This window comes from Hemiscyllium ocellatum, chromosome 9, assembly GCF_020745735.1.
Source record: "Hemiscyllium ocellatum isolate sHemOce1 chromosome 9, sHemOce1.pat.X.cur, whole genome shotgun sequence".
NCBI lineage: Eukaryota > Metazoa > Chordata > Chondrichthyes > Orectolobiformes > Hemiscylliidae > Hemiscyllium > Hemiscyllium ocellatum.
Window position 1 is genome coordinate 38,191,404 of NC_083409.1, and position 72,089 is coordinate 38,263,492.

Here is a 72,089-nt window from a genome sequence, read left to right on the forward strand (position 1 = left end):
CTCCAGGTTAGGTCACTTACATCAATATAGAGGCAACACATTTTAGCATTTTCATACAATCCAGCAAACAGTTCAATTTATCTCAGAGTAATGATACATTCAGTCATTATTGTTTAATATAATCTGTAGAAAAATAATTATTATGATTAGAAAATCATACGTTAATTGCATCAGTGCCCACTGAGATCAGTGCAACAATTTCGTGGTAGTCTTAATATAGATTTCTTTTATCACAAAACTCTATGTTAATGATTAATTGATGCATTTCAAATATGGCTTCCATTTGACTATTTTTTCCATTGACTAATTTTATGAGGTGTGGAATAGCGAAGGACTGCACTTGGTCAGTCTGAGTGAGAAATATATGGTTAATTTCTATTATGGAATAAGATAACACAAGTGCAATTGTTTCCAGCAGTCGATAGCCATAGATTTTGATGCATACAGCACTAACTATTAATTGGCTGGATGCTTCAGCAAAGGACCAGAATGTTAGTGACTGGCACTGCTAGGAAACTAAATATGTTACTTATTATAAGTGGAATTCAATACAGAAGTACAAAATTGTTACATGCAGAAGACTGTTCAACCCATCCGGTCATGGAGTCATATAGTATAGAAACAAAGGCTTCAGTCCAACAGTTCATGCCAACTATAATCCTAAACTAAACTTGTCGCATCTGCCTGCACTTGGCCCATTTTCCCTCAAACACTTCTTATTTATGTACTTCCCTAAATGTCTTTTAAATGTTGTAACTGCACTCACATCCATCACTTCCTTTGGAAGTTCATTCCACAATCTCTGTGTAAAAGTGTTTCCCCGCATGTTTTTTTTTAAATCTTTCTCCTCTCGCCTTAAAAATATGTCCCCTAGTCTTGAAATCCCCTGCGTGGGGTAAAGACACCCCCTATTCACCTCATGATTTTATAAAACTTTGTAAGGTCACTCCCTCAACCTCGTACTCTCCAGTGAAAGAAGTCCTAGCATATCCAGCCTCTCCTTATAACTCAAACCCTCCATTCCCAGCAACATCCTGGTAAATCTTTTCCAAACCCTCTCCAGTTCAGTAATATCACAGGCGACACGATGGCACAGTGGTTAGCACTGCTGCCTCACAGCACCAGAGACCCGGGTTCAATTCACAGCAACTCTGTGTGGAGTTTGCACATTCTCCCAGTGTCTGTGTGGGTTTCCTCCGGGTGCTCTGGTTTCCTCCCACAATCCAAAGATGTGCAGGTTAGGTGAATTGGCCATGCTAAATTGCCCGTAGTGTTAGGTGAAAGGGTAAACGTAGGGGAATGGGTCTGGGTGGGTTACTCTTTGGCGGGTCGGTGTGGACTTGTTGGGCCGAAGGGTCTGTTTCCACACTGTAAATTATCTAATCTAATATTGTTCCTCTAACAGGATGACCAGAACTGGACATAGTATTCCAGAAGAGGCCTCACCAGCACCCTGCACAACCTGACGTCCAACTCCCATACTCAAAGTTCTGAGTAATAAAGGCAATCGTGCTGAACATCTTCTTACTCACCCTGTCTAGATATGATGCAAAATTCAAAGAATTATGTAACTGAACCCCTAGGTTTCTCAGTTCTACAGCACTACCCAAGGCCCGATTCTTAATTGTATACGTCCCACCTATCTTTGTTTGACCAAAATATAATACCTCGCATTTGTCCAGATTAAACTTCCCCTGCCACTCCTCAGCCCATTGACTCAAATGATCAAGATCTCACTGTAATCTTAGTTGACCTTCTTCAGTGTTCACTATGCCACCAATTTTGGTGTCATCTGCAAGCTTACCAACCATGCCTTCCACATAAATAAGTTATGTAAATGACAAACAAAAGTGGACCCAGCACCAAACCCTCTGGAATATTGCTGGTCACAGGCCTCCAGTCTGTGTGGTGGCTATCTGAATGAACAGCTCCCTTAATGCCATTCTATCACATTTTCCCTTAACCTTGCTTTTTAAAGCAACAGTTTAGCAATACAATAACAATAGCAAAAGAAGGTAATGATTCAGTTATACAGAGCACTGGCAAGACCACATCTGGAGTACTGCATACAGCATCAATCTTCTTCTTTAAGGATGTAAATGCTGTGGAGGCAGTTCAGAGAGTGTTTACTTAACTAATAGCTAGAATGGGAAGATTGCCTTTTGAGGACAGGCTATTGTTGTATTCGTCGGAGTTTAGAAGAGTAAGAGTTGACTTGATGCAGACGTACAAAGTCCCGAGGAGGTTTAACAGGATGGATGTGGAAAGGAGGCTTCCTGCAGTGAAAAATCTAGAGTTGGTGTTAATGTTTGAAAATAAGGGTTGGCCCAGAGATAAGGACGAATACCTTTCTGAGGATTATGAATCTTTATAACTATCTTCCTCAAAATGTGGCGGAGGCAGAGTCTTTGAATGCTTTTAAGGAAGAGGTAGATAGATTGGTGTTAAGCAAAGGAGTGAAAGATTATCAGGAATAGGCAGGAATGAGGTGTTGAGGTTAAATTCAGATCAGTCACAATCCTATTGGACAGCAGAGCAGGCCCCAAAGGACTCAATAGCCTACTCCTGCCCTTACTTTGTACATTTGTATAAAGGTTCATGCCGAGTCTCTGACAGCACAATGTTTTCATTTTGAGAGGGCCCACTGTGACCCTGTTGAGCCAGGCTAAATTGCCCATAGTCTCCAAGGATAGGTGGGTTAGCCATGGGAAATATGGGTAGAGAGGAAAAAAATAGTGCATCCCAAAGTAAGCTATATGCCTAACCACACTCAACTGAGAGGTGTGGGGGGCAAGCATGCAAAACCAGCAGAAAATTGAGGCACTACTGGAGAACGCTGATAGACAATTACAGTGAAAGCAAAATAAATGTTAACTCTTTTGTCCCTGGGATGCCAGTGAAACAGCTGACCACCTGTAAATAAGCAAAGGACTACAACACATTTAATATTAAACAAGTCCACAGTCAGTCCAACTTTCAGCTTATGTTACAAAATGTCAATGAACATGTTTGAAAAAAAACTATTGCTTAACAGGTGGTGTAACTGATTTAATTTCTCACTTTTGCTGGTGTTTTACAGACTGAAGCTGAGCTTCTGGGACACAGAATTTGTGATCAAACCAGAATTTAATTCACATAAGACGGCAGTTACAGTTTGCCTGAAAATCTGTTACTTCCATGCCTATGACTAATAATTTGCTGCATCATGTTCCAGGTAAACTGCACAGTCATCTCACAACGATAGATTTCAATGGATCGACCATCAGTCAAACCCGCAGTGAAATCAGAGAAGCTAATAACTATTATTTATAACAACCAAGGTGTATCATAACTACACAGAGGAAAATGTCAATTGCATTCCAAACACTTAGATTTACTTCAAAATAAAATCAAAAGAGCTGCAGGCATTAGGTAATTGCATAATGTAGCATCCACCAGCTAAAAGTCTTCCCAAATTGTCCCAGTATTTCACATAAAATGAGCAGCAAGCCAAACTGCACATAGCAAGATCCCACAAACAGGACCAAGGTGGATGATCAGAATTTAACAAAAATATAGGTTTTTGAGTGTTTAGTCGAGGGAAGAATGGTGGTCAGGAAAGCCGGAGAACTATTCTTCTTCAAATCCACCTAAATGATCAGAAATGGGAAGTGGATCTCCCTTGGCGTTTTACTGGGGCAACTCTTTCAGCAGGGTTGTGGGTGCGATCAATGGAACTAATTTGAGGTTCTGTGGGATACATGATTTAGTTCAGCTCCTGGAATTAAGTTTAATGACTCTGAAGAAATATGTTGTAAATACTTATCAAATTGTATGTGTTTTTTAAAAATTCATTCACAGGATGAGGGCATTGCTGCCTAGTCAGCATTTATTGCCTATCCCTAATTGCCCAGAGTCAACCACATTGCTCTGGGTCTGGGCTCACAAGTAGGCCAGACCAGGTAAGGATGGCGGATTTCCTTCCCTAAAGGACATTAGCGAACCAGACAGGTTTTTCTGACAATTGATTTATAGTAATCATTAGATTCTTAATTCCAGATATTTATTGAATTCAAGTTCCACCATCTGCCATGGCAGGATTTGAAGCTGGCTCTCCAGAACATTAGCTGAGCTCTCTGTATTAATAGTCCAGCGATAATACCATTAGGTCATCAACATCCCCATATAAAACAAAAAATGTGCTTTTCCTTCCTTTCCATGTCTGAAAATGCAAGTAAGGGATGGAATGCAAATTCACAAGCACCCCAGAATCAGCTAAGTGGTTATCCTCATCAGTCTGGACTGATAAACGTCACAACAGAAAAATCTAATTCTCACAGTGTGGCACATATTGTTCATTAAAGCACCCAACGTCAGCAGGCTGCTTTTTGGCAAAACGATCCTTAAGTCCAACATTTCAACTGAACCAGCTGTAGACAGGATTTGATTCGTTCAAGGTATTAAGTCTTGAGGAATAAATTCCATAGAAATCAAAAGTGGATGCTTGTCTACAAGGACTTCAGTAAGGCCTTTGAGGAGGTCATGCATGGGAGACTGGTCAAGAAGATAACAGCCCGTGGGATCCAGAGCAATTTGGCAAATTGGATCCAAAACTGACTTAATGACAGGAGGCTGGGGTGGGGGGAATAGAATCCTGTGCCCAGTGCTGTACCACAGGGTTCAAAGGGAGGTCCTTTGCTACTTATAGTGTACATTAATTATTTAGGCATAAACGTAGAAGGGTTGATCTGTAAGTTTGCAGGTGACATGGAAACTGATGGTGTGGTAAAGTATTTGACTGCAGGATAATATTGTAGAAAGTGAGGACTGCAGATGCTGGAGAGTCAGAGTTAAAAGGTGTGGCGCTGGAAAAGCACAGCAGGTCAGCAGCATCTGAGGAGCAGGACTTGATGTTTCGGGCATAAGCCCTTCATCAGGAATATGGAGGGTGAAGGGGGCTGAGAGATAAATAGGAGAGGGTGGGGAGGTGGGGTGAGGTGGGGGGGGGGGGGGGGAAGGTAACTGGGATGGTAATAGGTAGATACAGGTGGGAGGTGACTGTGATAGGTTAGTGGGGAGGGTGCAGCGGATAAGTGTGAAGGAAGATGGACAGGTAGCACACGTGAAGAGGGTGGTGCTGATTCAGAGAGTTGGATCTGAGATGATTTGGAAACTGGTGAAGTCAATGTTGATACCGTGTGGTTGTAGGGTCCCTGTGGTGGAAGATGAGGTGTTCTTCCTCCAGTTGGCAGATGGCATTGATTTGGCAGTGAAGGAGGCCCAGGATTTGCACATTGTTACAGGAGTGTAAGGGGGAGTTGAAGTGGTGAGCCACAGGGTGGTGGAGTTGTTTGGTGCATGCAGACCAGAGATATTCCCTGAAACGCTAAGTTGGTGCTCGGTCTCCCTGACATAAAGAGACCACATTGAGAGCAACGGAAGCAGTATATGAGGTGGGAGGATTTGCATATTTAAAGTAATCCTTTAGAGCCTTGGACGGAGGTGAGGGGGAGGTGTGTGCTGGTCAGATGGCAAAAGGAATTTAATCTTGCAATGTATGAGATACTACATTTTTGGGAGGACTAACAGGCAAAGGATAAGTTGGTTAAGAGGACATATGGGATATTTGCCTTTTAGTCACAACACTGAAATTCACAGAAAATTATGATGAAACTGTACAAGACATTACTTATGCCCGAAACATCAACTCTCCTGGAGTACTGCGTGTAATTGTGGTTGCCACACTATAGGAAGAATGTGATTGCACGCAAAAGGGTACAGAGGAGATTCACCAGGATGTTTCTTAGGCTGGAGCATTTCTGCTGTGATGGGCTGGAATAATTTTCCCTAGAGCAGACAAGGCAGAAGCGGGAGGACCTGTCTGAAGTGTGCTCACTTGAATGGTGTAGACAGTGAGGAGGAATCATTTCCCCTTCAAGAAAACAATAACCTGGGGGCACAGATTTAAAGTAAAGGGTATAACGGAGAGACTTAAGATTTCTTTTCATCCAGAATGTGATAGGTATTTGGACCTCACTGCCTGAAAGGGTGGCAGAGCTGGGAAACATCACAACATTTAAGAAGTAATTAAATGATCACTTTAAGTGCCACCGTGTTCAAGGCTAAGGGCCAAGTGCTGGAAATGGCATTAGAGTAGATAAGAGCACGAAGACTTGCACAGACAAGATAGGCGTGAGGGCCTATTTCCATGCTGTAAAATTTAATGAATCAATCATACATCATGTGAAAGAGAATCAAAATCCATCACTATATGGCAGGCAAAAAGGCTGGAAGAAGCTCCTCAGGAAAGCCTCCCCGCCAATTACAGAAGCAAACAGAGAGCACAAATGGCGACTAGCAGAGCCATGACTTTCAGCAGCATCGGTAGAGATGTTTCTTGCTGATTCATCGCAGGTGCACGTGTTTTAGTTGGTTTGATGGTGCGCTCCCACTGTGTGAGAATGGTTTCCCGAGCTTTCGCCCATTTTCCGGGCCCAGTCAGTCGAAACTGGTACGGTGAGCAGGGGCCAAAGAGGACCTTAAATGCCAGCTGTGGATCTGTGAAGAACAGCTCCTTCAGGTTGGGTTTCACACCAATCTGCATTGCCAATTCATCCATGTAGGGTATGTAATCAACTTGAATAGTGTGCCTTTGGGAGTTGACATACCTTATACAGAAGGAGAGGGAGAAACAGAGACACCAACTTTAGAAACAAAAAGCTGGACTTTACCTCAAAGCCCCACTTCCATGGAGGCCAGTCTCACGCTAGAGTACTATTCCAAAGTTGCTGCCAGCTTTCATGATTAGATTAGATTCCCTGCAGTGCGGAAACAGGCCCTTCATCCCAATTAGTCCACACAGATCCTCTGAACAGCAACCTAACCAGACCCATTTCCTTTCTGACTAATGCACCAGAGACTATGCGCAATTTAGCATGGCCAATTCACCTGCCTTGCAGATCTTTGGACAGTGGGAGGAAACCGGGGAGAATGTTCAAACTCCACACAGACAGTCACCCAAGGCTGGAATCAAACCTGGGACCCTGCTGCTGAGGCAGCCATGCTAACCACTGAGCCACCGTGCCACCCTTTCAATGCAGTGTGGATTCGTGCTATGTGATCTTTGACAGTGTACATCACCAAGATATCATAGCCAAGTCCAATCCTTAACCTTACTCAGATGTGCACATGGACACACATCTTCCCACCAAGTGTCAATGGGCAGTGAGCATTTTCCACTAGCTTTCATTTTCACTGCTCCATTGTTTATCATCAACAAGCAACCATTCTGTTTGATCTTTTATGATACAGACCTCAAAATGATCTTGGTCACAGCCCCTATTAAACTCTTATAGTTATAAGTGTTTTTAAAGATGATATAATTTTTCAAGACAGGAACAATCAAATATGAAAACTATTAGTTGAGATTCTGTAACGTTGGCCATGTAGCTGTGACTTAGTGAGCTTCAAATAAATCCACAACATTTAATATAATGCAATGTACTAAAACATGAAGCAAGGACAAAGCACAACAATAAATTAGACAATGGCACTCAATTATTAGCCATCATCATTTAAGTTCTTCATTCTCTCCTGTTTTTATATTATTACCAGGAGGACACATGATGGCTGTAATTTGGGTAAACCAGGTGGAAACTGAGATTGGCTTAAATCTCAGTCCATTTCTAGTTGAATCTACTGTGATTTTTCCTGATGCTACTGGGATCAATTGAAAACATAATGAAGTGTTCATTATGAAGACAATATCTTTATAGTTTATCATCTTCAATCTGAAAGAAGACAGTTACCTGAGATGTGCAAATTGGAGGTGAGCATTAGGATCCTACCAGTGAGTCAGCAGTGCTGAGGAATGACATTCATGGGGTCATAGATTTGTATAGCATAAAAACAGATCCTTACCGACCAGATATTCGAAGTTAATCTTGTCTCATTTGCCAGCATTTGGCCTTTTAAACCCTTCCTACTCATGTATTCATCCAGATGCCTTTTAAATGTTGCAACTGCACCAGCCCCCGCCACTTCCTCTGGCAGCTCATTCCATATACCCACCACACTCTGCATGAAAAACTTGTCCCTTATTCCTTTTAAATCTTTCCCCTCTCACCTTAAAACTATGCCCTCTAGTTTTGGACACCCCCACCCCAGGGAAAAAGATCGTGGCTATTTATAAACCTTTAGAAGGTCATCCCTCAGCCTCTGACACTCCAGCCTCTTCCTACAGCTCAAACCCTCCAACCCTGACAACATCCTTAATGCCACATTCAGTTGATACACTTTGTCTCGACATGAACATACAGGCAACTACCAGAAAATGTTGTTTTGCATAACACTGAGAGGGTGACACAATATTCCACTGAGAATAAAGCACTTGATAATTAACTGTTCAACAGTATATGCACAGACAAAGGTTAAAAATGAGCATTTTGGAAATTGCCTTTTCTTTATATTATGCTATTTAAATGGTTTATTATTGTGTTTAATCTCAACATTTGAGTTCTGACAGATCTTCTGCACCGTCCAGGAGTAGAATGTACTATTATTCAGGGGTGTAATTGGACCCAATGTGTTATTTTTCTCTCATGACTTTATTTCATTGTGTTCCATTATGTGGCATTAACAAAAAAAAAATGAAAGGGGAAATAAATATTTCAACAATGGGACGGCACAGTGGCTCAGTGATTAGCACTACTGCCTCACTGCACCAGGGACTCAAGGTCAATTCTAGACTTGGGCAACTGTCAGTGTGGAGTTTGAACATTCTTCCCATGTCTGCATGGGTTCCTGCTGGGTGCTCCAGTTTCCTCCCACAGTCCAAAGATGTGCAAGTTTGGTGGAATGGCCAAGGTAAATTGCCCACAGTGTCCAGGGATATGTAGATTAGGTGCATCATTCATGGGAAAATGCAGGGTTATAGGGTTAGACTATGGGTCTGGGTGGGAATCTCTTCAGCGGGTCGGTGTGGACTTGTTGGTCCAAATGGTCCATTTCCACGCTGTAGGGACTCTGTGATATTATATTTTATGGTAACAATATTTAGTAGAATAAAATGATAATAGTGAGTAAACATGTAAATCAAGTGGAATATCTTCAGTGCTGATGTACATGTACATAGAATTGAAAACCTTAGTTAGATCTCACTTGAGGGCTGTCAAAACCATAAGATACAGGAGCAAAAGTGGGCTATTCAGCCCATCAAATCTGCTCTGCCAATCAAATCTGCTCTGCCACTCAATGAGTTCAATGCTTTATGATCAAAGCCTCTACTTCTGTGCCTTTTCTCCATAACCCTTTTTTCCCTCACTTATTAAAAATCTGTTCATCTCAACCTTGAATATACTTAGTGACTCAGCCCTTTATAGCCCTCTGAGATAAAGAATTCCTCAGATTAATTACTGGCAGAGAAGATTTTCCTCTTCATCTTGGTCTTTATCATGAGATATGTCCTCAGGTCCCAGACTCTCCCACATGGGAAAACAGCCTCTCAGCATCCCTCCTGTCAAGGCCCCTATTAATCTTGTCAGTTTCAATAGGCTGTCCTCTCATCCATCTAAACACCAATGAATATAGGTCCAACCTGCTCAACCATTCCTCAGAAGAGAATCCCTCCAGACCCAGGATTAACATAGCGAACTTTCTCTGGACTGTTTCCAATGCCAGTATATCTTTCCTTAGACGAAGGGACCAAAACTGTTCACAGCATTCAAGTTGTGGTTTCATTAGTACATTGCGTAGCTTGGGCAAGATTTCTCTATTTTTATACTCATTCCCTTTGAAATAAAGACTATCATTCCATTCACCTTCCCTATTACCTGCTAAACGTAGACAGTAGATCTTTGTCATTTGAGGACAAGGATTCCCAAATCCTTGCACTGCAGCCTTCTACCACCTTTGTCTGTTGTCTTATGTTGCTTTATTCTTCCTGCCAAAGTGCACAACCTCTCATTCCCCACGTTATATTCCACCCGTCAAGCTATTGCCCACTTAATTAACCTGTCGAAATTCCTCTGCAGGCACTTTATGTCACCTTCACCAGTTGCCTTCCAACCTATTTTTGTGTCACCTGCAAACGTGGCTATAGTATATTCACTTTCCTCATCTGATACAGATTGTAAATAATAGCGGCCGCAGCACTAACATTCCCCCTAGAGCTGTTGTGTCAAACTCCAAGGTCCTTGTGCAGCAGTGGCTTCTGGAAGTAAAAGCCATTCAGTGGCACACCAACCAGCAGGCAGGGAGCTTCCCAGTAGCTGTGGAGCTTAGAGGGAACATTGTCCAGTACTGGTGCCACTGACCCTCCATTAGTTACAGATTGCAGCCCCTTATCTTCTGTCTTCTATACCCTCTACGCATGTTAATGTATCAGTCCTCAAACCATGGGCTCTTGTCTTATTAAGTAGCCTTATAGCTACCTTCTCAAATACTTTCTGGAAAACCAAATACATGATATCTACTGGCTCCCCATTATCTTGCTTGGTGTCTCCTCAAAGAATTCTAATAAATGTTTCAGCCATTACTTTCCCTTCATGAAATTATGCAGACTCTATTTGATGATATTACATGTTTCTAAATGCTCTGCTTTTATGTCATTTATCTTGGAATTTCCCATCAACAGATGTCAAGCTAATTGGCCTACAAACTTGACAATGTGGCCATACATCCTGCTACTTCTCACATGCTAAGCAAGCTGTTTCATATTTGACCTAGTTTTCCCACAGTATAGGCTCCACATTATGGATGCACTGACAGCGAAACAGAAAAGAAATAATACCAGAAGTGAGTGCATGTACTTAATAGAATAAGCTGAATGGCTATTTTCTCCAGAAAAAGGAAGGCTATGTGGTGACCTGATACAGATCTGTTAAGATTATGAAAGGGTTTGGAAAGGGTCATTGAGGTAATATGTTTCCATTTATGAAGGAATCTAAGACTTGAAGACTTAAATAGGGGCAGCAATGTGGTTAAGTGGATAGTACTGCGGCCTCACAGCACCAGGGATCAGAGTTTGACAGCATCTCAGGTGACTGACTGTGTGGAGTTTGTACATTCTCTCTATAATCAGCATGGGTTTCCTCTGAGAGCTCTGGTTTCCGAGGATTTGCAAGTTCGTGGATTGGCCATGGAACTGTCCAGTCGTGGCCAGGAAAGGGCAGGCTGGATGGGTTAGTCATGGAAGATGCAGGATTACAGGGATAGGATAGGGGTGTGGGTCTGGGTGGTATGCCCTTTGGAGTGCTGCGATAGATTTGATGGGCCAAATGCCCTGCTCCCACGTTATTGGGATTCTACAAATATAAGATAGTCAGTAACAAATTCTCTACGAAATTTAAGGGACAAGTTTTTCCCCAGACAGTGATTAGATTGTGGCAGGAACCACCACAAGGAGATGTTAAGACAAATACTAGAGTTTAAGGAGATGTTAGAGAAACAAATGTGAGAGAAGGGAATAGATGGTCATGTTATAGGGTTAGATGAAGAAGGAAAACAAGATGTCAGGGTGGAGCAAAACGCAGGCATAAGAATGTTGGGCCAAATGGTCTCTTTCCTGCTGCAAATACTTTGTACTATAATACCTTTCGGCCATTTTTTTTTTCTTCTCTGTTATATCTGCCATCATGATGTCGACCGAAGGCAGTTTAGCCAAACCTGAAACACAAAAGTAAAAAGTAAATTCCATATGGAATTTATGGATCAGGTTTACCTCATTAATATCATAAAAATAAATGCAGTTACAGCTTTCAGCAACACAGAGCCAGCTTTGGCAGAAATTAGTACATTTTACCTTGCTGTTTGACCAGCGACTGCATCACCTAGAACTGATACCATGATGGGGATCAATAAAGGAGGAAGTGAGAACTGCAGATACTGGAGATCACAGTCAAAACATGTAGCGCTGGAAAAGCACAGCAGGTCAGGTAGTATCCGAGGAGCAGGAGAGTCAACATTTTGGGCATAAACCCTTCATCAGGATTTTGAGAGGTGGGCCCAAGGGGGCTGAGAGATAAATAGCAGGGGGTGGGGCTGAGTGGAAGGGAGCTTGGAAGGCGATAGGTAGATGAAGGTGGGGGATGGTGGTGATAGGTCAGAGTAGAAGGTGGAGCAGATAGGTGAGAAGGAAGATGGACTGGTAGCACAGTTGAAGAGGGCGATGCCAAGTTGGAGTGATGGATCTGGGATAAGGTGGGGGGAAGGGAGATGAGGAAACTGGTGAAAAGCTTCAGGGTGGAGATGATGATTGGGGGGGGGGGATGCAGTGAGAGACAGATTCACAGATCCTTGTCGAGAGAGGAGGAGAACCCCTTCAAGATGGGCATTTTTGGAAGAGACTTCACAGTAACATTATGATGACTTAGAGATAATGAGATCAATAAAAGACATCTTTGAATTCATGAGCTTAACTGTTGAGCTTTCTCAAAAGAAACCAGCATGAAAGGCAAAAGTATATGGTGTTGGATAAATCACAGTTGAAAAATAAAAGCGAGAATGATATTAATTAGAATGTACTGATGAAGGGAAAGAGGGTAATTATTAAAAAGTCTACTAAGGTTTTGAAGAAGCCAAGCCTTTCTATAATTTGGATCAGCTCGGAAAAAGTACATGAAAGAATGACAAATGACATCTGACAAAGGCTACATCAATCATTTTATTTACCACGTAATTTCCCTCTTGAAGTGCTTGACTGTTGCTGGTCCACTAGAACTTCAAACAAGAGGGGCTTTCTTCAGGTATTATTTGAGACACGTGAACACCAGTGGATTACGTTGCAGACCAACATGGTTATCTCAATATTCTCAGGTCAGAGGTCACATGACACCAGGTTATAGACCAACAGATTTATTTGAAATCAAAAGTTTTTGGAATGTTGGAGTCCACCTGTCAAAGCAGCAGCACTCTGAAAGCTTGTGATTTAAAATAAACCTGTTGGACTATAACCTGGTGGAGTGTGACTTCTGACTTTGTCCACTCCGGTCCTACAGCGGCATCTCCAGATCATCAATATTCTTATTTAACATCCATGCAAAGACTTTTTCTGGGTAATCCAAGATGGAGGATGGGATAAATTTCTGGCTGTAATAGCTGCTCCTTTTTTGAGGTATTTTAGGGGTTGGAGGTGACTTCCTCAAATTCCAGGAGCAGCAATTACTGTTTTATATGCTGTTGCATTGTTTTGAAACTTTGAAGAAAAAAAAGTCAAAACAACACCGCTTTTAAAGTGAGAGGAACAGACAAAGACAACACATGGTGAGGTCAATGCAGGAGAGGGAGAGAGAGAGGGAGAGAGGGAGAGAGAGAGAGAAAAAGAGACAAAGAGAGAAAGAAACCCACGCTGCTAACTGACACAGCAGTGAACCTGCACAGTTACTGCTTTGCTGTTTGAATTCATGTATCACTGGACATCGGAGTGCAGCTGGGAAAATTAATAAGCAGTGAAATTCACAACTAATCTTGGAGGAACCTGCTTGGGAGAGGTCACAGGCATAGAAACAGATAAGTGAATATTTTTAAGTGCGGCCTTACAGAAAGTCTGCAGTGGTGAGTAGAGCGAGTTCTTTCTTGATTATATATTTTATTTAGATAGGTCTTTTGATTAAATGTAAAATATAAGCCATAAGTATTAAGTTAGCCTGGAGCAGTGTTTTGTAGAGGAATAAGACAGCGCTATTTTCTGGGGCTGTAGATTGGAAGAAGCAAAAATGGCCTTTAGTAGAGTGATATGCTCTTCTTGTCTGATGTGGGAGTTCAGGGAGCTACTGAGGATTATATCTGCAATAAATGCCATTGGTTGCAAATCCGATCAGATTGAATGGATCGGTTGGAGAGACAGATGGAAGCAATAAGGAATTCATAAGAGGAAGGGGATGTGATGGATGACAGTTATAGGAAGGGACAAAAAAGTTACAGATACAGTCTCATAGATGGGTTAACTCCAGGAAAGATAGGAAAGGCAGGCAGATAGTGCAGGAGTCTTCAGTGGCTATCCCCATTTCAAACAAGTATCTGTTTTGGAAAATGTAGTGGGTGATGGATTCTCAGGAGAATGTAGCAAAACAGCCAAGTTTCTGGTATTGAGACTGGCTCTAATGCAATGAGGGCTGCATTGGGTTCCAAGAGATCAATTGTGTTAGGGGACTCTAGTCCAAGGCGCTGACAAACGTTTCTGTGGCCAGCAGCGAAAAATCAGAATCATGTGTTGCCTCCCTGGTGCCAGGATCAAGGCTGTTTTCGAGAGGGTGAGAATGTTCTCAAAGGGGAGAGGAACCAGCAGTAGGTCATTGTACACATTGGAACCAATGACATAGGAAGGGAAAAGGATGAGATTCTGAAGGGAGAATATAGAGAGTTAGGCAGGAATTTAAAAAGGAGGCCCTTGAGCGTAGTAATATCTGGATTACTCCCGTACTATGAGCTAGTGAGGGCAGGAATAGGAGGCTAGAACAGATGAATGCATGGCTGAGGAGCTGGTGTATGGGAGAAGGAGTCACGTTTTTGGATCATTGGAACCTCTTCTGAGGTAGAAGTGACCTGTACAAGAAGGACGGATTGTACCTAATTTGGAAGGGGACTAATATACGAGAAGGGAGATTTGCTAGAGCTACTCGGGAGGATTTAAACTATTAAAGTGGGGAGTGCCAGCCAGGGAGACAGTGAGGAAAGAGATCATTCTGAGCCTGGTACAGTTGAGAAAAGAAGCAAACAGTCAGGGCAGGCAGGGACAAAGCAGAGAGCAAGGTAGGATTGATAAATTAAACTGCATTTATTTCAATGCAAGAGGCCTAACAGGGAAGGCAGATGAAATCAGGGCTTGGTTCGGAACATGTGACTGGGATATCATAGTAATTACAGAAACATGGCTCAGGGATGGGCAGGACTGGCAGCTTAATGTTCCAGGATACAAATGCTACAGAATCGACAGAAAAGGAGGCAAGAGAGGAGGGGGACTGGCATTTTTGATAAGGGATAGCATTACAGCTGTGCTGAGGAAGGATATTCCCAGAAATACATTGGGTTGAACTGAGAAATAAGAAAGGGATGATCACCTTGTTGGGATTATATTATAGACTCCTAATAGTCAGAGGGAAAGTGAGAAACAGATTTGTAAGGAGACCTCAGTTATCTATAAGAATAATAGGGTGGTTATGATAGGGAATTTTAACTTTCCAAACATAGGCTGAGACTGCCATAATGTTAAGGGTTTAGATGGAGAGGAATTTATTAAGTGTGTACAAGAAAATGTTCTGATTCAATATGTGGGCGTACCTCCTAGAGAAGGTGCAAAACTTGACCTACTCTTGGGAAGTAAGGCAGGGCAGGTGACTGAGGTATCAGTGGGAGAACACTTTGGAGCAAGCGACCATAATTCTGTTAGTTTTAAAATAGTGATGGAAAAGGATAGACCAGATCTAAAAGTTGAAGTTTTAAATTGGATGAAGGGTAATTTTGACAGTATTAGGCAAGAACTTTCAAAAGCTGACTGGGGGCCTGATGTTCGCAGCTAAAGGGATGGCTGGAAAATGGGAAGCCTTCAGAAATGAGATAACACGAGTTCAGAAACAGTATATTCCTTTTAGGGTAAAAGGAAAGGCTGGTAGGTATAGGGAATGCTGGACAACTAAAGAAATTGAGGGTTTTGTTGGGAAGAAGAAGGAAGCATATGTTAGGTATAGACAAGATAGATCAAATGAATCCTTAGAAGAATATAAAGGCAGTAGGAGTGTACTTGAGAGGGAAATCAGGAGGGCAAAAAGCGGTCATGAGATAGCTTTTGCAACTAGAGTTAAGGAGAATCCAAAGGATTTTTACAATTACATTCAGGACAAAAGGGTAACGAGGGAGAGAACAGGGCTCCTCAAAGATCAGCAAGGTGACCTTTGTGTGGAACTGCAGGAGATGGGGAAGATACTAAATGAGTATTTTTCATCAGTATTTATTGTGGAAAAGGACATGGAAAGTATAGAAAGTAGGGAAATGGATGGTGATATCTTGAAAAATGTCCATATTACAGAGGAGGAAGTGCTGGATGTCTTGAAATGCATAAAAGTGGATAAATCCCCAGAACCTGATCAGGTGTAACCGAGAACTCTACGGGAAGCTAGAGAAGTGATTGCTGGGTCTCTTGCTGAGATATTTGTATCATCGATAATCACAGGCGAGGTGCCAGAAGACTGAAGGTTGGCTAACGTGGTGCCACTCTTTAAGAAGGGCGGTAAGGACAAGCCAGGGAACTACAGACCAGTGAGCCTGACGACGGTGGTGGGTAAGTTGTTGGAGGGAATCCTGAGGGACAGGATGTACATGTATTTGGAAAAACAAGGACTGATTAGGGATAGTCAACATGGCTTTGTGCATGGAATATCATGTCTCACAAACTTGATTGAGTTTTTTGAAGAAGTAACAAAGAAGATTGATGAGGTCAAGCGATGGACGTGATCTATATGGACTTCAGTAAGGCGTTTGACAAGGTTCCCCATGGGAGACTTGTTAGCAAAGTTAGATCTCATGGAATACAGGGAGAACTAGCCATTTGGATACAGAACTGGCTTGAAGGTAGAAGGGTGGTGGTGGAGGGTTGTTTTTCAGACTGGAGGTCTGTGACCAGTGGAGTGCCACAAGGATCGGTGCTAGGTCCACTACTTTTCGTCATTTATATAAATGATTTGGATGTGAGCATAAGAGGTACAGTTAGTAAGTTTGCAGATGACACCAAAATTAGAGATGTAGTGGACAGCGAAGAAGGTTACCTCAGATTACAACAGGATTTTGGTCAGATGGGTCAATGGGCTGAGGAGTGGCAGATGGAGTTTAATTTAGATCAACATGAGGTGCTTCATTTTGGGAAAGCAAATCTTAGCAGGACTTATACACTTAATGGTAAGATCCTTTGGAGAGTTGCTGAACAAAGAGACTTTGGAGTGCAGGTTCATAGCTCCTTGAAAGTGGAGTTGCAGGTAGATAGGATAGTGAAGAAGGCGTTTGGTATGCTTTCCTTTATTGGTCAGAGTATTGAGTACAGGAGTTGGGAGGTCATGTTGTGGCTATACAAGACATTGGTTAGGCCACTGTTGGAATATTGTAAACAAATCTGGTCTCCTTCCTATCAGAAGGATGTTGTGAAACTTGAAAGGGTTCAGAAAAGATTGACAAGGATGTTGCCAGGGTTGGAGGGTTTGAGCTGTAGGGAGAGGTTGAATAGGCTGGGGCTGTTTTCCCTGGAGTGTCAGAGGCTGAGGAGTGACTTTATAGAGGTTTATAAAATCATGAGGGGCATGGATAGGATAAATAGACAAAGTATTTTGCCTGGGGTTGGGGAGTCCAGAACTACAGAGGGTTTAGGGTGAGAGGGGAAAGATATAAAAGAGACCTAAGAGGCAACGTTTTCATGCAGAGGGTGGTATGTGTGTGGAATGAGCTGCCAGAGGCAGTAGTGGAGGTTTGTACAATTACAACAGGCATCTGGCAAGAATTACCGCAGGCAACTAAAAGGCATCTGAATAGGAAGGGTTTGTAGGGATATTTAGTGGGTGCTGGCAGGTGGGACATCTGGGATGTACGATTTGGTCTGAAAGGTTTGTTTCCATGCTGTACATCTCTATGACTCAATCAGCAATCATACAGGAGGGACTCTTGGCTAATTATGTCCCTTCGTAGTCTGGGGCTAATTCCATTCTCCAATAGAGAAAGTAAAAAAAGAAATGCAACCAGAGACATTAAATTTAATGCAACCCATGTTGGGGATTGATCCTGCAAGCTTCTCAGTATCTGGCAGGGAATCGAATTTAAGGAGATGTGCATCTTCACATGGACAACAAGAAATTTATACAATGACATTACCTCAGCAACACATTCTATATTACTTGCTTAGCTCTATGGAAATCATGAAATTAAAATGAAGGAGAAAAAGTATGAACAATAAGAGTTCTCAGACCTTTAAAGACCCTTGTGACCCAACGTGCTTGAAGTTCAGATATTGGCATAATGGCTCCTAATGGCTGGACAAGACCAATAATGGCCAGAGTTGGCTGCTCCAGTTGAGGTGGAAAGACGTATTTGTATAGAGAAACGTGATTTTTGTTGATATTAACGACAGACTCATCCAGAAATGGGAAAGAGATGTTGTATCCCGTTGCAAAAATAACAGCATCAATGTCTTCCATTGTACCATCCTCAAAGATGGCTGCAGTTTCAGTAAATCGCTTCACATTAGATTTCACAAGTACAGCTCCTGCTATAATGCGATTTGGTAAATCGTCATTGACCGTCGGATGTTGGCTAAAAATCCTGAAATTGAAATGACACCCCATCAATTATCATTGGAGTATGCTTGTGTCATCAAAAGTTCATAAATTACAGTTCAAGTTTCCAAAATAATATCAAATGGCAGGACTTGTGGGTGTACAAAGTGGTGCCAATTACAAAAATGGAAAAGGATTATTGGAGGTCACCAGGGTGGAATTCCCCTTCATGTGATTTTCCCCCAGGTGATGTAAAGAGAACATATGTCGTGTAATCACATAGAAAAGCTGAAAATTTGAAGAGGATAAACGAGGTTAAACTAAGAAGCAAAATGAGGTAAAGCACTGAAGTTCACATGTCTCACTTGGTGATTGACAAGTGAAATAAATTGACTAAATCTGCTCTGGTGAAAGACATAACTATCACATGGCTAATTATTCTTGAAAGCTATGTGCTTGAGATTTGCAAGTTTATTTGGTCAGTGCTCGATTTATACATAAGTTCCCAGATTCAATCCAAGGTCGATGTAGAATTTGCTTGGTCTGAGCCAGAGTAATAGGGCCACATTTGCAGCAGTGGCTTTGAATTAAGAACAAGTATAGTCTGGGTTCCTGTCCTAGATGGAGACATGCATATGGATGGCCTTTGTTACGACATACCCATGATCCCCGGTACTAAAGAGCATTTGAGATTTATGAGACACCATCTTAGGTAGGAGGAAACACTCTTGAGAGCAGCAAATAGAAGCATGTGAAGAAGTGGAAGTAACTAAGAATGTAGCTGGTAGGATGACTAAAACTGAGATCCTGCAAACAGCAAATAGGGTGACACGGTGACTCAGTGGTTCGCACTGCTACCTCACAGTATCAGGGTCCCAGTTCGATTCCAGCCTCGGTGACTGTGTAGAGTTTGCACATACTCCCTGTGTCTGTGTGGGTTTCCTCCAGGTGCTCCGGTTTCCTCCCACAATCTAAAGATGTGCAGGTCAGGTGAATTGGCCATGCTAAATTGCCCATAATGTTAGGTGCATTAGTCAGAGAGAAATGGGACTGGGTGGGTTACTCTTTGGAGGGTCAGTGTGGACTTGTTGCGGTGAAGGGATTTTTTCAAACTGTAGAGAATCTAATCTCATCTAATCTAATCCAAACATGCCAATAATCGATGAACAGAATCTATCCCCATAACAAGTAGTACTTCTATACCAGCTTTAACAAAGCAAAATGTTCAAACTATTTTCTCAGAATGTTAAACATAGAAACATGGAAAACAGGACCAGGAGTAGGCCATTTGGCCCTTCTAGGTAAAAATTTTAACCCTACTGCGAATCCTCTTGTAAGGATGCGTGCCTTGAAGAAGTTTACTTCCTCTCTCTACAAGAATCTCAGGGAGTCCCTCTCCCACTGCAACTCCCAGGTCATCTCCTCTGCCCTGAAGCTCTTCAACCATATCGTGCCTCCCCCACTCACCCATTGTACTCTATGCTACTCTCTCCCCACCCCACCCTCCTCTATCTTATCTCTCCATGCTTCCAGCTCACTGCCTTTATTCCTGATGAAGGGCTTTTGCTCGAAACGTCGATTTCGCTGCTCATTGGATGCTGCCTGAACTGCTGTGCTCTTCCAGCACCACTAATCCAGCATTTGGCCCTTCTAGCCTGCTCCACTATTCAATATGATCATGGCTGATCATCCAATCCAATCTCCTGTTCCAACACTCTCCCCATACCCTTTGTCCCTAAGAACTGCAACTAAATGTGCCTTGAAAACACTCAATGTTTTTCCCTTAATCGCTTTCTGTAGCACAGAATTCTACAGGCTAACGACTCTTTGAGTGGAGAAATGTTTCCTCATCTCAGTCCTAAGTGGCCTACCCTTATCCTTAGATTGTGATTCCTGGCATTGGATAATATCTGACAGTGACTTCCAAAAGGGAACATTTCATGTTAAGGATATCAGCATTGACCTTCATCACAGTGTAACTCAGATACCAACCCCTGGTGTCTGCATCAGCAGTGACATCAGCAAATGTCTGTTTGACCTGCCCTACCCCTTCACAGGTTTTGCTACACCAATACTTTGCTAGTAGATATTGCATTAAAATGCATGAGGGCATGAATTTGCAATACTCACCTACAAGATATACACTAAATGCACAAGAAGTTAGGGCTGTCATATTCAGGTGTAAGTGAACATAAAACAGTGCAATACATCTTAACTCTGCGAGAACATCTGGCACCGAAAATTTACTCTGTCAAATATGGAGTGCCATGCCTTCAGATTTTAATTATTGGAATTTTTTTTTAAAAATGGGCCCAGAAATTGTGATTAGGGTTGGGAACCTTATTTTCAACTTTGACCAGTCTGATAAAAATATGAAATTACATTTTGATGACTTCTGCACTGGAAATTCCTGAATAGGACCCTTCTGTTATGAAATTGTGGAGTCCTGATCCTTGTAGCCAGAGGTAGAGAACAGTGGTGCGCAAACAGGCAACCACGTTTCCATAATGACTACAAGATCATATTCATTTACCTTGATTTGAGTTATCAGTTCATCTACCTTGTTGCAAATGCTTCCTGTATTAAGATGCAAAGCCTTTAGGTTTGTTCCATTATAAAATTTTTCTGTACTTTTATGGTTCTTTAGTGCAATATCACATCCACACATTGCTTTCCTTTCATTTGCTCATAATAATCAGCCCCAACACTAAACTGTAATCCTACCTTTGATTTTTCAATAATACTGAACACTCCCTGCCATTTAGTTTAAAGCCCTATTCATAGCTCTAGTTATGCAAGTCACCAACATGACTCAGGTGAAGCTCGTTGTATCAGAACAGCTCCCTCCTTCCCTAATATTGGTGCCAATGTCCATGAATTCGAACACACTTTTTTACATCCCAACCTCTGAGCTACATATTGATGTCTTAATCTTGTCCCTTTGCTCCTGGTTCAAACATCAATACGGAGATTACCATCTTTTTGGTTTTTTTTTTAGTCCCTAGCTCTTCATATTCCCTCAGCAGAACCTCTTTCTTTATTCTACCTCTTTCGTTGGCATCAAAGTAGACCACGACAACTGGATCTTTCCCCACCCACTCCAAGTTCCTCTGCAGTCCAGATGAGATATCCTGAAATCAGGCACCAGGCAGGCAACACAGCCTTCAAGATTCTCAATCCTGGCCACAGACAACATTATCCATTCCCCTGACTATGCTACAATTAAAACTACATTTCTCTTTTCTCCCTGTTCTTTAAAGTCTCCTTGTACCATGATGTTATGGTCAGTTTGCTTATCTGCGCCATAATCCTCCCCTGCTTTCATCCAGACAGAGAGCAAGAATCTCAAACCCGTCAGAAAATATCAAGGGTGGAGGTTCCTTCAATGTTGCCCAATATTATCTCCTGGATCCCTGTACCCACTTTACACCCTCCTGTACCCGCTTCACACCCTCCTGTACCTGCTCCACACCCTCCTGTACCTGCTCCACACCCTCCTGCCCCTGCTCCACACCCTCCTGCCCCTGCTCCACACCCTCCTGTCCCTGCTCCACACCCTCCTGTCCCTACTTCCAGCCCTCCTGTACCCGCCTTACACCCTCCTGTCTGTGTTCCACACCCTCCTGTACCTGCTCCACACCCTCCTGTCCCTGTTCCACATCCTCCTGTATCTGCTCCACACCCTCCTGTACCTGTTCCACATCCTCCTGTACCTGTTCCACATCCTCCTGTACCTGCTTCACACCCTCCTGTCCCCGCTCCACACCCTCCTGTCCCTACTCCCCGCCCTCCTGTACCCGCTCCACACCCTCCTGTCCCTACTCCCCGCCCTCCTGTACCCGCTTCACACCCTCCTGTCCCTGCTCCACACCCTCCTGTCCCTGCTCCACACCCTCCTGTACTCGCTTCACACCCTGTCTCTACTCCCCGCCCTCCTGTACCTGCTTCACACCCTCCTGTCCCTGTTCCACACCCTCCTATACTCGCTTCACACCCTGTCTCTACTCCCCGCCCTCCTGTACCTGCTTCACACCCTCCTGTACCTGCTTCTCACCCTCCTGTCCCTGTTCCACACCCTCCTGTACCCGCTTCACACCCTCCTGTCCCTGTTCCACACCCTCCTGTACCCGCTTCACACCTCCTGTCCCTGTTCCACACCCTCCTGTCCCTGCTTCACACCCTCCTGTCCCTACTCCCCACCCTCCTGTACCCACTTTACACCCTTCTGTACCTGACCACTGACCAAATTTGAGGTAGTTCATTTAAGGATTAGATTAGATTACTTACAGTGTGGAAACAGGCCCTTCGGCCCAACAAGTCCACAGTGACCTGCGAAGCGCAACCCACGCAAACCCATTCCCCTACATTTTACCCCTTCACCTAACACTACGGGCAATTTAGCATGGCCAATCCACCTAACCTGCACATTTTTGGACTGTGGGAGGAAACTGGAGCACCCGGAGGAAACCCAAGCAGATACGGGGAGAATGTGCAAACTCCACACAGTCAGTCGCCTGAGGCGGGAATTGAACCCGGGTCTCTGGTGCTGTGAGGCAACAGTGCTAACCACCGTGCCAAGGAGTGTCACTGCATCCTAAAATATGATGTCCAGGTAACTCTCCCTCGCACTGATGTGTTGCAGTGTTCCAAGTCAGACTCCAGCTCATAAACTCTGTGCTGGAGTTCCTCAAACAGCCAACACTTGCTACAGCTGTAGTCTCTACGAACCATGATGGGGTCCACCAGCTCCCACATAGGGATAGGGGACTCGATTGTAAAGGGAACTGACAGGCAGCAGTGTGGCCACAAATGAGACTTGTCAATGGTATGGTGCCTCCTGTGTGCCAGAGTCAGGGATGTCTCAGAGCAGCCACGGGGCATTCTGAGGAGGGAGGATGCACAGCATGGTACATGTCAGCACCAACAACATCGATTAAAAAAAAGAGGTCCTGTAACAGGAAGTTAGAGAGTTAGTGGGTGAGCATTTAGGGGATGGTGACCATAACTTTGCAAGTTTCAAAGTAATTATGGAAAGGGATAAGGATAATGCAGAAATTAAATGCCTAAATCAGAAGAAGTCCAATTTCAATATCATTAGAAGATGTCTGGCAAATATTGACTCGAAGCAGTTACTTGCAAGTAAGTGTACATTTGGAATCTTTTAATGTAGTGAGAGCTCAGGGCCAGCTTGCTCCTGAAGGGCAAGGAGAGCAAGTCTTGGAACCCTGGATGTGAAGGGATATCGAGATTACTAAAGAAAAAGGAAGCATATGTTAGGTACAGAGAATTAAAAACAGGTGCCATTCAAAAGAATAGAGAGAGTGTAAGGAGTGCTCAAAAAATAATTTAGGAGGGAAGTGAAGTGCCAGGAAATATCTTTGGCAGATAGGATCAAGAAAAACCCCAAGGCATTTTATAAGTATACTGACAACATGAGGATGACCAGGGAAAGAGTGGGACCTGTTCGAGACCAAAGGGACAATCTGTGTGGAGCAAAAAAGCATGGGTGAGGTCTTAAGTGAATATTTCTCATCTGTATGCACAAAGGAGAAAGACATTGTAGCTGAAGATTTCGGGTGGGATGTGAGGTTCAAGAATATGTTAAGATTAATAAAGAGGAAAGATTTTTATTCGGAATACAGATGTATTAATCCCTAGGGCCTGATGTGATGTATCCCAGGCTGCTATGGGAGGCAATGGACGAGATTGCTGGGGATCTTGAAGAGATAATTAACACTTCACTGGCCACCGCTAAAGTGCCAGATGAGTGGAGGATAGCTAATGCGGTTCCTTTGTTCAAGAAGGGCAACAGATCCAGGCCAGTTAATTACAGACCAGTTAGTCTGATGTCAGTGATAGGGAAATTATTGGAAAAGATTCTGAGGGACTGGATTAATTAACACTCAGAAAGGTATGGATTGATCAAGGATAGTCAATACAGATTTGTTAGAATTTAGTTGAGTTTTTTTTACAAAAGTGATATATTGATGAGAATAGTGCAGTTGATGTTGCTTACATAGCTTTTGACAAAGTTCCACATGAAAACAGTCCAAAGGGTAAGAGCCCATGGATTCCAAGGCAAGTTGGCAAACTGAATCCAAGATTGGCTTACAAATAGGAAGCAAAGAGTAATGGTGAAGGGTTGCTTTTGTGATTGGAAGCCTATGACCAGTGGTGCACCACAGGGATTAGTGCTCAGACCCTAGCTATGTGTTGTGCACATTACTGATTTGGATGTGAATGTTGAAGGTATAATTAGTAAGTTTGCAGATGACATGAAAATTGTTGCTATTATTGAGTGAGGATGATCAGGCTACATTCTGATATTGATCTGTTGGTAAATTGCATGCAATGGAAGCTAATGTTTAATCCTGATAAGTGTGAGACGATGCATTCTGGGTAAGCCAGTAAGTGAAGGACATAAAGAATGAATGGTAGCTCCCTAGGGAGTACTGAGGAACAAAGGGACCTTGGTGTACTGATCCGTAGATCCCTGAAGGTTTCAGCGCAGGTAGGCAGGTGATGAAGAAAGCATAAAAATGCTTGCCTTCATTAGCCAGGGCACAGAATATAGGATCAAGGGAGTCATGTTGCAATTTTACAAAATATTGGCTACAGATGGAATAAGCAGTTCTGGTAACCACACTATTGGAAGAATATGATTACAGGGTGCACACGAGATTCACCAGGATGTTGCCTGGGATGAGGTGAGACTGCATAGGCTGGTGAAATAACTCCATAAAGGCTGATATCACATCACCAAGTCACCCTTTACTTACACCTGAACAGTCCTTGGCTATAGTATTGCCTTATACGGAGTCAGGCACCAAAGAGTCAGTACCTGTGACACTCACATTGTTTATAGGTCAGTCAGATTCCCTGATTGAACTAGATTAACAGCCCCAATTAGGGAACTCATATTCTATGAAGCCGAGCTGGTTCACTTTGTTACAATCACTACTGCTGGATTTGTTTTCCCTGGAACAGAGGAGGCTGAGAGGGAATCTGATTGAGGGAGACAAAATTATGAGACATAGATAGAGCAGATCGTGAGAATCTTTTCCCCACAGCAGACATTTCTAAGCCAGAGGGCATAGGCTTAAGTGGTTTAGAGGAGATCAGAGGAAAAGATTTTTCACCCAGAGGGTGGTAAAAATATGGAATGTGCGGCCTGAGAGGATGGTGAAGACAGATACTTTTGAAACATTTAAGAAGCATCTGGATAAAATACCAGGCATGGTAGGCTATGCACCAAGTATAGGCAAATGGGATGAGTGTTGTTTGGAGTTTATTCGTCAGCATAAACATAGTGGGTCAAAGGGCTTGTTTCTAAGCTGTATGACTCTATGACATATCATGCATGTACAACAAATCTCTTGAATCTCTATTTTATTTACTTTATTCTTAAGTTATGTTTTCTTTCAAATTTCTGTGTGATCTTTCAGGTATTTTGTAAAATATTTCTTTTCTTTACCTTCAAGTTGAAAGCAATTTATAGAAGTCAAGTTAGCACCTATTACTGACCAAATAACTTATGGTTTTTCTGCGATGTCACTTTTTGTTAATTTCAATATATCCTATTTAAACAAAACCTTACAAATTATAAGTCAAAATAAAAGCAAGGGAAAAGCACCTCTTCCCCCCTTCACCGAACTCCCTGACTATTCCAAAATGCCAGAAATATCTACTCACTCAGGCTGTGCCTCACCCCAGACACGATCAATCCTTCCTGATTGTTTATAGCTTACCACCACCCACAAGGTTTGGTCTATTGGGATAGGTCACCACTTGGTCAAAGTGGTAGGTTTTCGTGTGTGAAGAGAAAGATAATTACACGACACTGTCCAGAATCTTTAAACAGAATATCACCAGGTGATACAAACCTGTGGCTAGGCTGCAGACCATAGTTTGCATGATTGAATCGGTTGTTCACGCTCCTTTCACCAATCCAGCTTGAAACAGATTTCGGAATACAGGTAATAATGCGACTGTTAAACAGCATGTCACCAGGAAACCCTTTGTTAGCCACACGGTTCAGCACCCAGGCACCTCGTCTCGTACTGAGGAATACCTGCACGACATTTCAAGAATATAAAGACAGCAAAGCTTTAAATTTTGCTGCATGTTTTTGTGGCTTTGGTCTCCTTATTATGCAAGGATGAAAATACATTGGAGGTGTCCCAGAAGAGGTTTAATAGATGGAAAGATGGAATGAGCAGATTATCTTCTCTGGACAGGTTGGACAGATTGGGTTTGTTCTCAAGTGGAATTTAGAAGAATAAGAGGTAACTTAATTGAAGATTATAAGATCCTGAAAGCTCTTAACAAGTGATGTAAAAGGATGTTTACTCTGGGACAACACACTGCTGCCTCCTGGCACTAGGGACTTGGGTTTAATTCCACCCTCAGGTCACTGTCTGTTTGGAGTTTGCAAGTTCTTCCAGTGTTTCTGTGGGTTTCTGTCCACAGTTCAAAGATGTGCAAGCCGGGTGGACTGGCCATTCTAAAATTCCCAGAGTGTCCAGGATAGGTGGCTTGGCCATGGGAAATACAGGATTATGGGGATTGGGAGTGGGAGCAGGTCTGGGTGGGATGTTCTTCAGGGGGTCAGTGTCAACTTGATGGGCTGAATGGCCTGCTACCACATTGCACAGACGCTATGATTGTGAGTCAGTCTGGAGGTAGGAGGCATTGTTTTAAATTTAGTGGTGACCCTTTTAGGTCAGAAATGAAGGCGACTTTTCTTTTCTCTTGGAGGGTTGTGTGCCTTTTGGAATGCTCAGCCGCAGAAGGTGGTGGAAGTGGGGCTATTGAATATTGTTAATGCAGAGGTGGACAGACCCTTCTTTGGTGAGAAATCAGAAGTTATCAGGAGCAAGATGGGAATGTGGGATTCTCAAGGCAAACAACTGAGCCATGATCTTATTGATTGACAGAACTGGCTTGAATGGGCAAGTGCTGGCAAATGGGTCAAGATTGTTAGGATATCTGGTCGGCATAGACTGGTGGGCTCGAAGGGTCGGTTTCCATACTGTGCATCTCTATGACTCTATGATCTGCTTCTACTCCTAATCTGTATATTCATATCTAATGTCAGTACTGCATTTTATTTTCAAAGAATGGGAAATACATTCTGAGCTGAATGGCCTATTTCTATTCCTTTGCACAAATATAAATACACATAATAGCTGATATCGCAGATTTAGGGAGAAAGGAGAGAAACCAATGCTTAAAGTCTGGTTGAAGATTTGTAGCTCGGGTGTCCGTTGTTGTGGTTCTGTTCGCCGAGCTGGAAGTTTTTGCAAAAACTTCCAGCTCGGCGAACAGAACCACAACAACGGACACCCGAGCTACAAATCTTCAACCAGACTTTAAACACTTACGGGCAAGAAACGCTGAGACAAGCCAGGAGATGGGAATCCTGCGCTAACCGCCTAAGCGCAACACATGAACAACTCCGGTTCCTCCATGAATGCAGAAAAAAAGAACAAACCACTATAAATACCGGAAGAAACACCAAAGCAGCGCTTCACAGGAGGCTCCAATAGCACTGATGATGTTCCCTAGCCAGGGAACGAAACGTTTGCAGCAAAAACTTCCAGCTCGGCGAACAGAACCACAACAAAGAAACCAATGCCACTAGGTCATAAAATTACAGAATTATTATGACGGAGAAGGAGGCAGCTCAGACCCTTGCTTTTGCACCTGATCTGGGAAGGTGATGGCCTAGTTGTATTATTGCTGTACTATTAATCCAGAAACTCAGCGAATGTCTTGGGGACCTGGGTTCAAATCCTGCCACGACGTATGATGGAATTTGAGTTCAATAAAGAATCTGGAATTAAGGATCTATTGAAAACCATGAAACAATTGTTGATTGTTGGAAAAACCCATAATGCCCTTTCAAGAAGGAAATCTGCCATCCTAACCTGGCTTGGTCCACATGTGACTCCAGACCCACAGCAATGTAGTTAACTCTTAGCTGCCCTCTGGCCAATTAGGGATGGACAATAAATGGTGGCCTAGCCATAGACGTCCACATCCTATGATTAAGTAAATAAAACTCTCTCGATGACTTAAAATCATTCTCCTGTGTTTGACCCTTAACCCCTGCACATTTCCTTTTCGAAAAACTATCTAACTCCCTGTAGAAACAAACGAGTGAGTGTAATTGCACCAAATTCAACAACCATGAACAGGTATTAGAGAAGCATGGTATAGCCAAAGATTCAAAAAGGGACATTCAGATTGAGAAGGATGAAGTGAGACTATATATCTTGTCTCAGATACATTGGAGGTCACTTATGACTTTCAGAACTGTTTTGGGATTTATGGAGACGGCAAAAACCAGATTGGAGGGATTCAATCACACACTTTCAAGAGATGTGGGCTCTGATGTGGGAACATTAAGGCTTTGGAGATGACAGCGGTTTAGAGAAGGTGCAGTAGTTTGGCAAGGTGTTGGAATGTCAATAATACCAAAGACTCTGCAAATGGAGTTTTGAAAATGCTATTGTAATCAAATTGGGAAAAAGAGTATAGTTTCTAAGGCAAATCAATTCCTATTAATCCTTACTTTCCTGAACGTGGATAAATGGTGGATGCTTCACTTTATGGTGTGAGCACAAGTCACCACAAAACCAGCAGCCATTTTAGTTGTTACATTCTTTCTACTTAAAGTAACGACAGAATTTTAGATGGAATGGTTTCTCATTGAATCTGTAATGGTTAGATCACATCTGAAGTACTCTGTGCAGTTGTGCGTTCCATACATTACCAATTGTACATTGTCAAAAAGTGTGGTGCTGGAAAAGCACAGCAGGTCAGGCAACATCCGAGGATCAGGAGAGTTGACGTTTCGGATGCTGTGCTTTTCCATCACCACACTTATCGACTCTGACTCTCAAGAATCTTCAGTCCTCACTTTCTCCCAATTGTACATTGGTCTAGGAAGATTTGCGAGCACCAATTAAGCTTGTTTGAACATGTCCCTTTAAGACTGCCTCAACACAATGCTTCCTGCATCTTCAAAGGATCGCAGCTGGTTCATAGCACATTTGTCCTTTGCTGGGCATATTTCCAATTGCTTTACAGTCCTGCACCCACACAGTTTAGAAAGAAAGTTGGATCCAAGAATTAGAGAAGAGATTATGTAAACTGGCCTTACAATTTGATTGAGGTATTCAAGATTTTGGAAGGAATTGATGAGGAAGACAGAGAGAATTTTTTTTGGTAGTGGTAGAGTCGAGGACAAGGATCATAACCCTAAAATTATAGAACTAGGCCAATCAGGAGAGAACTCAGGAAACTTTTTTTCATGTAAATACTGGTAGAAATCATTGGCGGAGCTCATCCACAAGAGTAAAAACACCTGAAGTAAAAATTTAACATTAGGAATTTTGATGTTTTTGCAAAATGAAGCTTAACAGAAGGATATACAGCCTCAGCAAATGTTGGCGTTCAGAAGAAAATAACAGCCGTGACCTCACTAGAACATGGACAGGTTTGAGTGACAGAATTGCCCATCTCAGTTCCTGTATAACTGTCCACTGTTATTTGCTGACACATTATGATTGTCATTGTTTACTGTGTTGTGCCCTGTGACAAAAGAGGAGATACAGAAGACGTTCTGCTATTCCAGATTACAGCAGATCAGCTTTGGAAAAGCTCCACATAATAGACAGATAAAATTTTAGTGAGAAGTAGTCAATTCAGTCGCTCACCACTGCTTTCAACAGTTCTTAAGGGCATGGTACCTGATTTTGTGTTTGCCCTTACCTGCTTAGCATGTCGGCTGATTTCAACTGCAAGGTCACCTCCAGAGTTTCCAATTCCAATTACTACCACTTTCTTTCCTTCAAATATTATTGGACCTTTATAATCCTTGCTGTGCATGTATTGACCTGTGAACTTTTCTATGCCTAGCACAAACAAGAAAGAGAAAGGGAATGTTATTTGCTCAATTATGATTTAGAAAGACTAAAATAATTTGTGCATGTATTTTAATCAATAAAGGAAATAATCATTGCACCTTGCTTATTCCAGCATAGGAGAAAGATATTGCTCATTGCTCATGGCTTCTCTATCACTCCAATTCAAATACCCTACTCTGATCCCATGCCTTTATCATTTTTGGTCTTTATCTAATTCCTACCCAACTTGTCTGTGGGAGACCTATCCTCTTTTGGTTACTTCTCAGCCTTAAATTCATTTGTGATGTATTTAATAGTTCCTTTAATGCTTCCCTTTCCAAAATCCTTCTCTGGTCTCTCTGCCTTTTCCCCACAGAATTCAAATGTGTCAGGTGTCTCTTGATATTCTGCATTTTATACAGTCCTGTCCCACTACTTTTTAAAATGACCCCATCTGCTTTCAGAAACTTTTCATGATTGTCAATCTTTTATCATCCTCCCCATTTTTTTGCCTTCTAATCTTCTTGATTTGTTTCTCTTCCCTGTTTTATTCTTGTATATTTCTTTTAGTTTTCTTCTGAATGATTAGTGTTAAATTTATTCCCTAATAGAATTCATTTTTGATCTGCTGATCTCAACTTTGAAATGCTAATGATGGCAAAACTGGGAGTCACAATTCTTAAAATAGTAACAACTTCTGAACCCTGTGCATACAATTAAATGCAGAAACACAAAAGCTGCTGCCAGTGATTTGAAACTGCCTCACAGGGCTCCCTTTTGTGACACATCCCAAGAATGCTTAATAATTAGAAATCACTGAGCTGATGAAACCTTCTACCCTTATGCTTCTAGTCCCGATGCGGTGGTGCCAGTGTTAGACTGGAGTGGACAAAGTCAGAACAACACCACAAGTAACAGCACTCCAAAAGCTTGTGATTTCAAATAAACCTGTTCAACTATAACCTGGTGTCATGTGACTTCTGGCTTTATGCTTTTAGTCTCACGGTTACTTTCTGAAGAAGTTACATCTTGTTTAATGCGATGTAATTGGGCTTTTGATGGCTCACCAAGATCTTAATTACTCTTAAACAGCCTCGCTGGTTTTGGAAGAGTTATTTTATAGATTAAAGATCAAATATCTCCTTGTATTTCCATATGCATTTAAAAATTGAAGTCAATTTAGAAGATTGTTGCTTCCACCTTAATCCCATGTGCATGTCCAAAGTCTGTATCATTTAATAATTAAAGTGGAAAATTTGAATACTATTTCCTTCCTGTTTTGCTATCTGTGAACAAACTTGACTCTAATTGGCTGCTTAACTTGCTTCCTGAAATCATTGTTGGAGATATGCCTGGAGATTTCCTTAGCTTTGCATCAGATTCAAAGTGAAGCCAGGAAACGTGATGGTATGCCATGGAGACTGTTAAACCATTACAGGCAAAAAGTCTTTGAGGATACTGACAAGTACTGTCGCTTCACTACGGACCATAGTTGTTGACAACATAGTTGAGGACAGATTGAGAGGAGATTTGACGGAGAACGTTTACTATCATGAGAGGTCAAGACAGGAATATTGGCAAGAGTCGAGACTACGTAGCATTGATTTAAGGTGAGTGGCAGAAAAAAACACAATGATTTGATTTGATTTATTTATTGTCATGTGCACTTTGTTACAAAATGCAGTGAAAAATGTTGTACAGGGTCACCACTCTCTGGCGCCACCTTAGAACACGGAAAAATAAACCAAACATAGAATGTAAAGGCATAAAAATAAAGAGTGTTCAACTTTACAGTCCTTCATGTTAAGTGCTCTGACACGGATCATGGGCCTGGTGGGCAGGCACAAAACCCCTTCACCACGCTGCCACCACTGAAATTAAAGTCGCTCACTCTTCGGCGCCATCTTGCCTCCACTGACACCACTCTGAGTCCTTGCTGGACCTTGCCAATGCAGATGCTACCACTGCTGCTGGGTACCACACTGGCCCAAACACGACTCTGCTGCTGCCATGAGTCCGCTTCAGGTCCACCTCACCGTTACAGCCGCTGCCAATGCTGCCAGGTCTTGTACTGGGCCCAAACCCAACTCCATGAATCTGCACTGGACGCAGATGCAACCAGGAACCCAAACTTGCCTCTGCCAACGAGGCCACATGTCAGCACTACAACCATCTCGTTGATGCAGAAGCCACTGAGAACCCAAACTAGCCTCCAACGACGTTGCCACCAGTCTGCGCTGGGCCACTCGCTGACCGCCATGCATCAGTGCTGGGCTCACTTGTCACCAGCAAAAAGACCATAAGACACAGGCGCAGAAATTAGGTTATTCAGCCCATCGAGTCTCCTCCGCCAATCAATCCTGGCTGATTGGTTTCTTAGGGAGAAAGCGAGGACTGCAGAAATGTTTAGTCATCAATGCCCTCATGTCATGAATGAACAAAGAAAAACAAACATGTAATTTATTTACTGACGACACTCAGTACTAACTCACCAGGAAAAGAATCCAGAGGCAAATGGGCATTGACATGATGACCAGTACAGACCATAATGCCATCGAAAATAGTCGATTCCAAGTTATCCTCTGCATCTCTTGTCACAATATCCCATTGCCCCGTGGAGGAGAAATCGTCTCGTTTACGTATGCTACACACCAGGGTCTGCAGAAATGGAATGAAGAGGGAACAGTTTAGGAAACCTTGTGAAATGTACCCTTTGGTTTCCTAGTCCTCTCTGAGATTGGAACATGATGCAGATCGAATGGAGCCTTTAACATGGCTTTCTGAGATGAATAGTAGGAAGCTGATAATTACAGCGCAAAGATACAGTGAGCATTTGTCTACAGAGGGAGCTGAATGGATAATGTCTGAAGACAGCTTTAACATTTACTGTCATAGGTTCAACCAAACATTGTTCACAGACATGAATAATCCACTCCCAGATATTTTAAGGTTCTGGGGCACACCTTCAAGTTCACCCATGCTCTTCATTCTTTCAGTATCTTGGCTTGCATTATTCACATGATATCCATTTTTCCAACTCTCGCATACTCAGTGTTCTCCTCTCCCCCATTGTGAACCACCTGGTATACCTGGATGTCCATGTCCCCATTCTCTACCATGCTTCAACTCTGTCCTTGACCGAGCAGAGCAGCCTCAGAATGCCAGTGTCCATCTGCATGCACAGCAGTATTTTATAAATGACGTTGACACAAAGGATGCTGGTCTTTCTGAGGATAACTGCTGAGCGGCAGATTGTTCTGAAAACGGCATATGGTATGATAGTGCGAGAATTGGACTTGAGGGATACCATGGACGTAGAGTAGACAATTAATACAGTGAGTTAAGATACGACAAATAAATCACTCCGCCTTGTGGCAAAAACCATCCAAAAAACTCAGAATCCAAACTTACCCAAAAATATATAAGAATCAGTCCTACATATACATCACTTGTATTGCATACAAGTAACACACAGAAACTTTACATTAGGGATAGCACAACTATATAATTAGAAGCTTAAAGATTAAAAGATAATAAAGATCAAATCTAGAACCAGGTTTGAAAACTCTATTCTCAGACAATTTCCAGACGAGAGAAGTAGGTTTTAAAGCAGTGGTTGAAAACAGTAGGTTTGATCTTTCTAAGGTTGAATTGGAGGAAGTTTCTCCCCTTCCAGTGCTGAATATCAGATGAGTGATGGAGCGAGATGGAGGTTGAGGTGAGATAAACATGAGTGGCTTCAGCAAGCATGTAAATACTAAAGTTGTATTTTCGAATGCGCCTGCTCAGGATCAGCACACAGATAACCAAAAACAGAAGAAGATCAAGGATAGATCCATGAGGACACCAGCGGTAATGATCTACAAACAGGAAGAGAATCCATTGGAATGATACTCTGGCCGTTATTGGATGGACAAGAATGGGACCAGTTGAATACAGTTCCATGTTGATGCAAAGGTGTTTAAGGAAGATGGTGTGGTCAACCTTCTTAAAGGCTCTGGAGATGGCAAGAAGGTTAATACTGTTCTCAGACTGTAGAACCAGCCTCACAACGATACATGCTGCAGCTTTGCAAAAACAAATCAAAATCCTACCTTGAAACGTATGTACTTCAACAGATTGAAATGCTTGGCGTAAAGGTGGAAGTACTCCAGAATCCGACTGTTATGCATGTAGTTTGGGTAATCATCAGGAATTGGAAAGTCGCTGAAGCACATCATCTCCTTGGAGGTATTAATGATCAATGATTTATAAATGCTGGCCCTACCATCAGTGACATTTTCCTGAACAAAAGATTAAAAGATAAATTTGTAAGAGATTTTTACATGAACATTTGGCATGAAACCTCTTGGCTTATTTTTGAGAAGTGCGGACCTAAATTTGACTGTTACCAATTTGAATCTGAGAATTTTTGTCTTAATCACAATTTTAAAATATTTTCCCGATTTGCCACCCAGCCCCTACTTACCAGTCGCTAAGGTCACATTTGAGATCCTTTGCTGTTAAATATGAAAATCCCCATCTCTGTAGACTTACCCCACAGCCCAAACACCAAGCCTCAGCCTCCTAATTGCCGATCTGCCTGCAATGTTTCAACCCACTTATCTCTCAGTGAAAACACAAGGTGTAGTCTCTGAGGAACACCGTCATGTTTAAACTGCAACTTTTCCTCTTTCTGTCTTTGTAGCCTTAGCATCCAATCGGTTTTGTTGTTTCCTGCTGAGTAGTAGCTGGTCATATTGAGCATATGTAGAAAAGAGAATGCTGAGGAAATGATCATCTTTGGGATTGTCAAGAAATTTAAGAGAACAGACATACAAAGGATATTCCCACATGTGGGGGCCACCAAAGCAAGAGATTGAAAAGACAACATAGCCATTTGTAAATCCAACAGGGATTTCAGGAGAAACAACTTTACTCAGAGAGTGGTTCGAATGTGCAACTCACCTACTGGTTGAGGTGAATATTCAAACCGTATTTAAGTGAAGCTCGAGAGAGGAAGAAACAGTACCATATGATAACAGTGACAGGTGAAAAGGGAGGAGGCTTGCTTTTGGAGGAGAAAGATTGATATACATTGTTAGTCTAAACATCCCAAATGATTATTTGTAAAGCATTTTCAGATGAAGTTACATAGTTTGCTTTGTAAAAGTTCTGCCAGCTGGTTATATAACAGTTCAATTACACATAACCAACTGTCATTCTGTGGAGGCATATGCTTGAAATAAACTTTATGAACTCTTTGGTCAATTTCTTAACTTCTAGGATGTTGTCTTTTGCTGCCTGAGAGGGTGAGGTTGGTACTAATGGAATATTCGATGGCTAGGAGTATACTACTCCATGTCTGTGATGAGACTAAGGAGGTGTATTGTGCAGTCGCTGAATATGTGATAAGAGATCTCTGTCGACACAGATTCTGCAAATGACCACTATTTCACACTAAATTCTTGATCGCACAGTAATAAGTGCACAAGTTGAGCTGAGGAAATCTTAATCACCATTGAGGACTATTTAAACCTTGATCAACAACAATTGGAGTTACTAGTAAGCAGTGCCAAGGCCTGATAGGGTAAGAAAGGATCCACTTGTATAAATTACTTTTAGATTTGGATCAGTATCTAACCACGATTTATATCCTTGCAATATACAAGGGACAGTGCAACAAAGTCCAGCTCTTTACTCACGTTTCAGACAAATTAAGCATCATGGTAGGCCAAGTGTATGGAGTTTAAAACTGAGTACGTAAAAATGCAATTATCTTTTTATTTGGGATCACTGCCACTTTGAATTGAATGGCAAGAACAGAAAGGAATGAACCTTGCGACTTTCAATCACACTAAATGAAACCCCCAGAGCATACCTGAAAGTTCCAAAGTCCTCCAATGTCATTGCCTCTCTCAAAGCAGACAGGCTCCAAGTCTTCATCCAGGCAGCACTTTATACAGGCTAGGCCACTCGAACCACCCCCAATAATGGCAACTCGCTTTGTCATTTTCACCTACCAAAGCAAACAGCCACTAGTTAAATATTTCATTGGGTAAAAATACATCGAGACACCAAAATAAACTAGCTATTGTTGCAGCCGAGAAGGCCATTCAACTTATTGTGTCCGTGTGGTCTGCCTATGGAATATTTTGATGTTCTGTCATTCCCTGGACTCCTCTCCCTACATTCTGTAACATTCCTCCTCTTCTTATATTTCAATACTTGTCGCCATTATGTTCTACAAATACATCAACGTTTTCACATGGAAATCACAGGCTAACCATATTATTGGATCGGAAGGCAATCAGGGGTTAACAACAGTAGTTCAAGAAGGCACAGCCTGGGTGGGCATTGATGGGTTACATCTGGTTCATTCTTAAGATTTTTATCAAATTTTAATTGCAGTGTGTAATCGTACCAAGATGACAATATGATGTACACTCCTCCTGTGTGAGATTGAAATTATGCATGTAATAGACCACATTATTATGAACATTTCTCAGGAAGAATACAATTGTTTAGTGATGCCTTACACACACTAGAACCTCAGTAATATGTTTCTTACATTCATGGAAGACAATTCCAGCTAAGTTTCCACAGGGGTAAGTGCTTGGGCCCCAGCTTTTCACAACATATATCAACAACTTTTATGAGGGAATCAAATAAACAATTTCAAGGTTTGATGAAATTAGGTGGGATAACGAGTTATGTGGAGAAAATAGAGATCAGGGCAATTTAGACATGTTGGGTGAGTGACCAAATGCACAGCAAATGCAGTAAAATGTGGAGATGTGTGAAGTTGCTCAGTAAGAAAAATGTTGGCATATAAAAAGGTTCTGGGAGTCCTTGGACACCAGTCACTGAGAAAATTCAAGCAGGACAAACAGGCAGTTAGGTAGGAAAATGATATGTTGGCCTTCTCCACAAAAGAATTTGAATACAATGGCAAGAAAATCTTATTGCAACTGTACAGGGCCTTGGGGAGACCACAACTGGAGTCTAGTGTGCACTTGCCACAGAGCAGTACAGCAAAGGTCCACTGGATCGATTCCTAGCATTCAGGTTTGTCATGTGAGGAGAGAATGGGGCGATTGGGCTTGCATTCACTGGATTTTAGAAGAATGGGAGGGGATTTTTTTGGAAACATATACAATCCTGAGAGGACATGGCAGATTGGAATCAGGGATGATGTTTTCCCTGGCTGTCATTGTCCAGAACGAGGTGTCACCATCTCAGAATATACAGTGGGCCATTTTGGCTGAGATACTGAGAAATCACTAGGATGGTGATGAACCCTGTGGAGTCCTTTACCACAGAAAGCTGTGAAGATCAAGTCACTAAATATGTTTAAGAAAGAATTAGATTTCTAGAGGCTAGAGGTATCAAGAAATGTGGAATGAGAGCAGGAGGATAGTGTTTAGGTAGAGGATCAGCCTTCATAATGCTGAATGGTGGAATGGATTCAATGGGCTGATTGGCATAAACCTGATCCTATTTTCCATGTTTATAATGTTAATTATGTAAGATATTGAGTTAGATAGTATTGTAATGCTTTGAACAGAACCAGATTTAGTAAGCTGTCTCCAAGTAATATAAAACTAGAGTGGGTAGAGTCTTCATTGACTGAATTCAGCAATTCCATTGCAAACTGTGCTGAAAATTGTGGCGAACTTGAAATCAATATTTTTTCCCTAGATTCTGCTCAAACTCATTTAAATATGGATAAAGACAAGTTCTGCCAGAACAATACATTTGGGCAGGGCTTGCATTTGACACAATGACCCAGATCTTCAGCAGAGTGGCAATCATCAACTTATAGCCAAGTCACTCAAATATCTCCCATCCCCAAAACTCCCCCGAATCCCAAATCAACAAGATGCTGCATTTCTTCTGGGACCTTCCAAGTCTTCTCCAAAAATAAGGAGTGCAACTATCCCTCAGAGAGCCCTCTTAGAGTAAAACTTGGAGAAGAGTGAAGTTGCTCAGTAAGAAGATGTTGATGTACCAAAGTTCCTGGGAGTCCTTGTACACCAATCACAGAGTGGTGTCATGGGGAGATAGGATACACCAGAGCAGCACCCTTGAAACAACGGCAAGCTGAAAAGGCCAGAGCAAATGTTAGTAAGTGGGGGAATGGGTGAAATACTGAATGGGATGGGAAGCAACGAAGGTGGGAATAAAATGGGTGAGTTGGATAGTGGATGAGGGGTGGATGGAAGTAGCCAAGTTGCTGGAGCAATGGTCAACTGGTTTGACAGGTGGTTGAGGGAACTGGTCAGGGAGGACAGTCAAGTGCTGAGATTGGGGTGTGTGGAGGAGGAAGGAGGTATAGCTTAGATCTATGGAGTAGCAGGGAGTCAATAGGATGGGGAGGGGTCAGTTGTGTAGTTAACCAGGAGTAAGGCTGGGTTTTTTTCCTCTCCTACATTCCTTGGGTAACTACACTGAAACTGTCCTACCTCAGTGACTGTAACTCAGAGGGGACTGGGAAGAAGAGCAATTGCCTGTCAGAAGTTCAAACATCCCAGGCAATTGCCAAGGTGGGCACATCAGGACTTACACAGCTTGGTGCGTGTGATGGTCTGGAGTTCAGAAGATAGTTAGTACAAAAGGTCATGGAAACCAGAGGTGTGCCAAATGCTACATGCACATAAAAAATTGGAACCCAAGTTATGTCAATATTGGGGGAACTGCACTGAAAAAAACCAAGTACAATCATGTGGAAAGTCAAGTCCATATTGTATGCGAGCAGAGCTGAACAGAACTTACGTAGAATGATAGACACCAGCTCGTCATGTGTTCTCCTCTACATTTGGGCAGCACAGTGGCACAGTGGTTAGCACTGCTGCCTCACAGCACCAGAGACACGGGTTCAATTCCCGACTCAGGCGACTGACTGTGTGGAGTTTGCACGTTCTCCCCGTGTCTGCGTGGGTTTCCTCCAGGTGCTCCGGTTTCCTCCCACAGTCCAAAGATGTGCGGGTCAGGTGAATTGGCCATGCTAAATTGCCCGTAGTGTTAGGTAAGGGGTAAATGTAGGGGTATGGGTGGGTTGCGCTTCGGCGGGTCAGTGTGGACTTGTTGGGCCGAAGGGCCTGTTTCCACACTAAGTCTAATCTAATTAAACTAGAGAGACAAAATGCATACTGGGTAACCGCTTTGCAGAACACCTCTGTTCTGTTCTCAAAAAGTACTCTGAGCTTCCCACTGCCTGTCACCCACTGTGTTCCCTGGTCCACATCTCTGTCTCAAGCCTGCTGAAGTGCTCCAGGAGACTTAGTGTAAGCTGGAAGGACAGCATCTCATTTTCCACTGGAGACTCTGCAGCCTTCAGGGCTCAACATCCATTTCAACATTTTTTGGGCCTGAGCACCTTCTCCCATATCTTTTACCAACCCCCACAATCCAGGACTTGTCATTACATGGGCTGCTTTCAGCACAGCCAACCCATTTTTACTCACTCATGGTCCGCAATTCAAACATTTCTTTCACCCACCATCATCCATTCCTTTGTCATCCCAACTGCCGCTCTTTCTCGCTGGGCTCCATCTCCACCTATTGTTCACTCCCTTCCCCCATTCCATCACACAATGTTTAGCATATATACAAACATTTTCAGGTGGGACTAGTTTAGTTTGTGATTATGATCGGCATGGACTGGTTGGACTGAAGGGTCTGTTTCCATGCTGTATGACTCTACTTTCCCAGCTACAATCAGTTCTGAGGAGGTTTACTGGATCCAAAATGTTTTCTCTTCATAGATGCTGCCAGATCGGATTTCCTCCAGAAATTTCTGTCTCTGTTTCAGATTTCTGGCATCTACAGGTCTTTGGTGTTTTCTTTTAAGGATATCTAGAATAGAGTTGAATGCAATTTCAAAGCCATCTTATTATCACTGGTCCCAGGATGGGCAACTGCATTATTTCTGTACTTTTGATTTTGCTATTCGGTTAATGAAACTGTTAAAACGTTCTGATGCCATGAGTTTTGTTAATTGTTATCCAAAGCACAAGATTCTTATACTTAAACTGTCCACATTCTGCACTTGTTTACTGCTATCAAAAAGTTAATATCGTTCCAAACAGATAACAGAAAAGGAATCAATATTGAGTCCCAGGCCACATCATCAGTAGACTACACAAACAACGTGACATTCATCTATTTTTGATCTTCTTTCTATCCTTCAACCATCCCTTTCACATGTCAGTACAACGTTTTAAACAAAACTATGTCTGCACTTCCCCTGAACTGAAAACACTTGAGGGTGTTCACTGTCATTCAGTGGGCCAACAGGAAATGTACAGAAGTTTAATTGAGAACAGGTAAAAGTGCAGTGAGGCGCCCAGTACTCTCTCTGGGATGTCAAAGCCAGTGCAAAATGCCGCAAGTTTCAAGAGACCAATAGATTGACGTTTGGGTTCAAACATCAAGACATTCAGATATTTATCATAATTTAATACTCCCACCCACCCCCTAGTCTCCTTTCTATGGGAAGGATGTTGTAAAACTTGAAAGGATTCAGAAAAGGTTCACAAGGGTGTTGCCAGGGTTGGAGGATTTGAGCTCTTGGGAGAAGCTAAATAGTCTGGGGCTGTTTTCCCTGGAACATTGGAGTTTGTGGTGTGACCTCATCGAGGCTTATAAAATCATGAGGGGCATGGACAGGACAAATCGACAAAGTCTTTTCCCTGGGGTGGGGGAATCCAGAACCAGAGGGCATAGGTTTAGGGTGAGAGGGGAAAGATATAAACATACCTAAGGGGCAACTTTTTCACGCAGATGCGTGTATGGAATGAGCTGCCAGAGGAAGTAGAGGAGGCTGGTACAACTGCAACATTTAAAAAAGGCATCTGGATGGCTATATGAATAGAAAGGGTTTAGAGGGATATGGGCCAAGTGCTGGCAAATGGGGCTAGATTAGGTTAGGATATCTGACCAGCATGGATGAGTTGGACCAAAGGGTTTGTTTATGTACTGTATATCTCTATGACTCTATGGCTCCATAATCTGCTTGGACATGATTGAATATGTCTTCAGGGCATGTTGGACTTTAATCTGGATCTTATAGCTCAGAGATAAGAAACTACCACTGTACCACAAGACCCTGAATTGACATTATTTTCATCTAATATTGTTAATGGTATACTCTATTCAAGTGTTGCTGCTCTTGCCTTTAAATTTGCTGCCATCAATACTCTTCCTAAAGAATATCTTTAATGCACCATCCTTGCAAACTGCTTCCCTCATCTTCAACCTCCCGTCCCTCTCCAAAGAAATTGAATATTCTATCACCTTCCAAATGCATGGCCATATTTCCTAGGACACTATGCTTGGGTCTCTCTAATTTGGCTTCAGCCACTACCAAAGCACTCAAATGTGTCTTATCTTCCACAAATCACATGTTATGTGAACATGCCAAAATTATTGCATTCTTTTCAATTTGCCTGCAACCTTCGACAATTTGATTTGTGACATTCACTTACTGGGTTACATTCTGATCTACCTGATTGTAGCCAGTGTAAAGCTAATGACTTCTCTTTCCAGTCCATTCTGAATTGCTCTGATGTCTTCCAAGGATCCAACCTGGGTCTCTTCCTAGTTCCCTTGTCCCTTGGTGATGTCAAAGAAATAAAAGGTGTTCATTTTCACATCTGTATTGGTGACACCCAGTTCTACCTCATCCACCATGAGTTTTGACTCTTCCGACTTGTAATAGACCATATTCAGAAGAAAATTCCTCCAATTAAATATTGGGATGACACTAAAGTTGTTGTCTTTGGTTATTCTACCACCTCAGTTTTCTAGCCTTCAATTCCATCCCTCTGCCTGGTAACTGACTGAGAGTGAACTATGCTTTTTGCAATTTTGGTGTCATACATAAGAAGAGTTCCCCACCACCTTAATTTGATTGAAGCTTTATTGTCACACGTACTCAAGTACAGGAGTACTGTGAAAAGCATACAATGTTGCCATACACGGTGCCATCTTAGGCACATGGGTACTTTGGTACAAACTTAAAGTACAAGTAGTAACCTACAGAAACAAAGTTGAAAGTAAAATGTTATCATTGTTCTGAGTGTAAGCAGAAAAATAAATAAGTAAAGTTAAAAGTTAATATTGCAGAGCTTCCTAAAATCAAGTGGAACAATAAAGGGAATAAAGGTAAAGGTTCAACCATCTTTCTTAAGTGGTTCCCCCTGTAAGGGCTCAGTTTCTGCCTCTTGGCCCACTCTCCGAGAAACCTCGGGCTTCCTGCTCTCAGCGCCAAAGATACCCTGGGCCCTCTCCCACCAGCATTTCAGGCTCGCTCTAACCACGTTGGGCTCAGGCCCACAACTGCTTCCCCGCACCGGACTTCCAGCCGACATGGTTCTGGGCCCTCAGCCACTGCAAGGCAATACTTTCGCCACTGCTGCTTCTTCCTCCAGGACTCAAGAGGGTAAGTTAAAAAAGATGAAAAGGGGACAGAAAGAAAAATAAAGAATGCAGTTGGCCAGGAGCAGACAGGCATACTGTGCTACTGCCTGCCATCTTCAACAGATGGCTCACTCTCTCCTGCTACCGCTGCCTTAAAAGACCACAATTCCGTTCACTTTCCTTATGTTTCTCCTTAACCATGCATTTCCCTGCACAGCTTTCCAGACTTGGACAAGAGTCAATGTCACATGGATACAAACTGAGCTAGACCTTACCATGCCATCACTAAGACTGCCCAGTTCCATCTCCATAGCATTACCAAACACTATTCTTGCCTCAACCCAGCTTTCACTCATCCATCTTTATTATTTCTAGACTTAACAATTCCATCTCACCTCTGGCCAGCCTCCCACATTCTACCCTCTGCAAACTTGAGTTCATTCAAAGCGCTGTTGAACATGTCCTTATTCACACCAAGTCCTTTTCACCCATTCTCCCACCTTTTGTTTTCTGAATTACACTGGCTCACAGTGAACAAGTACCTCAATTTTAAGATTCTCCTCCTTGTTTCTAAATCCATCCATTGTCTCACCTTTTCTTATCTCTGTAGTCATTCCAGCTCAGAGATATCTGTGATTGTGACCTCTTCAGCATCCAATATTCTTATTGTGCCACTTATAGTTAGTTGTGCCTTCTGTAGTGATTGGAGCAAAGTCAGCCAGGTGGTCGTCATAGAATATGTGCTCCCTGACTGGGGCTGTGAATCTGGTTCAATCAGGGAGCCCTGAGTGACCAATATAACCAGGAATGTCAGAGGTTCTGCTCACTCTGAGAACCAGCTCTGTGCTCGATGGATCTGGGTCATATACTATGCACATGTAAATAAAGGGTGGTTTGGTGATAGGATATCAGCCTCAGTGGAGTTATTTCATCTTCAGTTGCCTATGTGCTATTCTTTGGAATCCCCTCCATAAATCTGCCCAATCTCACTCCTTCATATTTTTTCTGATGACACACACTATAAAGTCTACTATTTGATCGAGCGTTTGATCATTTGCCAAAACAATTCTTTATGTAACTTGGTGTCAAATTTAGCTTGATATTCTGCTATGGAGTGCCTTTGGATGGTTTATTACTTTAAAGGCACTGTATAAATAGAATTTGTTCATACTATAATATGACTAATGACTAGTGAGAATATTGTCTCAGAGTGCATTTGTTTAATAGACAGTAATTTCTGCAATAGTACATCAAGGCTGCTATTACTTATGTACCAGTTGACTACCAATTGTGCAGCATTTAGTTAACATTATAATAAATTAAAGTGGGATCAGGGTGATGGCTGCTCCTTCTCTCTTATGAGGAATGGCATAGAAGTCTACAACATATGAGGTGAGCAGCACAATGTGATTCCTCCCAGTGAGGGACGAACCAAGCAAGACAAACAGCACTGAAACAAGACAGCATTAGGCACTGGCACCAAAGCAACAATTGTTCCTTTCCACAAGACACACACAAGGCAATATTTCAGAGCTCCTGTAATAATACATTACCAGTAGCACCAGCTGTGCTGTACAAATACCACCAGCTGCACTGTTCAAATATGTTTGCTGCTGAGAATCTTGAGATACTAGCGTTTATATTTCATCAGGCCACATTTTGAAGATACCAACACGTTGCATCAAAAAGCTGTCGCTGTTCTGCAGCCCACTCCCCATGTTATGTGATAGCAATCAAAAGTGTAAGGAATCTACTGAGTCAGAGGAGAGGAGAAACAGAGAGGATACAAGGCAAGAAAGAAAATAATCACAAGAACAGGATTACGTATGATTCAACCTAGAAATGCAAGTGGCGGTGGAGGACAGTCAGCTCATTTTAGCTGGACATCAAACTCTTTTTAGAGCAGATTTCCATATTCTAGAGTACATCCCTCAGAGTCATTAAGTGTCCCTCCACAGCAGAGCTCTGTACTCTGGAACTTCAGTGTCCTTTATCATTAAACTTAATCTGCAGCAAAGCAATGTATCTCAGACCATCATTCCTCCTCAGCACCATGCCATTTAATCCAGCCTGTTATACCCCAGGCCTCTGGATTTGCTGTTCACCAAATTCCCATGTAGGATAGTAATATAAACTAATGCTCTTTCCTCACTTCTTACGAGTCATTTCAAGTCATGCATGAGCATAGTATTAATTCTGAGTGAAAATAAAATCCAAGCTACTCTGCCATATTTTCACGACAGCCATTAATTGCATATCTCTTCTAAGTGACAACACATGCATCAACTGTACGTATAATATTGACCCTGGATTGCTTTCTACAAAATATTGAAGCTTAAAGCCCACCTGGTATATGTAGTAATTGGAACAAAGTCAGCCAGGTAGATCTCATAGAATATGAGTTTCCAGATTGTGACCGTTAACCTTGTCAATCAGGGGGCCCTGGCTGACAGAGATAAACAGGAGTGTTGATTTGATCCCTGCCCTCCCCTTCAGTGTTTGATCACACAGCATTGCCCTTTGATGTGAAGGGCACTGCTTGTCACTGGCCACTCGGGTGTTTCCTTTCTTCCTGGTGGTGGAAACTGAATAAAGATTCATGTACTTTGTGTCTTTCACTGTGTCTCACACCTGCGCGCACACACACACACACACACAACATGGGTGCTGGGGAAAAAAGTAAGCACTACCGCAGTTAAGCTAGTGTGGGGGTAATAAAAAAACAAAATAAACAAGAGTGTTGATTTAATCCCTGCCCTCCCCTTCACTGTTTGATCACACAGCATTGCCCTTTGATGTGAAGGGCCCTGCTTGTCACAGGTCACTTGCGTGTTTCCTTTCTTCCTGGTTGTGGAAATTTTAATAAAGATTCATGCACCTTTTGTCTCTCACTGTGTGTCACACCTACACACGCACACACACGCACACACACACACCACATGGGTGCTGGGGAAAAAAATAAGCACTACCGCAGTTGGGCGGTAGTGTGGGGGTAAAAACAAAAAAAAAGGAAAAAAAGAAAATAAAAAGCAGAAATATCAAGCAGCCGAAAAAAACAGGAGTGTTGCAGTAGTGTGGGGGTAATAAAAAAAGAGTGACAGACATCCTTTAAAAAGAAAAAAAAATAAATAGGAGTGTCAGGGTTCTGCTCACTCAAGAAACCAGCTCTGAGATAGCGGGGTTGGTGTCATATACTGTGCATGTGTAAGTAAAGGGTGACTTGGTGATGGGATACTGGCCTTCATAGAATTATTTCAATACAAAACCTTATTGTTCCATTGAACTGGTTTCCTCACCCTTCTGGAATACCATCTGCCCCCATGTGATCCAAGGTCATTCAAACAGTACTTTTTGAATGCTAACAATATCCTTTTTGTCGGGGGAATGTATGGAGGAAATGCAAAGTTTAATAGGGGCATAGAGTTGAGATATAATGCTGCATATGTATGACAACTGATAAGGCCATAATTAATGTACTATCTGGCATAGTGGTACTGGAGTTACTTAAAAGCGTTTTATCAGCACTGGATCCTGCACCCATTTCTGATAAAGCATTGCTGTTGAATGCAATGCATGTTTGAATAATTTCTTCCAAGTTAGAAACTTTGCCTTTTAGTACTTGTTATTAATGTGGCTTCATTGAAGGTATGCTCTAGGACGGAGGGTGCCAATAACTCTTTTAATTGGTTTGAGCACCTAATTTTTGTACTGTTGAAGGTATCCCTTATTGCACTATGCCTAATAATACGGTGATATACCCCAGAGATATAACAATAGAACTTCTTCGTTAACTGGAATGGATTTTGAAGTCTTATATGTTCACCTCCAATTACTCTAAAGCTGGACGATGTTAAGATTTGGCGAGTCCAAGATTGTTTTGAAATGTGAATTCTTTTTTTCCAAAGCGTCACTTGAGAAATTACAGCATGTGAGCAAACCATTTAGCTGAACTGGTCTATGTTTATGCTTCACTTCAGGGTCATCCCATTCCTCTTCAGCTAACTCCATCAGTATAGCATTCTCTTGGTGTCTCATTTGTTGATTTTGCTTTCCCTTAAAACAGTTGTCCTTTCATAAATATAATGACCTTCATTAGGACACTCCCACCTTCTCCAGCATCTATTTTCTTGCAAAATGAGAATTTATCTATTTAGTATTCTCTGACTGATATAATCGCTGGCATTAGCCTTGTAAATTGTTCTTGTACTCTCTCCAGTATGTCTACGTCATTTCTATTACTTGGAGATCAGAATTGTGCACAGTAATTTAGTTTTTTGGTCTATTCCAGATAATATAATTACTGATTTTTTTCAGTTTGTCAGTCTAGGAATGAGCTGCACTTTTCTTTTTAAAAAATGGTCTTATTAACTTCTTCTAGTGATTTATGTACCCATAACTTCCATTTCTTTGGAAACTAACTCTCAAGAAGGTGGAGGTACAAGAAGAACACAACCTCCGTTTTCTTCCCATCAAAAGACACTGCCTCTCAATTATCTGTATTAAGATTAATTGGTCAATTCCCCACACACTCTGCAGAGAAAATGTCTTGTGTTTTGTTGCAGACTTCCACTTTATTGACCATGCCCACAATCTGCAGTCATTCATAAAATCTCCAATTATTACTGTAAGCAGTGAACAACTGTGATCCTAACACCAATATTTAGGGAGCCTGATTATTTTAATTATTCATTGGGAAGGGATCTTCCAAGATTTCGGCCCAGTGGCAGTGAAAGATTTCCCACCTTTTGTCAGTCTGAATAGATACCCTTCACTCCAGTTCTGTTTTGTTGTCAATTTGCTAGCCATTTTGCTACTTGACCCCCTTGCTCCACATTTTCTGACTGAAGTTGTGAGCCCTGGCTTTTATTTCAAAGGGAATGCAGTACAAAAAAGGAAAGTCCTGCAAAAATGACGCAAGGCACTGGTTAGATCACAACTGGAATACCATGAAGAGTTTTGTTACTCTTGTCTAAGGCATTGGAAGCAGTCCAGGGAAGATTCAGTGAGTTGTGAAGATATAGAAAAAAATTTCATCTGAGAGAATGAAAGGAAGTGGGAAAGAGCTGCTTGGTGACCATTGTGCTCCTGACATCTTGGAGTCCTGCTCTGCATTTTGGGAAGTCCTGCTGTAGCTAGTACTACTTGAATAATGAATATATATATCAACCACCAGCACAATGACCTGCCTTTTCCTCATAGTCTTGCAATATTTTTCTCCAAAACGTTTTCCAATTGCCCAAAAACTGCACCACTTATACTCGTAGAGGCAACTTGAGTTATGTGTTCCATGATTGAAGTATGTTGAAAAATTGGGTATTGTCTATGCACAAGTTTGGTCTTAGCACCTTGTGAAGTGTAATTGCTGTTGTAATGTTGGGAAGACTAGAAGGACATTTTCTGGATGACAAACACCAGGTAATTTATTTTACTGCTGATTGCTGGCATTGTCTCTGCAAATGCATTTTACGATTCACCATTCAATTTCAAATGTTTATATTTGAACAATAACTTAGATTAGTAATATCGCAGACAAAAATTCTCCATTTGGTTGTTGTCAGTCAGGGCAGATTACAATTTCTAAATGCATCATGATTGTACTGAATGCAGTGGGACAGGCACAAATAACCCATGCCTATTCTTACATTCCAAAATGATTTTCAAAATAACTTAAAATCGTAAGAAAATTCATTTCTGAAAGAAAGAGAGCAGTTTTCAAGAAATTGCGCAATTGGTGCTGGAATAAAAAATAATTTATTTTCCAAAATTATTCTAACCATTAATCCAAACATTAATCAATGTTTTCTGTGACAGAGAATCCTCACCCTGTCCACAAGAAAATAAATTTAAGGCCTTCACATTCTTTTCCAGCCAGACTTCTTATTGTTATTTTCCTTCAAAATTGAAAGAATATTGAGAATGCCTGTAGTTTGACTTAAAAATTCTATTCCTACGGATCTGTCATAAGATCCGTAGATACTGGACTAAAATAGCAAGTGCCCTGACAGACATTTTAGGAACGGAAATTAAAGTGGACCCCGTATCTCTCCTTTTGGGCTTTTCGAACTTATCCTCCCTGGACATGCATAGGAAGAGACTATTTTCTATTCCCACCTTCTGTGTAAGGAAAATATTTTGGTGAACTGGGTGGCTGAGAGCCCCCCTGGACTTTCAAATTGGCACAGATTAATTATGGAATGTATTCCCCTTGACCTCCTTACAAATATGGTGCACCGAAAGACTGAATTATTTTATAAAATATGGCAGCCCTTCTTGCATTATATGAATACAGATATTTCGGCTATCCTAACAAGGGCTTTTATTTAATTGAGATTACGAACCAGGCTGGTCCGGGGCCCCTTGGGAGAGGAATCCCACATGAATATGGGTTTTGTTACATTTGATGTTAATACATTCCGAGCATGTATTTCACTATCCAATTTCTATGTTATCCGTTGTTTTTTTTTTCTTTCTCTTATTTGAATAATGTAAGAGACTCAATTATACACTCTGGTTAGTTGTAGGTTAGATTAGTAGTTAGTTGAGTTTTGCTTTTTTTTCCTATCAGTATTTTTCTTTTGTTAAATTTTGGTTATTATATATTTGAGATTTAATTGTATATCAATGTTTGTACTTGAGAGTTTTGTTTATTTTTGTAAACTTGTAAAAATGTTAAATTTCTAATTAAAAAAATCCTGTTCCACTCCATTTTCAATGTAATTACAATGCAATGAATCTGCCAAGTCAGCAACTCCCACTAGACAGAAGGATCTTTTTATAAATGACCGATGAAAGCCATTTTCATGTCTGGGCAACAATTGTGCAATAAGGGTAAATTTGCTGACTGCTAACATAAGATCACTTATCTCTTAAGTAAATTCATTGAACAAAGTCCAAAGCATTTGGCTTGCCATTTTCATGTTGATTGTGACTTGCAACTTAGCCACTTAATGACTGAACAGGAGACTGGAGCCACAATGAATCGAACTGTAAGGTGAGCAAATACTGCCATTTGTCGCTTCAAATACTACGTAAATACAGACGAGTTCAGATACACCCCCCACCAACCTAACCTCCACTCCTGGCACCTTCCCCTGCAACCGCAAGAAATGCAAAACTTGCGCCCACACCTTCCCCCTTACTTCCCTCCAAGGTCCCAAAGGATCCTTCCATATCCGTCACAAATTCACCTGCACCTCCACACACATCATTTATTGCATCCGCTGCACCCGATGTGGCCTCCTCTATATTGGGGAGACAGGCCGCCTACTTGCGGAACGTTTCAGAGAACATCTCTGGGACACCCGGACCAACCAACCAACCCAACCACTCTGTGGCTCAACACTTCAACTCCCCCTCACTCCACCAAGGACATGCAGGTCCTTGGACTCCTCCATTGCCAGACCATAGCAACACGACAGCTGGAGGAAGAGCGCCTCATCTTCTACCTAGGAACCCTCCAACCACAAGGGATGAACTCAGATTTCTCCAGTTTCCTCATTTCCCCTCCCCCCACCTTGTCTCAGTCAAATCCCTCGAACTCAGCACCGCCTTCCTAACCTGCAATCTTCTTCCTGACCTCTCCACCCCCACCCCCACTCCAGCCTATCACCCTCACCTTGACCTCCTTCCACCTATCGCATTTCCAACATCCCTCCCCCAAGTCCCTCCTCCCTACCTTTTATCTTAGCCTGCTGGGCACACTTTCCTCATTCCTGAAGAAGGACTCATGCCCGAAACGTCGATTCTTCTGCTCCTTGGATGCTGCCTGACCTGCTGTGCTTTTCCAGCAACACATTTTCAGCACAGAATTCAAAGAGAAGAGTAGAATTTATGTCAGTTTTTAATAGCTTGCAGTGGTGAGCAATGTGAGGTTGGAAATATAATAAACAAGATAGTAACAGATTTCAGGAATACATTACCTACTGAAACAGACAGATGGAATATAAGGCAGGGGAGTATGCACTGGTACAGTTTGGAAGGAAGAATGAAGACAAGTTGTGTAATGTTAATTTTAAGGCCAGGTGCAGAAAGAAAGAGACCTGGGGAGCTAAAATGCAAAAGGAAAATAAATATAACAATTTGAAACTGAATGGTGAATCGCAAAATGCATTTGCAGAGACAATGCCAGCAATCAGCAGTAAAATAAATTACCTGGTCATTGTTCTGACTGTTGTTTGTCATCCAGAAAATGTCCTTCTAGTCTTCCCAACATTACAACAGCAATTACACGTCACAAGTACCTCATTAACATTGAAGCACATTGAAACTTTTGGGACAATGAACAGTGTTCTATACAAGTGCGATTTGTGTGTTTGGAGAATCTTCGGTGAATTCTCCATGGACACACTTACAGCAAAAAGACATCAATCCAGCAATATTAACTAGTGCTCAGATTCTGGCCTTAAACGATAAACTTTAATATATAGAAGCAAACAATTGTGACTGTGAGAAATCTGAAACAAAGGGAGGAAATGCAGGAAAAACTCATAGGGTCTGATAGCAGCATCAGACAGAAAAAAAAGCTAACATTTCAACTCCATGACCTTTCATCAGCAGCGGGTGGAAGTTAGACAAAAGCAAAATATCCCCCTGCAGATATAGAAAACTAGAAATAAAATTCCATAAAACATTAGGAATATTTTAAGAAAGTGCAGGGATAGAGAATCAGAAAAAGAACAAAAGGGTAAGTCAGTGATCTCAGTGATTTGAGATACAAGGCCAAACAGAGTGGTAAGAGGACAAATGAAGAAATAAATGTGTGTCTGGAGGAGGTGTCATACATAGCTAGCAAGTTAAAGTGAACAAAAAGGAAATAAGAGACAAGAAACTAAATAAAACAAAGACAAAGAAAGCAGAGTAAGGGTAGAAGTTAGCATTTCAAATTGTTGAATACAATGTTGTTCAGGAAAGAAGATCCCAGGCAGATCTTAACTCAATCTCCTTTCCTGGAACTCACGAAGAAATGTATTATCAATTGAGTGGGTATTTCAAATACAATGGCACAGATTGCCTTAGATCTTCAAGGTGTGAAATCTACAAGATCTGTCTAATCAACCAACCACCCTCTTCTTTGTAAAAAGACTTCGGATTTGGAACACGTCACATGAGACAGCCTTTTTTTTAACAGAAACAGCAAGAATAGTCCCTCACCCCCAAGTCATCTAAGCAGCCAAGATAATACCATGGAAGAAGGGCGCACCCTGAGCTGTTTCAGATTCGAGTTCACCCTGAGAACCAACTCCGAGAAATTCAGCAGCAAGAAGCCTCACAGCTTTCTGGGGCGCCTTTACTTCACAAAATGTTCACCTCAACTAAAGTATCAACTCATTTCAGAAGTGACAGTCCTGTCCCAAAAGCAGAGACAGACATTGTTTTACCTTCAAGTAAAAAATGAGGTCTGCAGATGCTGGAGATCACAGCTGCAAATGTGTTGCTGGTCAAAGCACAGCAGGCCAGGCAGCATCTCAGGAATAGAGAATTCGACGTTTCGAGCATAAGCCCTTCATCAGGAATGTTTTATCTTCACCTGTCATTAACCTTTGCGAGAGTTAGTGTGCGAGAGATGAGTGCATGAAATGTCACGTTTTAACTGCGGTAATTGTACGATCTTGTATAAAACTAATAAAGTTTGGCTGCTGGAGCTGCTTAATTGAGATAATTGCGCTGAAGACAAGGGAATGCACGTCGTGTACAGAAAATTTGATCGCTGGCACTTGGTTTATAGTTTAGGCTGAGAGGCGGGCATTCAACCAGATTTTCAATGTGAGAGGAAGTCCAATTTTCCTGCTCAGCTTTCAACTTTTCCCCATGGTGTGGGTGGACACATTTGTTTCCATAGTTCCCAGCCTGGCACCAGCTCTCCATTTCTCTGCAGAGTCCAGCCTGGTCTGGCCTGGTCTGGTTGGGGCTGGGACCAGGGGCCGGGTGTCATCCTCCGGCAGTTCCCGGGTACCAGGGTGCATCGCCTCCGAGTTTCCAACCTGGAAGCTCGCCCCAGTCAATCCGCACGGTCAGAGCAGACAGAACCAAATACAGAACTTGTGTCTTTTGTTTTAAAGCTGGATTCAGGCGTCCGCTTTAAAACACACACACAAAAAAGTCTAACTTAGCAATGTATCTTACAGAGAAAGACATTAAAAAGGTATTAAAAGCTCTTCTGACGTGCACTCCAAACTGAGTCATTCTAACGAAGGCTACAGGAACTGTAGCTTCACCATTGAGAACTGCAGCAGGAACATTAACTTGACGGAATAACCGCAGCAACAAGTTTCACAAAAACGCATCAAAACAAACAGGCGATTAGAGTGTATCCGCCTCTACATCGCCGGTCGCATTTCACTCACCCTGTTTGTTTGTATCCTTTTCTCTGCTACTTACTCTTCCTCTTTCTATCAGAAATAATCTGGAATGTGACGTTGCTTCTACAGTAAGCGAAAAGTGAACTCCGCTGCGAATTCTTTGCATAAAAGCAATCTCTCTCTCTCTCTCTCTCCTCCTCCTTCCTCCCTGTTCGAAGCCAATGGCGTTCGATTTTGTTTTAAAGCGTCTGTGCTCCCTCAGTCTCGACCGTGCCCTGTCCCACCACTCGGAATTCTAAACTCTCATATCGTATATCTTTCCACCGTCTGGGTGACCCTAATGAAAATTATTATTTCAGTTTTTTTCCTTGCATTTGTAACTTTTGTGAAGCAAAATTACAAATACAAATTTACGACATAACACGCCCTCTTTTTTAAAAAAAAGATTTAGATCTCGGTGTCCTTTTTTTTAAGCTCATGATGGCTGGCTGGACCAACATTTATCGCCCACCCCCACTTAGCCCTTCAGAAGATGGTCGTGATCTGGCTTCTTGAACTGCTATGATGTGGAGGTGCTGGTGTTGGACTGGGATGGACAAAGTTAAAAATCACACAACACCAGGTTATTGTCTTAAGAAGGACGAAGAACAAAGAATATTTACAGCCCAGAACAGGCCCTTCGGCCCTCCAAGCCTGAGCCAATCCAAATCTAAACCTGTCGCCCAATTCCTAAGCATCTGTATCCCTCTGCTCCCCACCTACTCATGCATCTGTGCAGACGCACCTTAAATGAATCTACCGTGCCTGCTTTTACCACCTCTGCTGGCAACGTGTTCCAGGCAGCTACCACCCTCTGTGTAATGTACTTGCTGTGTACATCCCCCTTAAACTTTTCACCTCTCACCCTGAAAGCGTGACCTCTTGTTATTGAATCCCTCACCCTGGGAATAAGCTTATTTCTATCCACCCTGTCTATACCCTTCATGTTTTTGTAGAATTCAATCAGGTCCCCCCTCAATCTCCTTTTTTTCTAATGAAAACAATCCTAACCTACTCAATCCCTCTTCATAGCTAGCATCTTACATACCAGGCAACATCCGCGTAAATCTTCTTTGCACCCTCTCCAAAGCGTCCACATCCTTTGGTAATGTGGCAACCAGAACTGTACATAGTATTCTGTCCCGGTCAAAGGGGTGTCCTTCCTCATCTGCATGTAAGGATGTTAATGAGAGAGGATCATGTCATTTTGTGGCTAGTTGATGTTCATGTATCCTGGTGGCTAGTTTTCTGCCTGTTTGCCCAATGTAGTGTTTGTTACAGTCTTTGCATGGTATTTTGGAAATGACATTAGTTTTGCTTGGTGTCTGTATAGGGTCTTTCAAGTTCATTAGCTGCTGTTTTAGTGTGTTGGTGGGTTTGCGGGCTAACATGGTGCCAAGGGGTCTGAGTAGTCTGGACATATTTTGTCTAGGGTTTCTGGACATATTTTGTCTGCTTGTTTGGGTTTATTGCTGAGAAATCAGCAGACTGTGTTCATTGGGTACCCATTCTTTTTGAATACACGGTATAAGTGATTTTCCTCTGCTCTGCGAAGTTCCTCTGTGCTGCAGGGTGTGGTGGCTTGTTGGAATAATGTTCTGATGCAGGATGTTGGGGTGAAGCAATCATGAACATTAACTAGCCACAAACGACATGACCCTCTCTCACTAGTATCCTTATGTACAGATGAGGAAGGACACCACTTCGACTGGGAAAACACATCCATCCTAGGACAAGCCAAACAGAGACACGCACGAGAATTCCGAGAAGCGTGGCATTCCAACCGGAATTCTATCAACAAACACATTGACTTGGACCCGATTTACCATCCCCTGAGAAAAAGAATCAGAAATGACATCAGCACAGGAAATGACATCACCAACCCAAAAAAACCCAAACATATATGTAGAAAGCAGGAATCATTAGCAGTGCTTTGTCCGGAGGCTCATTGCAGCTGTTACCAAGTATGGTGATGAAATGTCGGTGAGCAAACCAACATCCAGAGCCTCAACCTGAGCTACAAACCTTCTCAAAACTCGCCAACCTTCTTCAGTGTTGTTGGAGTTGCACTCATCAAGGAAAATGGAGATTATTCCATCACACTCCCCATTTGTGCCTGAGGGAGTCAGGAGGTAAATTACAGTGACAGAATTCCTAGCATTGAATCCACAATATTTATATGTCTCGTTCAATTCAGTTTCCAGTAAATGGAACCCTCAGGATGTTGATACAAAGGACAAAGAAAATTGACAGCCCAGGAACAGGCCCTTCGGCCCCTCCAAGCCTGAGCCAATTGAAATCCACTATCTAAACCTGTCCCCGAATTCCTAAGCATCTGCATTCCTCTGTCCCCCACATACTCATACTCCAGATGCATCTTAAATGAATCTACTGTTCCTGCCTCTTCGACCTCTGCTGGCAACGTGTTCCAGGCACCCTTCACCCTCTGTGTAAGTACTTGCTGCGTGTGTCCCCTTAAACTATCCACCTTTCATCTTGAAAGCATGACCTCTCATTATTGAATCCTTCACCCTGGGTAAAAGCTTATTTCTATTTACCCTGTCGATACCTTCATGATTTTGTAGGTCTCAATCAGCTCCCCCTCAGTCTCCTTTTTTCTAACCTACTCAATCTCTCTTCATAGCTAGCACCTTCCATACCAGGCAACATCTTCGTAAATCTTCTCTGCATTCTCTCCAAAGCATCCACATCCTTTTGGTAATGTGACGACCAGAACTGTACACAGTATTCTAAATGCGGCCGAACCAATGTCTTGTACATTTTAGCATGACTTGCCAGCTCTTATATTCAATACCCTGTCTGGTAAAGGCAAGCATATGATATGCCTTCTTGACCATTCCATCCACTTGTGCAGCAACTTTCAGGGTACAATGGACCTGAACTCCCAGATCTCTCTGGTCATCAACCTTTCCAAGGCTCTTCTGTTTACAGTTTGGTTTGTTCTAGAATTAGATTTCCAAAAATGCATCACCTCACATTTACCTGGACTGAACTCTATCTGCCACTTCTCTGCCCAAATTTCCAGTCTATCGATATTCTCCTGTATTCTTTGACAGTCCCTTATGTTTTCTGCTACTCCACCAATCATTATGTCATCTGCAAACTTACTGATCAGACCGACAATGTCCTCTTCCAGATCATTTATGTATATTACAAACATCTTTATCCCCCTAGCTAGAACACCCTGTACACCATGTGACTTCACTTTCTACATTAGTTTACTATGGGGGAGGTTCCTGACCTACTGCAGTCAATGTTTAGCTCAGTTGGCTGGATTACAGTTAGTTTACAGGACAGTGTGATACCAACAGCGTTGGTTCAATTCCATCAGTGGTTTAAGGTTACTATAAAGAACTCTTCTTGCCTCGCTGGAGGTCTGGGGCTCTCTGGCTAAATCACCACCACTGGTCAGGAAAGTCTATGGCAACGCAACAACTGTAGGCAGACCCACAATGTGTTAGGGAGGGATTTTGACCCTATTCTTCTGCCATGCTTATTTGTTGACACAACAATCAGGAAATGTCTCCCCTTTCCATAGAGCAATTATGACTTTTAAATGTTTTTGGGGGATTTTCCAGTGTCCTGATACAATTGTAACAAATCACCATGGGATCAGTAGAGGAGACAGTCATAAGGTTATCTCGTTGCTGTTTCTTAGACTCTAAAGGGACGAGGTGAGTAAATCTTGTGAAACTGCTTCATCTTGACCAGAACAGTGAATCAGCAGGTGAGGACCTCTGCTTTTTCGTATTCACTTCAAAGACATGGACATCACTGGCTGGGCCAGCATTTACCGAACCACTGCAGCCCATGAAGAAGTGGTCTTCTGAAGAGCCAAATCAGACTCGAAATGTTAACTTTGTTTTTCTCTCCACAAGAAGCTGCCAGACCTGCTGAGTTTCTCCAGCCTTTTCTGTTTTAATTTCCAATTCCCAGCTTCCACAATATTTTGCTTTTATTTGAATAAAAGCTAATCTGCAAAGCAATATTATAGAAAGCTTCATTGGCACCCCATCCACAATGAACTTTCAATCTCTCCAGTCTTGGAACGCAATGCCAAAGGAGGGGCTGTGGAAATAGTGTTGATCCATTCAAATGCAAATTGGTGCAATTTCACTCTATACTCTCTCGAAATGTTATTTTGTGAAACAACTTGATGCTTGTGGAAAGTTAATGGCCAAGGGTGCCTTGCTATGGGAATTCCATTTAATGATGCGTAGGAGATTGAGTGGAGGAACTTTGCTTAAAGATTCACCCTGATGCTGAGGCTGGGGCAAAATTGGCACTTCATACATTTTTGTCAAAAATAGCACGTAATGTATAAACTTGACGTGGATGCTAGATATCAAAAACAAGAACAAACATTTCTTGGAAATCTCAGCAGGCCTGGCAGCACTGGGGAGGGAAATCAGAGTTAACATTTCAAGTCCAGTGACCCTTCCTCAGAACCCTATTCAAAGTTTTAGTTGTTTTAAGATGTAAATAGGGATGTCTTTTCTGTAACTCAGAGTGTAAATTCTCCAAAAAACTGCTGGCAATACTCAGCAGATCAATTAGCGTTTGCAGATGAAAGAACAGGTTACTATTTCAGACCTTATCAAAGCTAGTTTTACAGCCAAGTGATAGGGAGTGGTTAATTCCCTTTTTAACCCCTTCTCAGTCAGTTTTAACAAATCATATACTTATTTTTCAGAACAAGGCTATGAATACTAGAATTAAAGCTTACTTGACTGTATCAAAAGGAATGTGCCAGTTCAAAAACCTCCTTGAAAGAAAGAAGCATTTTGTTACCTACAATAATGGTAGCGATAATAAAAACTTGAGATAACTCAGATACAGGTAGTAAGCTTAAAAGGAAGAGGGGAGGGATTTTACACTTAGCTCAGGTAAACATAATTGCCATTTTGAATCCTTGAGTTGCAAATGTGAAAACTGAGTTCTATGATGGCTCAGTGATGAGCTCTGCTGCCTCCCAGCACCAGGGACCTGGGTTCAATACCAGCCTTGGATGACTGTCTGGAGTTTACACATTCTCTCTGTGTCTGTGTGGGTTTTTTTAGCTTCCCTACAGTTTGAAAACAGGCTCTTTGGCCCAACAAGTCCACACCGACCCTCCAAAGAGTAACCCACTCAGACCCATTTCTTGCTGTCTAATGCACCTACCACTATGGGCAATTTAACATGGCCAATTCACCTGACCTGCACATCTTTGGACTGTGGGAGGAAACTGGACAACCCGGTACTCACACAGACACAGGGAGAATGTACAACAGACAGTCGCCTGAGGCTAGAATTGAACCTGGGACCCTGGTGGTGTGAGGCAGTAGTGTTAACCACTGAGCCACTATGCCACCCACCCCTCCAGATGCTTTGGTTTCCCCCCACAGTCCAAAGTTGTGCAGGTTAGAGTAGATTGTGCAGGCTAAATCTGAGGTATTAAAATAATGAACGCTGAATATTGACAGTTCATTTTCACATTGATCATAGGACCTCCCCACCAGAAACATTGGACACAAACAATATTTCTCTGATTTCTTTACACTGAGCACTCCATTACAAGGTCAACATGAAAAAAGCACACACACAGAAACATGCACATTTGGACTCTGTCCTAACTTGGGTTCAAAACCTGAAATGGCAGCCAGACATGTTTGCTGGTTTATAACCCTTCACTGCACAAATCTATAATCTATGTACCAGGTTCAGACATTTCTCAAGGTTAATAGGCAGTTGTCTGAAGTTAGTTTCTTATAGGGTATCTGAAATTGCATCCTGTACTCCACCATCAGATAACTTTACATGAAACTGATTTGACCGGTTGAGGTCTTGGTCCTTTTCCTTGGATTTGCAAGTGCATGACTGTATATTTAACTGACTGGAACACGACTGTAATCAGTTGGATTGTCAGCTATGCCATGCCACAGTAATGATTTGGAGATGCCGGTGTTGGACTGGGGTGCACAAAGTTAAAAAAAAAACTGTTGTACTAATATCTGGTATTGTGTGATTTTTAACTTTATGCCACACAGGAAGCACTTCTACAAAGTAGTCTTCACCTTCACTTTCTCCTGACCTTTATGCCTTCCTTTGTGACTATTAGCCTAGCCCTGGACCCATGTAACTCCTTCTAGATCTGTCCTGACCATTTCTGACACGTATGGCTTGATATCAGCGTATTTAAATCAGGTGACCCTTCACACGCACCCCAAATCCCACAGGTCTTACTGCCTGCTGCACATCTGCCAACCCTCTCTCAGTTCCCAACCTCTTTGTTTCCCACTGGTTTAATTCAAATGACCCTTCTTCAGCCACTCAAGTATTACAGTTGGAGTCTGGGAGAAGTTCCCAATCCATAACTATTTGGTGGTAACATGCCTGGAATTGTAATGTACCTTGTCATGATTTTATAAACCCCAATAAAATCACTCCTCAACCTCCTACGCTCCAGTGAAAAAAGGTCCCAGCCTTTCCAGTCTATTTCTATCTTTCAAATCCTCCATTTCCTGGCAACATCCTGGAAAATCTTTTTCTGAATCTTCTCCAGTTTAATAACATACTTCCGATAACAGGGCAACAAGACTTACACACAGTACTCCAGGAGAGGCTTCACCAACATCCTTTATTTTTAACCTTACTGTGGTGCTGCAATATTATCTCATATTCCACAGTTACAACTGTCAGAGGTAAATTATTACAATGGCAAGAACCAAAAATAAGGTAAAACTGGATAGGTTTGCAGGGCCCCTGGAGAGAAACAGAGTTAACCTTTCAGGTTGAATACATTTTAGCAGAACTAGGGATTTTATGTTGGACAACTCACACCCTAGCTCACCAAAGCCTTTCCACTGTTAACAAAGGACAAATCAGAAGTCCAGAATCCTAACACCATCCAGCCCTCTTGATTTCAGTGTGATGAAAGGTCACCTACCTGTAATTCTAACTCTGCTTCTCTCCACAAATGCTCCCTGACCTGCTGAATTTTTCCAGCTCTTCTTGTTCTTATTTCAGATTTCCAACATCCTCAGTATTTTGCCCTTGTATCAAACCGTAACCGCCATAATTGAGGTACCCCAGGAAACCCAAACATATAAATAGAAAGTGGGCTACACCATCAGTGCTTCATTCAGAGGCTCACTAAAGATGTTACCTAGTATGGTAACAAAACGTCCTAAAATGAACCTTCCACCTCAGCGACCAAACCTACATCCATAATTATTGAGAATTGATTGCAGTAGATTATTCAAAACTTTCAACAATACTTTATTATGAGTCATTAATAAATAAAGTTTTTGAACAAATATAACTTTCATTCCTATTTTTATAAATCACCTGATTATAATTAATGCTGTGCTAATAGCTGATGAATAAAAATGATATACAGTTCATAAATTACTAATTATTAGCATCACGTGGAACATTGTTTCTTAAATAAGCATTTATACTTGGCAGGCTGCATCTTAGAAAAATGTTTCTTCCATTGAAATAACAGCTGAACCAATGGTGGATAGAATCTGATTCATTCAAAGTATGGAGTATCAAGATATATCACATGACAGCTAATTAAGTTGATGATTGAAAACAAATAAAATCTGATTCTGTACGATCCTTTCAATGACACAAAGGCTGGGAGAAGCTCCTGGGGAAAATCTCTTACCAATTAGAGAAATAGATAAATACTACCAAGGGCAGCTGAAAGAGGCATGAGTTTCCATAGCATTGACAAAGATGTTTCTTGCTAATTGTTAATGGGCACACATGTATTAGTCAGTTCGACAATACATCACCTCTTTGTGACAATACGGTTTCCTGAGCTTTCAACCAATTTTTTGGCCTCATCAATCAAAACTGGTAGGAAATGAAGAACATTCAAAATGGCAAATGTGGATCATTGAGGAGGAACTGCAGACAGTGTTTTGTCTTAGTCTAGCCTGGACAGCACTTATTAGTCTGGTATTCAATCTGTTCTTGTCTTGTCTCGTATGTTTGGATTTTATGTAGTCGGATTTCAAACTCTCACAGCCATCAAGTTTTACATTTTTTTTGGTTTTCTAGCCATTGTAATAACTTACCTCTGATAACTGTAATAATGGAATGTGAGATAATATTGCTACACCTCAGTAAGGATAAAGATAAAGGTTGTTGGTGTAACCTCTTCTGGAGTACTGTGTAGATGAGATATGAGATGGGACCATTCTTAAATCTTGTTGCTTTATATCTTAATTGGGGCAGTGGTTTGGAGTCCCACAGCTAGTAGCCACAGGGAGATCTGCCTGCAGCTAAGCAGTTGTTTGGAGTTCAGCAGCAATCTCACAAAAGAGCAGCATGGTTGATTGGGTCTGCTCTTGAAGATCTTAAACTGCAATCATATAAGACGTAGAGTCAAAGAGATGTACAGCGTGGGGACGGACCCTTCAATCCATCTCATCCATGCCGACCAAATATCCTAAATAAATTTGGTCCTATTTGCCAGCATTTGGCCCATATTCCTTGAAGCCCTTCCTATTCATTTACTTATCCAGAAAACATTTACAGTGGACCAGACTCGGCCACTTTCTCTGAGTGAGAAAGTTGTTCCTTATATCCGCTTTATATCTTTCCCCCCTCACCCTAAACTTATGCCCTCTAGTTTTGGACTCCCCCACCCCAGGCAAAAGACTTTGTCTATTTACCATCTCAACGCCTCTCGTGATTTTATAGACCTTGTTGAGACGGAAACCGTATGGTCTCGTCTCCACGTGTTCGTTGGAAGGAGAGATCACACCGGCTAGAGTTTGGAGCAAAAACACCGTTTATTACAGAATCAAGACTAGCAAACTATACAACGAATTCAAAAGCATGCAAATTCGTTGGAGAAGGCGTTCTGTCTCCCTCTACGGTCCTGGAGCAGTTATACTTCGCGCTTCCTCGAGTTCCCGGTCAGTTTTCCCTCGTTCGGTTCTCTCATTGGTCGGTTCACCTGTCTGTGAAGGGATTAGTGTCTCTATTGGCTGCCCCGAGATACCTGTCCTGCTCCTGCTGTGCTGAACAATGGGCAGACATCCTGGGTTCAGCAGTTTCCGATCTTGTAATTTAAAAGTTTATTGTTTGGAAGGGTTTCCTCATTGCCATGCGTCTGGCTGTCTGGGCGTTCACAATAGTTCTCCATATTTGAATATACAGATATTATCATTTAACACAGCACCCGAATGAGTTTGACGTCAGCGGAGGCATTACACTTTATCAATCAAGTGTAGTATCGGTGCGATTTACACTATCCGATAGTTACCGGTTTCCTTTATTAACAATGAGAGTGTAACAGGATGATCTGAAACTGACGGACATGTTCTAATCCCCCAGGAATGTGGCCCCAGGCAGACAGTCCTGCAGTGGCTGGGTTTACTTTACATGGCTGTGTTTTAGCTGGTATCTGACAGTGTCTGCTTTAATAATGGTGCTCCCCTCCCTAGCCCCAATGTAGGTACCCCGATAGCAGATTATCCCCAACAACCTCTATAACGTCACTCCTCAGCCGTCGACATTCCAGAGAATGTCTTTACATGACAGTCTTATGTTCCCATTCAACTGCATAGGTGCCCCATGTTCCAATATAGGGCTTGACAAAAGACGTGGGTCGAGTTACAAGATCATTGCTTGAGACAGAATGCTCAGTTAGCTATTAATTTGTTTAACAATTAATCTCAAATCTGGTTCTTGGAATAAATTCATCGATTCTATGTTGACCTTAGATGTTGTACTAGAGGGTGTCAGCCTCTGTCCTTGCTTAGATTTGATATTTCTGCTTGAATTTGTAAAGCTGTGGTCGGAGTTTGAATTATGCAACCCAAGTGTACCTAATCTCCCAGTTGGCATCAATACAAGTCAGCTTTACTAAGTTTTTCTTTGAAACCGCCAATAATATCTCCTTAAATAACTTCAAAGTTACTTGAGGAAGTGTCTGAGGACAAATATTTAATTGAGATAAAAGTCATGTTGATTAAGCTTAAAAGGTTAAGTTTTTGACCTATCGTCACTAGAAAATACAACGTGCAAAAGTTTGAGTTAAGACATTTAGGGTGAGAAAATTAGAATTGGTATTGACTAGTAAAACTGAAATAGATGCACATGAAGGATGAAGTTTGCACAATGTAGTATTACTTTTGAGCAATATAGAAATATAAAACTAAATGTGAAAACAGTTATTTTCATTCAGGTATTTCATGCTCAGTTTCAGTGCAACTATCAATGAAATGTTTCATTACCAGATATTGGAGGTGGAAAAGTGATCCTCAATTATGTTGAAGTCTCTGCATAGAAGGTGATTAAGATGCTTGATGTGAACAGAAAACAATTGATTGACATCATATGATAACTACGGTTACTCTGGAACATCTTAGCTTGAAATTACAAGAAAGGTTCTCTAAGCCAGAGAGAGAGAGAGTCCTTGAGGCAAGGAACCGTAAGTATCTGCAACAGTTAAGGTTCAATCAAGAGAAACGAGGTCATCATAAAACCAAATAAGACTGTCTGGATAATCAGTGCATCCAAATGAAGAAGGAATAATTGAATAAATCAGATAGAAGTATGATCTTAATGTAATGATGGTAATTGTAACTAAGTAGAATGTGAGTTCGATGTAAGGCATAAAGTCAAATTTACCCAGTCCCCTACAAAGACAGCCGCCAGCTGTGGTCTAATGGAAAAAGAACAATGGAAAAAAGAAACTCCGAAGAGGTAAAACCTAATATACATCCATCAGGACTTGACAAAACTGATTTCTACTATTTTTGAGAATAGTGCATGTTGTTGAATATATTGTTTAGCATCATCACTTCATCTGAATTCCCAGACAATTTATTTTTGTAAATATATTTATTAGCAATTTTTTTTAACTTTACAAACATATAAAATTATTGAGAAATACAATCAATAACAAATATCAGTATCATAAAAGAAAAAAACCCACAAATTACAATGCAACTACTGTCTACTAACTACTAACCTATCCTATAATACAAAACAAACCTAACACTGTGCAAAGCAACACCAATAAATAAATAAATAACTAATAGGTCAAGAAAAAGAAAGAAAAGCAAAAAAACAAAAAAAATCACCGATTACAGAACAGCTATGTTCGGTGCAAAGCTCCCAAACAAAGGAACGGGAGCATTGTATATATATTATATAGATATATACCCATATTAACTCAGGAGATACCCTCTCGGGCCCAGGGCTTGACAAACCTAACCATCCTGGTTAAACAAATGCTCTAGTTAAGATAGCTGACAAATCCATATCCAAATAACTCATGTAGGGCTGCCATGTCTTATAAAAATGGTCTGTTGTGTGGTGCATCATGCTTGTCAAAAGATCCAAGGGATTGTGCTCAATAATTAGTTTCTGCCATCCCAACAAGCCCAGTGGGTTCTCAGACATCCAGTTCATCAGAATATTCTTCCATGAACAGTATACAAGAATAGTTTCTTCCCATGCCTGTCTAAAGATGGTAAATTCGGTAGACCTAAGAGGAGAGATATCAGGTCTACTTTTGCTTCAGTCCTCAATACTCTCCCTATCTCTCCCACCATAGCGCTCCATAAACACAGAGCCTGTGGCATGTCCAGAAGCAATGGGTAAGAGAATCTACACTTATTTTACATCTAGGGCACACTGATGATGACCCTTTTTTAAACTTCACCAGATGGTCTGGTGCCAGATGAACCCTGTGCAGAACTTTTAACTGCATAGTGCATGTCTGATTACAGATTGAGATCTTTTGAGCATTCTCCCATGTTTCAGAAGAGATCTCCACTCCAAGCTCTTGCTCCCAGACCTCACATAACCGCTTAATATCCTGTCAGGCCCTGCCACCCAGCAGGCGATAGAGGGCACAAACCGAAAGGGTGCTTGTGGAACGTAGCAACAACCTCTGTGTATTGGGCTTATAGGGCTTAGTGAGAAGCGTTGACTTCTTCTGGATGAAATCCTAACCTGAAAAAAATGGAAAAGGTCTCTGCTGGGCAACCTGTTTTTGCGGCTCAGTTGGTCAAAAGACATCATAACCTCCCCCTCAAACAAATCTCCCAAACTAGAAACTCCTCTCGCTGCCCATAGTTTGAACCCTGAGTCCATCATCCCTGGTCAGAACCCAGGCATGCCAACTATAGATGTAAGTGGCAAAGTCTTGGATAAACAACCCTCACTCTGACGCATCGCCCTCCATGCCTTGACTGTACTAATGACAATGGGGTTCCAGCAGTGGTCCATAACTGTCCTCATCTTAGCCTTGAACAACAGGTTAATAAGAGGGCACTTTGCCTGGGAGGCCTCAATATCCAGTCATATTGAGTTTGGATCGTTACCCCACTCACAGACAAAGGACAGCAGGGAACTCAATTGATCCCTCCTGGTGTCTGGGAAATCAACTCCTCCCCCACCTTGAACTGGAATTTAGTAAATTTGATGAGTGGCCGTGCACGATGCCAGACAAAAGAACCAAACTATCCCATAAGCTTCCGCAGCGTTGTCCTGGGAAACATTATAGGGAGCATACGCATGGGTTAAAGCAAATGAAGAACATTCATCTTAATTAGAAATATTCAGCCCAGCCATGAAATTGGAAGAGCCTCCCATCTCTGGAGATCCCGCCTAATGTTGCCGAGCAAGTGAGCAAAGTTAGTCCAAAATAACAGATCAAACTTGGGGGTAATAAAATTGCCTATGTATTGGAACCCTGCCCGTGACCACTTAAAAGGGAACTGAGGGCCACCTTCAACTTCTGGCACATCCTTAAGGTTCCCCAAAGGCATAGCCTCCAATTTTGCAAAGTTAATCTTATATCCTGAAATAGCCCCAAATGAATTGATACATTGTATCAAATGGGGTACGGCGGTCATCGGGTTCGATAAAAACAGAAGGACATTATCTGCATACCGTGTAATCTTGTGTGCCCTCGATCCCACTTCCGGAGCTGTTATGTGGACGTTCTGACGAATAGCCTCCGCCAGCGGCTCTATCACCAACATAAACAACGACAGTGAGAGGGGGCAGCCTTGTCGACTACCCCTAACAATCCTAAAATTCCCAGACTTCACCCCGTTGGTGACGACCACGGCCAGAGGGAGGCAATATAAAACCTCCACTCACCTAGCAAAGACCCTACCCAAACTAAACTGTTCTAAGACACAAAAAAAAACAGCCATTCCACCTGGTCAAATGCTTTGTCTGCATTTAAGGAAATCACCAAACCATGAATCAATTGTTGCTGACATAATTGGACCACATTCAGCAACCTTCTAATATTGTTAGAGGACCTACAGCCCCTTATAAAGCCTGTCTGGTCCTCTTTAACAATATGGGGCAACACCTTTTCCAATCTCAACACCAGAATCTTAGACAGAATCTTGAAATCTGAATTTAATAGAGAGATGGGCCTGTGTGAGGCACAATCCTCAGGAACCTTCCCCTTCTTAAGAATTAACGAAATATTAGCTTCTCTCAAAGATGGTGGTAGGCATTCATGCATACAGGAGTGATTGTACATCTCCAACATCGGCCCTGACAGAATTCCTATAAACCCCTCATAAAACTCACCTGGGAGACCATCAGGGCCAGGCGCTTTCCCACTCTGAAGTTGCCTAGCTGCCTCCTGTATTTCCTGAACTGTCAAAGGAGCATTAGGAGGGAGGCCTGTTCCAAGGTTACTCGTGGTAGACCAAGGTTCTTAAAAAAGGTCTCCATTTTAGCATTCCTGTCTTTGCAACCTTCAAACCAATACAATTCAGAGTAAACACTCCGAAAAGCCTCATTAATTCTTTTTAGCATCGTATGTAAGGACTCTGGCGCTGCGTCTGATTGCAGTAATGGATTGGGAAGCATGCTTTTTCCTAATCAGGTATGCTAATTACTTCCCTGACCAATCCCCATATTCAAACAACCTTTGTCTAGCAAAAGCAAGTTCTTTCTTTGCGCTTTGTGTCAGTATTGAATTCAAAGCAGCCCGGAGGGCCGTCATCCACTGTAGCTTTAGTCGCTGAAGGCTGCGCAAAATGTGCCGCCTCAGCGGCTTTCAACCACGTCTCAAGTAGACGCTGCTGTTCCTTCTTCTGTCGTTTCCAGCTAGCCAAACAAATTTAGCTAATCCCCTAGCAAAGGCCTTAGCAGTCTCCCATAGCATAGATGGACTACTAGCTGTACCTGAGTCGATAGTCAAGAATTCCTGAAGCTCCTTCAAAAAGTATTCCACAAATTTGGAATCCTTAAGGAGAAAAGGATCCAAATGCCAGTGCCGCAAACCTAGTCCTTCACTCTTGGCCTTAACTTCCAAATATACCGACGCATGATCAGAGATAGCTATATTCCCAAGTTGCAACCCATAATTGAAACCAGAAGGGCTGAGGGAGCCAGAAAGAGGTCAATCCTTGTGTGACATTTATGTGGGTTTGAAACAAAGGTGAAGTCCCTGCCGGTAGGGTGAAGACATCTCCAAATATCCACCAACCCCAACTCCTCGCATAAGTCAGCCACCTGCTTGGCCTGCGAAGAAATAGTTGTGGGCCCACTAGCCATCCTGTCCACTGTCTGATCCAAAAGACAATTAAAATCCACCCCCTTATAATAATGTGTCGTGGTCCAAAGGCACTCAGCTTAGAGAAAGCAGTAATCAAAGATTTGCGGGGATGCATCAAAGGACAGTAGACATTTAAAATGCCATATTCCTACCCATGTATCAGGGCTTTAAGTATCACAAACCATCCCTGCTCATCTTTCACTTGCTCTAATAATGTGAACGGAAGATTTTTCTGCATAGGTACTGCCACTCCCCTACTTTTAGTAGTAAAGGATGAAAAGAATATCCGGTCATAACCACCCTGTTGTACCTTAAGGTGTTCCCCATCATCAAGATGGGTTTCCTGCAACAAAGCGATATCAACCCGTTCCCTCTTCAGGCTAGAAAGCACTTTTGCCTTTTAACAGGCGAATGACTTCTCTTGATGTTCCAGGTGCATCATTTAATAAAACACAGAGCCATATCCCCTTTCAGAGTCCCTTGAACCCCTGGGAGAGGGAACCCTGCTTACAAAGTGTTGAGCACAAGTAAATAAAGACTCATAAAGTCGAAGAATTATGTCTACAAAAACTACTCTATTATAACTACAAACAACTATTACTACCAAAAAATTACAAAGAAAACCAACTATAAAACCTTGAATGAAAGACTCTTCCCCCCTGCCCATAGGGGGCACTCACCTCACCCATCCCCTCCTTCACAGCTCCCTCAAACCCGGACTATGCCCCAGCCTTAGGCCAGAAAATAAAACAAGGAGATGATCTTTAAGTCAACAGAAAAAAGACAAAGTCAGGATGAGCACTCCACCCATCCCTGGCTTCATGTCACCCCTACTTGTGACTAAAGAGAAACAGAACAAACAACAAAAAGTAGACAACAAAGAACATCCACAAAATTTCCCAACAGAAAATCCCGTTATAAAAAAAGGAACAACTTATTCCAAGTCTTTTTCCCTCTTTCCAAAAAAGAACTTATTAGGGAGAAAGAAAGGAATAAAAAAATGAAAACATGGGGAAAGAAGGAAAAGAGAATGAACATTAATCATATTCTTCAGGCCAATCCATCTATTTTAAAGTGTCTACAAAGTATTTAGCTTTATCCGCCGAGTCAAATGTATAAACTGAGTCCTCATGGCTGAAACGAAGTACTGCAGGGAATCTCATGGAGTACTGGATGCCCAGGTTCCTCAGCCTCTTTTTAACTTTATCGAAGGACTTCCTGTTTTGAATTAGAGCTGCTGAGAAATCCTGGAAAAACATGATTTTTGACCCCTTGTACAGCAGTGCCTGTGGAGCTTTTCTCATCAATCTGGAAGCTTTTATCTCATTTTGCTTGTCCTTATATGAGTGGACATGCACTGGGACTGAGCAGGGGTGCTACACCAGCCCTGACCTGTGCACTGTAAACCTGATAAGCCCTTTCAATCTGTAGCCTGCTGGACTTGAAGTGAAGGCCCAAAAACTTCAGCAGCCAGCTTTCAAAGAAGCTGACTGGCTGCTCCCCTTCCTCACCTTCAGGGAACCTGACATTTCGGAGATTTATCCTCCTACCTCGACTTTTGAGGTTTTCAATATGGTTTCGCAAGGCCTGCACCTCTCGTTCCAGTACCTGGATCCGACTGGATGAGGACTCCATCGCAGCTTCCGAAGCCTTAGTCCGACCCTCCACCTCCTCCCCGAGGCCCTGGATCTCCTGCTCATGCTTCTATAGCATGGATACGATAGGTTGGACCTGCACATGAATTTCCCAACGGATCTCCTCAATCGCAGCCCCAACTTTCAAGGTAAGTCTCTCCATCCCTGCAGCCAATTCCTGTGCATCTGTTAGGTCCCCAGGGGGTTTCAGGAGATGCTGCTGCTGCTGTGGTGTGGTCTGGTGTGGTAGGTGCTGCAGGAGAATGCCCTCCCTGCTGCTGTTTGCCTGCTCCTTTTCCCTTCGGCATCCTTCCCACTCCCAAATGTTAACAAATATGTGATCTGTAAGATTTTAAACTAATAATTCCACCACATAAGTTGGCCAGGGATGGCAAAAAACTGCGGTATCCCTTGGCTGTTAGGCAGAGCTGTCCACAGCAGCTCTATAGAATCACCACCATCTTGCCGATTCTCCATTCTTTCCATTCTGACGGTTGAAAGGTTGCCTTTGCCTTTGAGGATCGCATTTCATGTAGCTACCACTTTGTTCCCTTCTATTATTTCTTCATGCCCTCCCACTAAATAACTATGGTCATATTCTTCAAGACTTTAATACTCCCTGTGATCCACCTACGATGTGGAGGAGCTGGTGTTGCACCGGGGTGGACAAAGTTAAAAATCACATAACACCAGGTTATACTCCAACAGATTTATTTGGAAAGCACTAGCTTTCGGAGCGCTACCTGATGAAGGAACAGTCCTCCGGAAGTTAGTACTTCCAAATAAACCTGTTGGACTATAACCTGGTGATGTTGGACTGATGTTGTGTGATATTTAATGTGATTCACCTATACGCCTATTGGATCCTATGGGGCTTCCTGGACCTCTGGTACCGAAATTCTTCCCCACCCAAAAAAATGGCAATCTATTTCTGTCCCCTACCTCAATTTGCATTGTCTCTAGCTGCAAGATGACTATCTACATTTGCATACCAACATATATGAAATTGGTCCAACTACAGGACGGAAGGAATCTAAATGGAGCCCACAGGTTATACTTGGATATTGAGTGTTTTCTACATGAGAATGTGAGGGATTCAACTGAGTATCAAAGGAGACCAACTGGGATCTCAATCTGTCACATGGGCATTAGTTATTTAAAGGAGTCTGCCTGCCACTGTTGATGAAACTAAAGGGTCCGAAAAGTCAATGCTTGAGGAGTTAGTAATGTCTGTCAGCCATCACTCAGACATTGAGTCTGTTCAATCACTGTTCAATGTGTAGGGAGTAATGGGTCTCCCAAACACATGCCGAGGGGTTCAAGAATCTTGTGCATTGAGCCTAAAGAGTTCAACAAGTCAACAACTTGACAGCCCTTATCTGCAAGTGCCTGTTTTTTAATGCCTCTCTCATCCCCTTGAGGAAGAAACAGATTATTGCAAGGGGAGTTTACGCTTTCAACAATAGTTAGTGAAACCTAATTAAAGCAGTAGATTAAAGTGGAATGTCAAATTGATTATCTTCCGTACTGATGTATGAAATATAAAGCTTTTGGGCACCATTTCATTCTCCTTTGCAAACAGAGGGATGTTAGGAGATGGTGCTTAATTTTTTTACAAATTAAAAGAACATGTTAACACGTGGGGAATTGGTGTAATCCCCCTGTATTGTGAAAAAGAATTCATTTCCAGCCTACACAAACACTGTGGAGTATTTAACAGAAATGAGTACATTTAAACTTGTTATTCTACTAATGATTTGTGGCCAGACGGACTGCACAAAATGATGGATATATCAAAAATGGACAATAAATGAGGCATGCTGGGAAATTGAGACAGGCCTTGATCTAAGTAATTGTGCTAATAAACATGGGGCAGAATCCAGACAGACTGCAGCTACAAACAGACAGTAAGTAATCAACCCAGTTGCTGCATACAAAACAATATGCATTTGAATTTGGATTGAATAGAATCAACCTGAATGCCATTCCCAGGACAATCAGAATTTCGAGTTGTTTACCTCGAGACACAGGGGCACCTCACACCCTTATTTGCAGAGGGCTACCTAACACCTCCAGGAATGGATGCCGAAGGACCACCCTGCCATCGAGATGTCAATGCCTGGTTGGGTCCAATTGATCGGGGTGATCGAGCCTTGATCAATCTATTGGAGGGCACTCATGACCCTCTCAAAAGGACTGGAACAACTACTAAGTATAGAAATTGCTGCGACACCACCCTCAGCAGCTGTAATTCTAGACCAACCACTGTGGAGGGAAAACACCCCTGGACCACCGGGAGAAGATGACTAGACCATCATCGTCAAGATTAGTGTGTTGGTATATGATCATCTCGAGTTAAGTTAAAGCACAAGGTAGTTACAGAGTCATAGAGGTGTACAGCACGAAATCAGACCCTTGATCCAATCCGTCCATGCCGACCAGATATCCCAACCCAATCTAGTCCCACTTGCGAGCACTTGGCCCATATCTCTCCAAACTCTTCCTATTCATAAATCCATCCAGATGCCTTTCAAATGTTGCAATTGTACCAGCCTCCACCACTTTCTCTGGCAGCTCATTCCATACCCATACCACCATCTATGTGAAAATGTTGCCCCTTAGATCTCTTTTATATCTTTCCCCTCTCACCCTAAACCTATGCCCTCTAGTTCTGGACTCCTGCACCCCTAGGAAAAGACTTTGTCTATTTATCCTATTCACGCCTCTCATGATTTTATAACCCTCAGCCTCCGATGCTCCAGGGAAAACAGCCCCAGCCTGTTCAGCCTCTCTCTATAGCTCAAATCCTCCAACCCTGGCAACATCCTTGTAAATCTTTTCTGAACCCTTTCAAGTTTCACAACATCTTGCTGATAGGAACGAGACCAGAATTGCACATAATATTCCAACAAAGAACTAACCAATGTCCTGTACAGCCGCAACATGACCTTCCAACTCCTGTACTCAATACTCTGACCAATAAAGGAAAGCATACCAAACGCCTTCTTCAC

At 42.1% G+C, this 72,089-nt stretch overlaps 1 protein-coding gene across 2 annotated transcripts; it reads right to left on the reverse strand.

Moving 5' to 3' along the window:
• Positions 1-3,035: 3,035 nt before the first annotated feature.
• On the reverse strand, positions 3,036-53,013 carry LOC132818968 (flavin-containing monooxygenase 5-like). Of its 2 annotated transcripts, XM_060830156.1 has the most exons (10): positions 52,885-53,013; positions 50,217-50,314; positions 36,000-36,137; positions 34,234-34,422; positions 32,632-32,797; positions 30,006-30,148; positions 26,111-26,298; positions 17,921-18,273; positions 11,571-11,643; positions 3,036-6,647 (listed from the first exon to the last, which is right to left on the reverse strand). In XM_060830156.1, the coding sequence occupies exons 3-10, from the start codon at positions 36,129-36,131 to the stop codon at positions 6,302-6,304; spliced, it is 1,590 nt and encodes a 529-aa protein (XP_060686139.1). In that variant the 5' UTR covers positions 36,132-36,137; positions 50,217-50,314; positions 52,885-53,013; the 3' UTR covers positions 3,036-6,301. The 2 variants fall into 2 exon arrangements, with proteins under 2 accessions (XP_060686139.1, XP_060686138.1); XM_060830155.1 differs by lacking the exon at positions 50,217-50,314.
• Positions 53,014-72,089: the final 19,076 nt, after the last annotated feature.

What these genes read in the sequence shown, in the direction of transcription:
- LOC132818968 (XM_060830155.1), bottom strand. Translation starts at nt 36,131, where the DNA reads ATGACAAAGCGAGTTGCCATTATTGGGGGTGGTTCGAGTGGCCTAGCC. An exon ending in GAGGACTTTGGAACTTTCAG is followed by an intron (nt 34,423 to 35,999) that starts GTATGCTCTGGG and finishes TCTTTTGTTCAG; the next exon opens with GAAAATGTCACTGATGGTAG. An exon ending in AAAAAAAAAATGGCCGAAAG is followed by an intron (nt 6,648 to 11,570) that starts GTATTATAGTAC and finishes CTTCTGTATAAG; the next exon opens with GTATGTCAACTCCCAAAGGC.